The sequence below is a fragment of the Oryza brachyantha genome, chromosome 7 (assembly GCF_000231095.2).
Source record: "Oryza brachyantha chromosome 7, ObraRS2, whole genome shotgun sequence".
Classification (NCBI taxonomy): Eukaryota; Viridiplantae; Streptophyta; class Magnoliopsida; order Poales; family Poaceae; genus Oryza; species Oryza brachyantha.
Genome location: NC_023169.2, coordinates 8,637,116 through 8,709,204, shown reverse-complemented (window position 1 = coordinate 8,709,204; position 72,089 = coordinate 8,637,116). Strand labels below are relative to the sequence as shown.

The 72,089-nt window shown below is 39.7% G+C and overlaps 3 protein-coding genes and 1 pseudogene across 3 annotated transcripts; 2 read left to right on the top strand and 2 right to left on the bottom strand.

The window, feature by feature from the left end:
- Positions 1–5,284: 5,284 nt before the first annotated feature.
- On the bottom strand, positions 5,285–14,276 carry LOC102723070 (UPF0481 protein At3g47200-like). The gene is made up of 2 exons (XM_015839127.2): positions 12,986–14,276; positions 5,285–5,784 (listed from the first exon to the last, which is right to left on the bottom strand). The coding sequence occupies exons 1-2, from the start codon at positions 14,274–14,276 to the stop codon at positions 5,285–5,287; spliced, it is 1,791 nt and encodes a 596-aa protein (XP_015694613.2).
- A 9,406-nt stretch (positions 14,277–23,682) lies between these two features.
- Positions 23,683–24,118, top strand: LOC121054987 (annotated as a pseudogene).
- A 17,274-nt stretch (positions 24,119–41,392) lies between these two features.
- LOC102716703 (ankyrin repeat domain-containing protein 13C-B) lies at positions 41,393–46,770 on the top strand. Its single transcript, XM_040525806.1, has 3 exons — positions 41,393–41,426; positions 41,534–43,230; positions 45,943–46,770. Exons 2-3 carry the CDS (start codon positions 41,596–41,598, stop codon positions 46,273–46,275), a joined length of 1,968 nt encoding a protein of 655 aa, XP_040381740.1. The 5' UTR covers positions 41,393–41,426; positions 41,534–41,595; the 3' UTR covers positions 46,276–46,770.
- Positions 46,771–56,677: 9,907 nt separating this feature from the next.
- On the bottom strand, positions 56,678–63,580 carry LOC102722786 (histone-lysine N-methyltransferase family member SUVH2-like). The gene is made up of 2 exons (XM_006658446.3): positions 61,128–63,580; positions 56,678–57,531 (listed from the first exon to the last, which is right to left on the bottom strand). The coding sequence occupies exon 1, from the start codon at positions 63,315–63,317 to the stop codon at positions 61,248–61,250; it is 2,070 nt and encodes a 689-aa protein (XP_006658509.3). The 5' UTR covers positions 63,318–63,580; the 3' UTR covers positions 56,678–57,531; positions 61,128–61,247.
- Positions 63,581–72,089: the final 8,509 nt, after the last annotated feature.

The following is a 72,089-nucleotide window of genomic DNA, read 5'->3' as shown; positions in this document are numbered from 1 at the left end:
TCAGGGGCTATGCTGCGCTCGCCTCGGATGAGGACCTAGTCGAGTCGATGTCGCTAGAGGCCCTGAAGCCGAGACATATTTTAAGACAAAAACTTGAAGCACAACAGGAAGAATCACTTTCTACAGGAAGGACACTTAGCGTGACCCCTTCTTGAAGTGGAACTACTTCCTCACTCGAGGAAGAGGAGGAGGCGACGGGGAGTGTGTGGTGCTCAGGACTCCAGCGTCCTCTAGGGGTTCTGTGGCCTCAGGCTCTGTGTTCAAGTCAAAGGTTAGCCTTTTTGGCAACTGGCTCGTACAAAGACGACTCTGCGGCCCTCTTCCGCTCGGGTGGATACAATATTTGTTAGACTCTAAGTTTAATTATTTCTCATTTAAGCATAGAGTCGGGGGTACACCTACTATGTGCATCTTCGATACATCTTTTTCCTTCATTCGGAGCCCTCCATAGCCTCTACAATCATCACAGAATACTAGCGATCACTCGGAAAGCACTCGGACTACGTCAAACTAGCTGCGTAAGGCGCACCCGATGATCAACAATCTATACTAGGGGGCTATGTACGACTCCAGGGGCTGCTATGGGATACCTATACTAGGGGTATCCATAATCTATACATATACGTATAGTTCGGGGTACCGGATAGGAAGGTAATCTTATCTATACCGGATCGGTTAAGTAGTTTGGTAATATTTGGATTGCATGCCGTGAACACCGGACCTAGTCGTATCCAATATGATAGATCTTCATCTTTTTAGATCAAAACTCTACTTTATCTGTAAGCCCTACACCCCAGTATATAAGAGGCTACGGGCGCCCTCCAAGGGACACATCTACATACATCATCAAATACAAATTCCAAGTAGAAATAGTGTATTATCACGCTAGCCAAGAGCTTGAACCTAGGTAAACCTTCGCCTTCATCTTAAGCATAATTCTCTACTCCTTTCTATCCACCCAATATATTATTGCCAATCTAGATCGTTGAAAGGTAGTAAATACTAACATGATTTACTCTAGTGCAAGTGAGAGATTGTTAGTGATATGCCCTAGAGGTAATCATAGAGATGATCATATCATATACTATGTTTAAATATTTATCATGCATTATTCAAGAGATAGATAACTTATTATTGATTAATGAATATTTGATTCGTTCATGAGACTCTTTACGTTAAAAGTTAATATTTGTTCAAAGGTTCCCTGATCAAATATTACATATGGAACATATGTGATTAGATGATCAACACATGTATTGGTTGATGATCATGTCTCATGGATCATGGTATGGAAAACCAAATCGATCATGTGGACACATGTTGAAGAACATGATGTTAGATAGATCCAACATGAGATATTATGAGAGCTATACGTGATGTGTCGCCAGTGTTTTTATTGAGTGTTGATATATAATCCGTTGACTTAAGATTATCCTAGTTCCGAACATGTGTGATGGATTTCTTAGGGACTACTAAATGTTACTTCGTGACTTTATAGAAGTAGTCTTTGGGCATATTATGAAGCCTGTAGTGAGATGTGAATAATCAAAATAGAATTTGCCCCTCTATCGTAGAGATATCGTTAGCTCCTTAGTGTGGTAGATTACAGAAGTCCATGACCGTGCTAACATCGAGTGAATGATTGAGCTATTGAAAGAACAACCTAGAGCTTATCGATATTATGATACAGAGGGATTAATACAAAGATAGACTATAGGTTCAACCCGAGACAATGTGATCTTTATGTTTACTGGACTGATCAATGTGTTATGTTAGGAGCTGCAGTTGGCATGTGGAATGCAAGAAAGTTTTCGGGTTACAACTAAGTATGCATAAACCTATGGGTCCAACACTTAATGAGCTATAGTGTGGGAACTGGATGTTGATCCAATATAGGCTTAATTCGGATAGAGATCTTGATGAGTACATCTATCCTTCAGATGAGCATATTGAGCATGTTCCTCCAACTGATATACAAGTTCCAATTACTCGAGCTTGTGCAAGACAATTGAATTTAGAGGTGAGCTCGTTTCTTAACTTGTCTTCGTATGTTACTTTGGAGGGTGATTTACTACCTAATGATTTTATTGTGATTAGGAACATGGGAGATGACCAAGACGAGGTTGGAGGAGGACTAGGAGGCGCACAAGAAGTCCAAGACGCGCCAAGTGAAGTTGGAGGCCGAACTCAAGTCGGACTCAACTCAGATTCGGAGTCCAGGATCAGTCTGCACTAAAATGGTCGCCCAGGTCGCATACGGACTCGGATGAGGACGTTCTTTGCATCCACGGAAAGCTGAGAAGATAACCTTTCGAATGACACCAATCTCACCACCAAATTCGTCCGGAGTCATCAGGAATAATTTGTACAAGTTGAAAGTCCAGAATCTGTTTTGAGAGAATTACACTAACGTGTCGGGCCTTTGGCCCATGTATCGTCATTGGGCCCATTAGGAGTGCGTCCAGAGGGTCTTGCACGATCCTCCCTTCTTTATATTCAGTAGCCGCCACACCATTAGGGTTCAGGTTTTGCTTAGATACAATCTGTACTTTACAGTTTTCGCCATACATCGGTTTGTGAGACCCTAACTTGTGAGCTTAACCATTCATCCGTAGCTTTAGTTGTTTTCTTCGAGTTCTTGCTTGTGTTCTTCAATTCGCAGGTGAGGATTACCCTTCTTGGCAAGGTGGACCGTGCAACGCCAGTCGATAACCTAAGGAGAGTCGGTGCTGCGATTGCGGGGTTCAGAACATGTCGTTTGGAAGCCAAATCGACTTGTGTCGATTCTCCACCAAATCGAGATTATATCAGAACCTCCTGGAAGATCAAGACACCCCGTGCACATCAGATCTGCCGCCGCCTCCCATGCCAAACCCTGCCTGCACGCACTCGTACATCAGCATAACGATGCATGACGTTCCTTTCGTGGGCATGTAGATACCACTAGATGCACCGCTAGATATCAGTGCTAATCGAGACAATTATACCATGAGGTTTATGAGTGTGGAGAAGAAGGTTAGGCTACAGCGAGCAACTACTTCTTCTGTATCAACGACATTTTTTCAGTTGCTTAGTACATTCTTCCGCTGCATAGTGCGTCTATGGCGACGATCCATAATCCTTTGCTTAGGTAGTTCTTGGTTTACATGGTACAATTTTTTATGCTATTATAATCTATACATATCGCTACATGTGTTCCGCCCTAAAATGACGCAATGTCCCCACAACCTTCCCTCTTGGCCACGCTAGCAGAGGAAGAGGCCCTGGAGGACGATTGCACACAACGATTAGAACTTCGAAGGGCTTGGCACGGCCGTTGCCCCAGGCCAGCTCTTTTGCTGAACCGGCTGCCAGTTTCGAGCATAGCTGTTTGTAGATTAAAACTACTAATACACCAAAAGGAATAGATTTGCAGAAGTTTGCAAGTCCCCCATCTAATAAGAATAATAGAATTAAGGAAATAACAAACACGTTTAGTGCAAAGAGTATGCGAAACTATTTGGACAGGAGATGGGTTCAAAATCAAACAAGATCACAGGTACGGCTGAGCCCACGAACAGGCACAAAGAGTAAATGGGATTGAAGACGACAACTAGAACATGTTGAAATTTGAGAGAATGGTAGAGAAAATCAGCAATCAGGAGACTTATCCAACAATAAAGAAAAATTTCAACCGTAACATAAAGGTAAGGTGGACCTTACGTTTCACGGGAAACAACGCAAGAACGAAGAACTAAAACTAAAGGTGAAAACAACCTCAGCAGCCACAGAAATCGATGTTAACACGACCTTGGTGGCTTTGAAAACATAACTTAAATTTGGCACGGTTAATAAAAGTGGGGACAAACTCCACAAACTTGGCGCTCGTTAAAACGGAACGCAACCGTGCGCTGTTATCGATCTGCAGGGGAACCATCAGCAAACTGTGCGCTTCAAGTGGTTTGAGACAAGAGGAGCAGGTGGGGCTATGCTGTTGTGTATCACAAACAACTCCGAGTTTTAAATGTTCTACTGTAGAAAATCCTTGTTCATGGTGAATTCCATTACGGTTAAAAATCAATGTTGATAGGAAGGTCAGCACAGGGAAGAGGCACGAAATTTCCCTCACAGAAACGGTAGAGAATTCTAATGGAAACGACAGGTGCAAACTAATATGAACGATCATGCTGGTTCTTCTGCGTTTTCAGATGGAAAATACACGGGTATAAAAAGCTAACAAGATTTTAGACTTCTGAATGGTTACCTCGTGCAGAACTTGTAGCGTTCGGAGGCGTTGGCAAATTATCACCTGTCCAGTCGGCTGAAAGAGAACCACCCATATTTGTGAGGGGGGTTTGGAGCCTAAAGTGAAAATGTGAGGTGTCGCTGAGCTATGAGTTAGAGATGAACAACTTTATGTTGCAGTCTTGCCTTTGGTCGTGTTTACGCCTAGGGTTGGCACGGGTATCCATTACCTATACTTATACCTATATCTACGCTATTTAGGTAGAGTACGTGTAATAAATAATTATCGATTTTAATTTTTGGTATCCGGAGAGTATTATATATTTTATTTATACTCATATAGTATATTCATACTCATAAGAAACTCGGGCTAAAATTTTTAAACTCGGGACACATTACAAATATTTATCAAATTTGACTCCAACGTGGAAAGATGATTTATTATGTTGTAAAACAACTTTGAACAAAATATTGATTCAAATCTACGTGTGAGTATTAAATATCTATATTCTCTTCTCCATTGAGTTATCCATGCTTACTAGAAGTGGTAATACCCACGTAGTTTGCTTAGAGCATCTCTAACAACATGACTATTTTTGGCTCTCTATTTGCTCATTTGGTCACTCACTATTTTATTTATCAACTCAAATATTTGGTTTACTCCAATAGCATCTCCATCAATCATCTTTATTTTAAGTCTATGACAATAAGAACCCATATGTCAGCCTCTCTCTTTTCCTCTCCTCTCCCTCTCCCTTTCCCTTTCCCTCTTTCTTTTCCTTTTCCCTTTTCCTTTTCTTTCTCTCGGCTGAGGCAGGCCGCATACGGCGGCGCTGGAGGCGGGGCGGCGCAGGCGCGACCAGCGATGGCGGCGCGGTGTGGCATGGCGCTACGAGCGGGTTCGGCAGCTGGCGCGGACGGCGGTTGCGGCTGCGGCCGGCGGCGCTGGTCGACGCGGACGGTGTCGGCAGTCGCAGCGGTGACGAGGGACAGCAGCCGTGTTCGCGGTGGCGGCGGCAGGTGCGAACTGCGGGAACTTGACGGGGAGCATGACGGCCTCCTACGGCACTTGCTTGGCGCCGTCCAGCCCGAAGACGTCGCTCCACCTCACGTCCGGCTTCCCCGAAACGATGGCCGAGTGGAGCCCGGCCCGGAGGTTGGCCCGCTCCGAGTCGCCTCCGCCTCCGCCGTCGTTCCCCTTGCTATCCTTCTTGAGCTCCGCTGTAGGAGCCGCCACGGCAGCCACGCGAGCGACGTCGTCACCGACGAGCGCCTGTCGGATCTCCTCGGCGCGGGCGAGGTAGCCGACGAGCTTGGCAGTGATGGCGTCGCGCACCCTGTTGTTCCCGGTGAAGTAGTCGAGCGCGTGCACGTACAGCGGGTCGGCGCAGATGGCTCTGGCAGTCGCGACGATGGCAAGGGATGGCAGCCACGGTCGGCGTGGATAGCAGTCGCGGTGGTCGGCGCGGACGGCAGCCCCGTGCACGCCGACGAGGTGCGGGAGTAATTGTTGGCTTAGGCAGTAGTAGTAGTAGGTGGGACCGTTGTTTGGCAAGTTATCTGGGCTAGGCAAAGGCTGGCCAAATTTGTCTAGCAAGGGAGCGTTTTTGGCCTGACGTTTTCTATCCGGGTTGGTTATCTGGGTTGGTTATCTGTTAGAGCTTGTTTTTTTTCCTTAGAGTGGTTAAAATTTAGCTTGGAGAGGCTAATAACCATGCTGCTTGATGCTCTAATATTTATGAAAATACGTATGGATAAAAATAGGTAACTCAATACCTCCCTCAATAGAAGGCATATTAATATTTTTTTTTGCAGGGGCTGAGGTGGAGGGTGGCTACGGTCAAATTTGTATTCCTTGCAATTAATCCGGCCCTCACCTTAATTCCATTCATGTTTCGAGTATAGCACAGTACTGTCTCGTTTCACATAGCATATTTCATTTCATTAAGATGAAACTTTAAGCAACTGTTACTTTATTAATGCACAATTTTTTGAATATAAAATGCATATATATTTCAAAAGTCACTTTCTTTCATTATAGTTGTTTATCATATAAATGAAATATTAATAATAAAATCCCCCGTCAACGTTTTGTCTGACCGAAATAAAATCCCGATCGAAAGGGAGTGGCGGGAGTATTAAGATTGCCGTTCATCTTTTTTTTACAACCAAATTGTCGATGGTTATTTGTGTAACAAAATATCCATATAATCTCATAAGTATGTGCGTAAGTTGACATTCGAAAGCCCCCTTAAGGATATTAATTATATGTCCTCTGTTGGGGTTTGTATGCATGGATGTGTATGGTACAAGACACGATATGGATGAAATAAAAAAAATAAGATCAAATTAACCCTCCTAGCTAGTTACTATCAGAAGTATGTCTGGCTATGTTTAAGACCAATCTTCATGCCTGGGATGACATCTGGTCGGCGAGCGTTATGGTATGTTTGGATAAATGTGGCTTAAATGAACTTGGCCCCTAGATGCACATGGGTTCTGCTTATATAACCAGAACCTACCGCATTCTCTCAAAACTCGTGAATTTTAATCTGGCTGTCTGGCATGTGTTAACCATGTCCGAGACTCCTACTATTTGATGTCTTGGCATGTTAGACACTCATGTTCTGTAGGACTCTTCCTATAGACTTATTATCTCTTTTATATACTCCTTCAAATTCATAGCATAACTTACATTGCGTTTGTTTTAAGTCAAACATATTTAAGTTTGGCCAAATTAATTTACAGAGAAATGTATTAATATATAAGGCACAAAATTAATTTTATTAAATGCACATTGAATATATTTTTAGATTATATTTATTTTATGTTAAAAAGATGCTATTTTATATAAACTTAGTTAAATTTAAAAATTAATATTTGACCTGGGTTAACTTTAAAATGATTTTAATATAAAACAAAGGGAGTGTGATATATGTTGGAATTTCATATAATAGTTTGGTAACTATACCATTTATTAATACTTACACCAACGCAATTACACTAACACACTCAAGAAACAGAAAACTAGGCCATTATTTTCTCATATGCTCTGTTCTCATTGATAGGATCAAATTATTTTAAATAGTTTTGCTCACATTTATATCTCCCCGTCCTGGTGTGCTGGCGAGGGCAAATTGCGTTCTTTTGACAGCTATTCGGCTTTCAATAGACCTTTGATGGTGAAAATGTAATGGTGAGTAATAGGTAACCAGAAAATTTTAATAAAATTAATGCTCGTGTTGGATTAATATCTAGAGTGTGGGCTTGTTCACAAGTACATATCACAATGGGGCCCAAATAGCACATGGAAAACGAGAAAAGTCATTGATGTATTATTAATTGACTATTAGCTATTACAAATTTAAAATAATTAATCTAATTTTTTGAACAACTTTTATATCAATTTTTTTTTCAAAAAACACCGTTTGTGCACCCAAAAAAGGGAAAAATTAGCATAGATATCCTCACTGGCGAACGTGCCAATCATATTGACGTACGTGGTGGAGGTCATCGCATCAAGCGTTACCATTGCGGAACTAATATGCGTTCTTTTCTGTTTTGACTTACTGGTCCGATCCGATGCAAGTTGGAGAAGGCAAACGACTTTACATTATTAATACAAGCATGTAGCTCTATGGTATGTGCGACGGTCACCCGTTTACTGCAAGTCAGCTTTCTTTATCAAGCCATCAGAATATCGCTTACCCACAATTTTTCGACGGACAATTGTGCCGCAGACATTTACATGCCAACTCAGAACTTCGTCCGGAAATATTCTTAATCGAAGTGTGTTTAGATTCCAAAAATTTTTGTGACAAATGTCACGTCAGACCGTTTGACCAAATGTTAAAAGGGGTTTCGGATAAAAATAAAAAAAACAAATTACAGATTTCACCAAGAAACTACGAGACAAATCTTTTGAGCCTAATTAATCCGTCATTAGCACATATTGGTTACCGTAGCACTTATAGCTAATCGTGGTCTAATTAGACTCAAAAGATTCGTCTCACGATTTCTTCCATAACTGTGTAATTAGTTTTTTTATTGTATCTATGTTTAATGCTCTATTTATATGTTCAAAGATTCGATGTGATGTTTTTAAGAAAACTTACAGGGCCTTCGTTGAGATCACGCCGGGGCAGGGGTCCTGATAAGTCGTTTGCCCAGGGTGAGGCGATGATATCTCTCATATATAGATATTGCTTCAAATAACTAGCAGTCTGAAAACAAGGAGAAATCAAAATTACAATTTACAAGGTCTATTGCCTAATTATTGGTACTTTGCGGTAGCTCGGCTGATAATATCGAGATTACATTAAGAAAACTCGCTTACGCCAACACATTGGACCCAACTATCACTCCAACGTGTTATATGATAGGCAATTGAAGAAGAAGACAGTTTGTTGTCTTGTATAACCATGGTCAAATATGCATACATCACTACTTGTTGAATATATAATATCATTTTTTTAGTGGAGACTAACCAGCCGGAAAAAATAGTGGAGACTAGGACCTTTCTAATGGAGAGTGTCATTGTCGTATATATAAGCATATGTAGAATTAATTTACTCTATCTGTAAATCTTGACATTGCATATGTGAAGTAATAGAACCATCTATATGTAAATGAAATCATATGAATAGATTGAATGTACATAGCATGATTAAAATGTACCGATGGTTCACAGCATGCGTCCTCTCTAAGCAGTTAAAGGGGAGACAAGCAGAGGGGAGCGACAGAGAGAGCGAGGGGAATGGGATTATAGATTTACAGGAAGACGGAAGCAGCGAGGCTGTGCCGGCAATCGATGTTGTATACCATCGCGGCTGCTCACGGTGTCAACGGTGAAATTTTAGACGGACTCTGGTGCATTTTACTAGTAGTAGCAGAATTTAATCCATATCATTGATCTATTTTTATCTGACGACTGTAGTTAAATTATACTACCAACAATATTAGGTGCAGTAGAAATTTGAGGGGGTAATATCGCCCTTTTTATTGTGATCGATCTTTATTGCCAAAAAAACAAAATTACAAAATACTACTAATCAATTAATTAACAAAGAACCAAAATACCCTTTTAAATCAATAGATGATATTAGTTCTAATACTACTAGTAAAATGCACCGGAGAGGAACCCGTGAAATTTTGATATTTGCTAGTGTTTTGACCAGTGAAAGGGTGCGGTCAAATCGGAAGCCCATATGTTCCTAGAAAGATTCCATCAAAAGTTTAGAACCCGATACATGTATGGAAATGTGCTGATAGAGAAGATTGATGGTTTTCAAATTGGATAAAGATATGGTTCCGTTAGATCTATCAATTTATTTTTTTTTCTTATTGATAAGTTCCGAATGGTTGCCCGGATTGGACTCATATTGGCCCAACGGCATAAATATGTCTCCACGAGGTCGTCAAAAATTAGAATCATCTCAATACAAATTTGGCGCATTGCCACCATAGTAAGTAGTTTTCGTCGAAGTGAGTTATTGGTTGGGCTACATTGCTTATGTTCGATCTCCAACATGTGGGTAAGTTCTCAACAAATAGCAGTTGTATCAGTGAGATCAAAGACCTTCTTAGTTCAGTCTAATATTTTGATTAATGTTGTACAACTATTGGTTATCAGATCAATTTAAATCAAGTTATGTTTCTATCATTGATCACTTTGGTTGATTGATGATTAATCTTATAGGTTAGATTAAGACTTTTTTGGTTTAGTCTAATATATTGATCGAAACCTAAGTTTTTTTTCCTGACAATCTTTCTAATTTGATCTTATTTATATTTATTTCTTAAATTGTACTAATCAATCACTTTGAATACGTTAATTCATTTCAATAATTATTGTTTGTTATTCTTTTACTGTCTCGGCTAGATCCGATCTAAAAGGTTTTTTTCATCAAATTGTGTGTTCATCAAACTATTTTATATTACTATCTGTTTCATCGGAGCCTCAAGCGGTGAGTTATCTTGTTACCGCATACGATTTTATCATCGACTTCTGATAGTTAAGTATAGTTTTGCTAAAGCTTTCCTTCAATCTTGTTAAAAATTGATAAGGACATCACTACTTTGGATACACATAATACTCCTCACGATACTATACCAGATCCAATTACTAGAGCTCGCACCGACAAATTGAATTTACATCTCAGCTCATTACTAACTATTTCTTTTCATAGTTTTATGAATAGATTACTACTTAACGATGTTATCATGCCTACGATCAATATAGAGGATCATAAAGTACGTGGAGATATATGTGGAATTTGAGAAGATCATCAAAGACGTTAGTAAAGTAAGAGGCCAAGTCCAACTTGAGTTTGAGTCTGCCATGGCCTCTAGGACCGGTCTGCAATAAAACAAATGTCGAGGGAGACTCTGTTTTTGATAATCTGCATATGCATAGAATGATACTTTCATAATTTATCCAATGGGTTTGGTTTTACATTAAAATCACATTGGAGTAAACAGAAATCATCGAAACAAGTTAGTGTTCGGAATCTGCCAGGGTTTTACGACACCGTCTTTTGGGCCATTAGGTTGTATAACGTCTTAGAGCCATTAGGGGGCTGTGTCTAGTGAGCACCACATCCCAAACACTCAATATTGTCAACACCCCCTCTCCCTCATTAGTTTTTTGAGTTTTATTTAGAGTAATTCTGCAAATGAAGTGTCGCTGATAGATCAGTTTTGAAATCCCAAGTCTGAATTCTTGATTTATCATTCATCTGCAATTGAGTTGCTATCTTTCTTGTTATTGCTTGTGTTCTTCGATTCGCATCAAGTGATTAGCCTTATCGGTGTGAATAGTTGGGTTTCGGCTCGATTGTAACCAAAGTAGACGTGGTGCTACTACTATAGGGTTCGAATCATGTTGATTGGAAGATGAATTGCTTGTATCATGTTTCCGCCAAATCAATAATGATAGTCACCTGACGGAACATCGGGAACCCCATTGCCATAAGAGAGGTGGTGTGTCGGTTTGAGCCCAAAGCCTCATCTCCACCTGGGGACAACATCCAATTTAGGTCAAAACCACTATGGTCATATGACGACGCTAGCTATAATATAGATATTAGCCTATCCCATTGCAACAGACGCCATTTTCCAGCATTTCTGTTTTAAAATAGTGAGTCAAGTGGTCTAGGTTTGGGTCGACCTGTCCGAGCCCACGCCCATCCTCATGCCTGTCTAATCAATAAGCCTCGTCGTTGACTAGCCAAAATCGCTAAAATTTATTTCTAACATTACTATAGGAGATCACCAAAATTTGATTTCTAAAATTGCTATATTGGTTATTGTCCTAAAATAATTATCCTTCTAAACATTTCTCAACTCCAATAGTGCTCCTATATTTAGATTCCTCCATGTAGGCAGGAATCCTACAAATTTTCTCAAGTCCAATGTCGCCTAGACGACGATAACACCCTCAGTGCGCAGGCGGAGGCAGTCGAAGGATGAAGGTGAGTGACCGATTGAGAGAAGGAGGTTGGGCATGGGCGGTGGTGGCCGGGTGACAAAGGGAAAGAAAGCTGGGCGGAGGCGACCAAAGAACACACAGGTGAAGGCTATGTGTAGGCGGAGGCGGACGAACGTCGTCGGGGATGGAGGAAGAGTGTGAGAAAAAAAATGTGTGCCGAGAAAGAACAAAGGTGCACGAAAGATGATTTTTTTTATCAGTTGGAGCAATTGGAAGTATGAAAAAACACCTCTAAATCTTGCTTATTTTTGGGTCAATATTGTCAGCAACAAAAAATTGGGAGTATGTATTGAGAACCGTTGGAGATCACTTTTTAGGCTAACTTTCCAAAAATAAGTTTTGGGAGCCCAAATTAGACACTATTGGAGATGTTCTGAATAGGTTAAAGTCTGCATGTTTGCATGTTTAAGAAGCTAAGATTGAAAGGTTGAGAGGTGCTAGATTAGGGCTTAGAAAAAGGCCAGGGAGTTGTATTTGTATTTCTTCACTAGACGCATTTTCCCACCTGGGTAAATGGAATCCTTTGCAGTATTGCATCTGTGGCCACATGTCAGCCTAAGGGCCCGTTTGGCACAGCTCCATCTCCCAACTCCAACTTAACTGGAGCTGGAGTTGTGCCAAACGGTACAAACTCTAATTTTTTTGGAGTGGAGTTGGCGGAGTTGCTCCTGAAAAATGAACTATAGGGGTGGAGTTGGGTTTTTGCTGCTCCACAGCTCCACTCCATACCAAAAGACCTACTATCCTTTATTATTTTATTGTAATTGCTTGAATCTACCACTCATGCTACTATATATTATTACTAAATATTTATATTGTGTATTAACTATCATATAGTATTTTATAATCATATATAGTTGTGTTGTTGAAGTTCAAAAGAAAAATAATCAGCATTTAATTACATGAAAATAAACATAATTAAATTATAGTTTAATCATAACTACACATAATCCATAAGGCTATTATTGTCAATCTATTTCGTATTCTCTCTTTTAGAAGTTCTGGAGCAGACCAAGCCAAACAGTTTTAATCTTCTCCCCGGCTCCTACATGAGCAGCTCTCACTAGAGTTAAAGTTTAGAGCTAAGATCTGAAGTTTAGAGTCCTACCAAACGGGCCCTAAGTACTGCATATGCAGTACTAGAGAAGATCCTTACTCCTCACCTGGGAGGTACCAAGAGGTAGAATACTAGAAAATCGTTGGTGACAGTAAAAATCAATCTTTATCAAATCTAATGACGTCGTGCTAGGCCAAAGATGGCAATAGACTGACTGAAGAACGTGAAGAAGAAAGTTATGATTGCAAGCACGAGGGCGATGATGGACCATGGAGTATTGCAGTGGGCACGTTTAAACATCGCCCTGTGCTTGTGCCATCTAGAATCGTGGTAGCATTTCACATCGTCGAACAGTTGAGCGAACAGGTTGTCGCTGTAGTGCATGGTGCAGGGATCACCCAGACGGCTGAAGAAGTTGATGGCCGCTTCGTCATCGTTGGAAAGCAGGTTGTCAATGATGTCGCTTCTCTGTAGTACGGAGACGTCTTGCCCAGATCTGACCAACGACGACATGAGCGCCGTGTAGTTCGTCAACGGCGCCGGAGTACCAAAGCGGTGTCCCCTGCTCTGCTCGAGGGCGATTAGATTGATCAGCTGCGGCAGGTTCGCCAGATGGATTTCGATGCGCGGCAACTCCATGATGCCCCTGTTCTTGTCAAACGTTATGTCGAACATATCCCGGGGCGACATCTTCTTCTTGAACGTGACGCCGGCCTCCCGCAGCAGCGACACACAGGGTATCAGCAGCCGTGGCGGCGACAGAGATGTCAAACCATTGGTTCCGGCAGGTAACTCCATTTCCAGGTCGACGGGCTTGGGCACGAAATTCTCGTGCAAAAGGTGGAGTAAATGGTCGAAGTGTCCGGCCATCACCTCTGGACGTGGTAGTTGTCTGGGCACGACGGTGCCATTAAGCTTGAGTTGCATGAGCAGGATCTTGATTAGCTTATCCTGAGATACGGCGCCACGGAAGAAGGTATCAAAGAGATGCTCGAGCACGAAGAACGGGATCTGGTTCTCCAGGAGGAGGATGTCGGAGTGCAGCAGCGTGAGGCCCCAGCCGACGTCGCAGAGCGGGTCCGGCTCGCCCCTGTTCCACTTGAAGAGGAACTCGAGGATGAAGCAGCCGTCGAGGAGCAGCATCTCCGCGAAGCCGTCGCCGTCGAAGATGGCCGTCCTCTCGCTGTAGCAGCAGCGAGCGCGCTGCTCGACGCCTCGAACCGCCCGCACGAAGTCGGAGAGCGGGACGGCCCCCGCTCGCTCGAGGAAATGGCGGAGGAGGCGCCACTTGTGCTGCTCCATGGCGCGGAGCTCGTCCCGGCCGCGGTAATAAGGGCCGATGGACACCAGCCGCGGCTCATACAGCCTCCTGTTCTCCTCGCGGATGTGGGCAGGGACCCGGAAGATGGTGAAAGAGCTGCCGTCGTCGTTAGCAGGCAAGAGCCTTCGCTCCACCGCGGCTTCCAAGGAGTCCTTCTGGGGAATGGGTTCAGTTGTCTGCTCCATTTCATGTTGATCAACTTGTGACCGACCGGTTGGATTAAAAATGTGCCATTTATTGATTGATCTGACCGAAAAAACATCACTGGACACCATACGTCAGGGAAAGTATTCGATGTACACAGCTTCGCGTGCGCATAACACACACACTAACAAATGTTCCATCTGTGTTAAAAATAAATGTTGTTATTGACGTCAATTCCTGTAAGTTTGGTCATTCATCTTATTTAAAAATACATAATTTTATTTATTTAGATTTATTTCTAAATATATTTATTTATAACTTACATTTTAATATATTTTTGAAATTTTAATAAAACGAATGGTCACACGTATACCAGAAAAACAATAAAATACAGATAGAGTATAGAAAAAATTGTACATATATTTTAAATAGTATTACATTTGTGTATAAAGTCTCATTATTAAATTCAATATACAAAATGAGTAACAAATGGATAAAATTACTTATGCCCTAAACGCTATCAATTATTTCTCTTTTTTTTTTGCTACGGCTAAATATAATGAATTCAAAAATAAGACTTTGTACACAGGTGCCATGTTGTTGGTAGTATGAACACATTTTTTTGTAGAATTCATGGTAAAATTTGTTAGTTGGCGTGTACTAGTATGGTTTATGCATATGGAAATATTACGTACAGAAGATATGATCCGATTTATATGTCATACATTAAAGTATCGGGGTGGACAAACGTATGACTTCCCTAACCTTTGTGGCTTCGTGCCGTTTGCCACCTCTTCTCATTTGTTTCGAGCCAGAAAGGTCATTATATGACCACAACAGAAACAAACAAAGAAGCGCAATAGGTCATCAGCAGTATAAATGGTATTTATAAATGCCTCCGGGAGAGAAAAAAATGTAAAACGTAATCTCACGGCCCAAATGATTTAATAGTAAAAGCAGAGAGGGACCATTTTGTTGCACGCAATGACGCAAGTGATATGGACTTCTCTTTTGCTTTTCTTTATGTCCACACTTAAAACCAGACTTCTAGCAACTCCAGTTCTGATCTCTTACCGAAGCTTAATTCCGATCAGAAAAACAAAAGAACCCACCCGCTCATTCATTCATTCATTTATCAGAATAAGAACTTCAATATGACGAGAAGAAATAGATCCTTACAAATCCAAGATGCAGCAGGCAAGGCTATAATATTCTCTTAGGCCATGTTTGTTTCTCACGTTCCTAACTTCTACTCCCTCCATCTCACGTAATATAAAACACAACTACCACTAACACAAAACCAAGAAAAAATAATAATCACCTCCTCGTTTAGATTACCTGATGTGGTCAAGGGTTCTTGATTTTCCGAAAGGTTCTGATAATTACTCGATTTGGTGGAGTCGCGACACAACTCAATCCGGCTTCTAAATGAACATGCTCTTGAGCCTCGCAATTATAGTACCACGTCTCCTCTGGTTATCAACCATATCGAAATCCAGTTGACCTCGCCGAGAAAGCTAATCCCTACTTGTGAATCGAAGAACACAATCAAGAACAAGATAGATCGCAACCAATTTGTACATGAACAAGATAGGTTCATGTATGCATGTATGTAATATGGTTGGACGTTTTAATGGTCGGCAATTTTAAATAAATCAAATTTTAAGAATGATATGTGTTAGTTAATATATGTTTGTATGGCGCCTTGTATTATGGGATAGAAAAAAATAGTTATGTCTTATATTATGGGATGGAGAGGGTACTATTTTTCCATGTCCGATTTTTTTCAAACAGCTAAAATTAATCTACAAATAACACTACTACAGAACATATTTTTCATTGTGATGCCCATTTCACATCCCCGTCAGGCCATATAATGGTATGTTAGAGATATACTTCTTTGGGGTCTGGTCAGGTGTGACGCCTGCAAATTACATTAATTTCTTAACAATACTTGTATTAAAACTCAGTCTAGGACCATCCCAAATAGATAATTATTAAGCACGACTATCAAAACTATAGTGCCCTGAGCACGACTATCAAAACTATACACTCACAACACACCATTAGTCATGTTTTATTAAAAAACCTATAACTTGAACTACTTTTCTTGCATAACAGATCTCAAATTATTAGTGAGAATGAATCTAATGCCCAACCCAAACTATGTGAGTAGAGATCTAAGCATACCTAAGCATATCAAATTAAAAGGTTAGTACGACCTAGGATACAAGGTAAAAAGTGTAATACAACGTAAGGCTTAATAGCTAAGCACTGTAAAACATATAATTGCAAAAAGTGCACTTTTTATAATTTATAAATACGAACACAATTTAAAAATAGGATCAATATGCTCAATAAAATTCAATCTAACTGACTTGTGACTCTGTAATAAAATCTTGGGCTACCATTTCGTAGTAGACCAGACCCTCGGCTTCACCAAAATCAAAAGTAATCAATTAAAAACACTCAAAATAGTACTAAAACAATAAAAGAAATTATTTTTAATGGATTCTTGACAGAATTTTTGATCCACTGCAATTTGATGGTCCTAAATGGACTTCAGATTAATTAATTATAAATTTTAGCAGTTTTGTAGCTTTCATAGCTACCTGAAAAACAAGTTAACGACTTTTTAACGATAATTCAACCGAAAAAAGAAAAATAAAGGAAACAAGACTTTACTCTGACAATAAGCAGATTGGTTTAAAACTCTGACCGGAAACATGTGTTCATGGCTGTAGCAGCACGAATCTGGATGACAAAAGCAGAACGGCTCGCGAAGGCTAAAAAATGACTATCGGCCAAAGATATTAACGACCACGTATGAATATCATATTCGCACGATGACCCATTAATGCTTCGCACCAACAAATCGAAACATGAATGAAACATGGACTCCCACGGAAAAAATCATAAACATCCCAGAATCACAGATTTCCATGGCGAATATCGTTCTAGCGCATGGGTTGTGAAACGAATGCCAGAACAACGTAACATCCCGAGTTTTCTCTAAGCCAAGAAAGCAAATTTCAAACAAAAATCATGTTGTTTAGTCCAATGTTAATTAAGTGAAATAAATTATTTAATTAGTTCAACCCAAAGGTCGCAAATGCCTTTGTAATGTTCGTTGTGTCAAAATCAATTAACTGGACATACAGATAAAAATTGAAATCTCAGTAAAATCAGCATAAGGTTACAACGAATAAAATTTGTTCAAAGTTTAATTTAAAATAGACCCTCTTTTTTCTTTTCTTTTTAGTTTTAGGGTCTTCCTTTTCGTGGGCCAGAACGGGCTTTGTAGGCCTCAGGCCTGGCCTTGGCTGGCTGGCCGGCCCCCTCTCTGTTCGGCCGCCCTTGCTCCTCCTCCTCCTGCATGGCCAATCCCACCTCTCTTAAGTCCATACAATTCCTTCTCTCGTACAACTCTTATCTCTTTCTTTATCTTTATCCTTTTTATAGAGATAGGTTTCCTAAGTTTGTTAGGATTTCCATATCTTTTCCCCCTATAAATAGAGCAGCCCCTCCCTTTTCTTTTTTCCCTCCTTCTCCTCCTTTGCCACGTTTCCCGCTTCCCTAGCCACCGCCACCTAGCGTCACTGGTCATCGGCAACCCATTGCCAGCTGATGTCGCCGCTTGGCTCCAGCCCTAGCTAGCCAAGCTGTTGCCTCACTGCTGCTGAGCCACTTCCGTGAAACTGTGGGTCACTGTTTTCACCGCGCAAGCCTAGTATTCGTGTGTGTCGCATCTAGGTTTTTAGCATGTGTCGTTAAAGTGTCATCGATCTACCATGCAGATTCATTGTTTTGTACATGTAAGTTAACTGTTTGTTAAGCTGTTTTTATTGTGTCGTTAATCTTGTCCTGTTCTCTACCATGCATTTCACGACTCATTTTTTAGTGAAGTTTCGATGTGCAAATATGTGATTCATGCACATGATGTCCTATTGTGTGAAGTCGGGTTTTGTTTAGGGTCTAGGTCTCCTGTTACGGGTTTGTCATGTGAATTCTGAATTCAAACGGGAGTCGTTAACGAGTCTGATGTTTGGGTAAGGTTCTGTTTTCCTATTCATTTCCCTGTTGAGTTCAGGTTGTCATCAAAAAGTCGTCTAACTCATTTTTAGGTTTAGTGAGAAAACAACAGAGCTTCTAAAATTCATAGCTAATTAATCTGAAGTTCGTTTAAGCCAATTAAAATTGCAGTGGATCAACAATTTTGTCAAAAAATTGTTAAAATTAGTTTTTTCTTGTTCCGGTACTTTGTCTGGTCTACTACAAGGTGGTAGCCCAAACCATTCTGGAGACACAAGGCAAGTCACATTGTTAATCCTTGAGCATATTGATCCTAGTTTTTAAAATTATTTTTTCATTGTTAAATTAAACATGCACGTTCTTTGAATTATATGCTTAGGAAATTACAAATGCTTCGCTATTAAGCACTTATGTTATATTTATCCTTTTTACCTTGTAACTTGGGTTTTTACCGCAGTTAATTTTGTGTTGGCACACTAAATCCATTCTTATTAATAAGTTGGGAGTTTGTCTTGCAATTAAAGTAGTTGTGTTTTAGGGTTTTTAAGTAAACAACTAAAATATGAGTAATGGTGTGATGTGAGTGCATAGTTTTGATGGAAGTGGTTATGTCAATTAAGGACCAGTTCACAGAAAACTCATAGGAGACTTATCCATACTTACTGCAAGCCAGTGTGGGCAACTGATGGGCTTGACATATAGTATTCTCCTCTCCTAGGCACCTAGGTGAGGATAGGCGAGAAGTAATTAGGTTGGTCTAGGGATGGATTGATTGGTTGCCTAATCTATAGTGGCATGAGGGTGTGGGAGGTGCCACCTCAATGTGGTGTCACATCCTCTTCACGGGATGTCGTGTTGATGTGTCGGTGTACTGGTAAGTATGTGGAGCTGTGTTTTGTGGGTAAAGTTGTACACCTCTGATGAAAGTATTTTTTTAAATAGTCATGCCTATAGTTATGGATGATCAAACGACATTCGCTGTGATTAGTTTCATTATTTTTATAATTAAATGAATTTGCTAAAATTTGCGAAGATAGATGGGTTAAGCTGGTATGGTTTAGCACGATATTAGTGGTACTGTTATTGTGTGGTTTAGCCCTCACTAGTGGCTGGTTTAATACGGTGATTTTATTATTTATTATTTTTGCATTTTTGCTAAAGTAAATGCTTTGTAAATACTATTTTGTGCAAAAGTTAACCCCTGGATCGTATGTCCTTATACACCGCTATGAATCTATTCTATTGCATTTGTTCGGTGTGATTTGTTGAGCATGGTGATTGCTGTTTTCCCCTTTCCCTAGAACTCGTAGTTGCGTCCGACGAGAAGACATTTGAAGATTAGGCGAGTTGCTATGCTCAAATATTGCCTGTGGGTTGTGCCATCACTGTTACTTCTCCGTAGCTGTATTAAAGTTTTTTTCTTTTTCCAATGCGTTGTTAAGACTCTGTTATTTTATTTATTTAATTAAGATGATGGATTTGTATTAATTTGTCATAGTGTGTCCTCGGGTTAGTCATGAACCGAGATTCAGCTCATGCTATTGTTCAGAAGTTAGCATAATTTCTAGGCCTTACAAACAACGACAGGACTAACGATAGGATTAGACAACTAGCAGAAACACAGAACGAACAACAAATTTAATGGCTCGTTAACGACTCGCTCTAGTGTTAGTGACAGTGGTGAGAGAACGCGAGATTTGGCTGGTGGCTATGCAGCAGGGCAACGGCTTTGCACGGCGGCACTGGGCAGCGATGATGCTCGGCTGGGGCGGAGCGGCAGCAGGATGCATGTTGTGGCGGCGACGGCGCATGACCAGCGGCAAGCGGCGGTACTAGGGCAAAAGCGGCTAGGCGCAAAGAAGGAGAGGAGTGGTGCAAATAGGGGCTGGGGGATACTTTTATTGGGGAATTAGAGATATTATAGGAGGGCGGTAGGAACACAAAATATTAGAAAATATTTCTCTCTACTAAAGAAAAGATTAGAAATAAAAGGAATAGACAGGGTCCGCATAAAACAAGAAATCCAGAGCAGGTACAATAGAGGTGCTAAGCTGACTTCAAAAAAATTATTGCTGAGTTGGCAGAAATAAAGTAGAGGAGAGAAGATGGATGGATACTTAATTTAGAGCTAGGCTGCATATACAAACCAAGAAAAAATACTCACTTAAAAGATAAAGAAAGAGAGGTAATAGGATATATAAAGAATATAATATTATTGTCATGATAGAATAAGCTAAAAAATAGAGTCTCTTGTTGTATGTGTGAGCTATAAAATTATTTGTGTATGACATGGAATAAAATTAGAGTAAACAGCACTATTGATCTTGCACTAAGCGACAGGAGAAAGGAAAGGGAGGGGCGCATGCATGTGTTGGGGAGGGCGACCACAGCTGCTGCAAGGGGACAGGGAGGGCGGTGGCTTGCAGCTTGGGCTCGGCCCAATGCACGCGAAAGCTAGCCTTAGCCCAAGAAAAAAAGGCCCAAGCCCTAGGGAAAAGGAAAAACGGTCGCCAGAACTTCCATTAAACTTTGAAGAAATTTTATTCATTGATACTTTAACCTATTTTCTCTCTAATTTTTATGGTACGTCCTGTTAATCAATTACGACACAACAAATACGACAAATGTATTCATGGCCTTTGAGTCCAATTAATAAAACAATTTTATTTTTACTTAGTTAACTCTTGACTTAAAAATAATTTCTTTATTTCCTTTTTTGTTTCGATTTGTGCTTAGGGAAAAACTCGGGATATTACGCCAAGCTACTTGGCATTAAAACCACTCGGTCAATCTTCGGGTTGTGCTTTTTAGCATTATTTTTTCATGGGCAAGATAGTCTTTTATTATCTATTTAAGATGTTTGATGTGATTGGCATCCTTAAATCGCTTGTGTTGTGAGCACCTGGGAGAGTATCGCTTGGGTTGTAACCACTCGGGTTTATGAGCAGTCAGAAGAGTGTCCCTTGAGTTGGGATTACTAGGTATTCTGAGGATGCCCTAGGATGTAGATCTCAATAAGATCCTATGATTATTTTTTCTCATTTAAGCATAGAATCGAGAGCTACACCTATTAAGAGCATCTGCTCAATGCCTATGTTTTTTCTAGCATATTCTATTTGACTCTATGTTTAATTATTTCTCATTTAAGTATAAAATCGGAGGCTATACCTTAGAACTAATAGGTCCATCTATTCGATCCAACTATTTTTTTCCTTTTTTGGAGCCCTTCACGGCCTCTACGAATTTAAACAGAATGTACTCGCGAGATATCCAAGATATTGTGTGGAGATATTCTCAATGATCAAAAATCTACATGGGTGAAGCTATGTGATACTTTGTGGGTTGTTGTGGGATACACGGATATGGTATACTCGTGTACTGTATGTATTTATGTAGGGAAGGGGCTCCTGGATTGTAAGAGCATTACCGGTAGCTCATCCAAATTTGATCATCAATTTTGCCATTTGGATAGTCATCTAAAATAGATTCTCTCTTCATATCATTTACCACTCCAACAGAACATCCATATTCCATCGGTCATATATATTTTGTTAATATTTTTCAACCATATTCTCTTATATTGTTCTTACTCTCTACTCTTGTGATTGAATATTGAGATATGGAGTGAGGAGGAACAAAATCCAAATATGTTGTTTCTATTTCCAATACGAAGGATGCTCTATTTTTAAAGGATAGGATAGAGTACCTATTGGAGCAACTTTTTTTCTTTAAATCCTCTATTTTTAATATGGAGGTTGAGACAGGCTATCCGCTGGGAATGCTCTAAAGAAAGATGTAAAGATAGATATCGGGTTATAACTGGCTAGGGATATGGCAGGAATTAGGTATTCTATGTCGGGTTTTCATAACCAGACGGTCTTATCATATTAGATTTCCATCTTTTGTAACCCTGCCCCTTAGTATATAAGAGGAGGCAGGGGTCCTTGAGGGATTAGAGCATAGCAGGTTCTACAATATCTTGATTGCGATCTGTTTACACCATATAATACAACATCAGCAGGAGTAGTGTACAGTGATGAGAGTGGCATAAAAGAATGAGACTTAAATCAGTGGCATAAAAGGATTGGCCAATTTCAGGTGCCATATAGTGAACTAGCCAATTTTGAGTGGCATATAAGGAATTCTAAATCTGCCAGCTTTCCCTAGATTGAATTTAGAGTGGTTCTATGTCACACATTTGAATTTAGAGTGGTTCTGTGTCACATGTTACTCGGCGTAGCGATGCAGCTGAAACATTTCTAATTTTGTAAGATATACAAATTCATGAAATTCTAAAGAAAATCCCATTGGAATTATGGAGTTTGGGACGTAGATATGTGTGGTCACTGTAAATAAATATTAATGTTCCGTAAAAATGATTTGTTTTCTAATTTTTATACTTTACTTTTTGTCACGCCCTGACCCTAGTAAGCCCCCTTAGGTCGGGTCCATGCTCTAAGACATCAAGACTTTCCTCACACAACCAACACACATATCTTTTCTGAGGAACTTTGTCCTCACTCGGTCGGTCACCCATCCCAAGATTGCTCCAGGCCAATCACACTTAACCATGGAGTTCTCTCGAGATAAGCTTCCGAAAAAGAAGTTGCAACTTGTTGGTATGAGTATCTATCAAATCCTATTAAGCCTGGGTTGAGATGTTACACTTTTTAAGCAAATCCATCCTCCCAACAAGACCGGTTTGTTTCCACTTAAAATTACTGTAATATATATTATTAAAAATAATCTAAATAATAAATATATATTATAATCTAGAACATAGATTATTGTATGACATCCTCTAGGAGTGTTTTTAAAAGTATTTGGTGGTTAAAGACTCATTGCCCTTCGATACTTTAAAATAACTTCTCGTCTTACCCTTCATTGCCGACTTCAACTTATAATAATATAACTTATAATAATCCAGCTAAACAATCTATCTTACAACAATCATTAAGTGAAAAAACATGATATAAGTGTAATGTAATAATAATTGCTAGTACTATTAATCAGTAATTTGGTGCGGCGATGTCATCAAGTTGAGCTAAACCGTTGGATTTCCATCCAACATCCCTCTATTGTTCCTCACTTTTGTTCGCGGGCCTCGCGCCAACATTGTTCAACCAAGGTCTGGTCATTACAAGTTTATAAGCAAGGAATACCAATACCAGTAATCTTAGCCCCTCAAGTATTCAAAACCATTTAGATTAGGTCCAAGGGCAGTATGCAGGGATGGTTTCGCTGATGTGGCATCCTAGTCAGCAAGTAGAAAATTAAAAAAAAATGTGGGACCCATATATAAGTCACATGTCAGTTGCAAGCTCTGATGGCCCATTGACGAAGAAAACGAGCGAGAAAGAGAGAGCAGCTAGCAGGAGCTCGCCGGCGGCGACACCACACGGAGGCAGTGCAGAGATGGTCCGCTACGACCGCACGATCACCGTCTTCTCCCTCGATGGCCACCTCTTCCAGGTGGAGTACGACCTCGGGCCGTCCGCAAGGGGAACGCCGCTGTCAGCGTCCATGGCACCAACACCGTCGTCCCCCCCTTACCCCCAATTCAGATCCATGAGTAAGATCGCCGGCATCGACACCCACATCGCGCTGGTCTGCACGGGGCTCAAGGCGGACGCACGCGTGCTCATCAACCGGGCGTGCGTCAAGTGGCAGAGCCACCACCTCCGACACCTTCTCCGCCTGGAAGGCCAATGCCACTGGCCGCAACCCCAACTCCATGCGCGAGTTCCTGGGAAAGAATTACAAGGAGACCTCCTGTGCCCGAAGCTACTCCCCCGCCCATGACGCCAGCCTGCGCCGTTCGCGTTCACCACCACCACCGCTCGCCCACTGACCGTCGCAGCCCCCCGCAATGATCGGTCGTGTTTTTTGTGCGGCAATTGTCCAGAGCGGGAACGCGATGATCGATCGAAACTGTTCCTTCTGCCGATGGATCAACTTTCGAAATTGTTTCTTGTACCAATCAATCAACTTTTTGTGGCCTGTTTCCTCGTGTGTTCTATTAACTTCACTGCACAGTCCAATGATAAGCTGCGCACAGAGGAGAGAGGGATAAGAGAAGAGAAAGGGAGAGAAGAGCTTTTAGCCCACACGTGACTTACACGTGGGTCATGTATTTTTTTTTAATTTTCTCCTTGCTAACTAGGATGCCACGTCAGCGAAACTATTCATGCATACTGCTCTTGCACCTATTTTGCACAGTTTTGAACACTTGAGAGGCTAAGATTTATGGTATTAAGGGTTAAGAATGTATCGTAGACTCAATGGGACGACAGGTGAACTTAATCCTATAAGCAAACCTGCAGGTTGGCTGATCTTTACCCAGCCCAGCCCAGCCCAATACTTTCTTTCCAGCCCAACTCCCAGCCTAAAGCATCGAGAAGATGAAAATAAAGGGAGAAACGCTAATGTGAAATGGGTTTATTTACAGAGGGAACCAAATCACCATTTGGAGCAGACGATGCCCGCACGGCAGCACTGCTCTGGCCTTCTGATTATTCGTCTTCTTCTATTTATTTACATGATATAATCATATACTTGCCTTTGTTTTATTACGTAAAACGAGAATTGTGTATATTCATATAGATGCTAATAGATTTATATATATATATAGATGAAACCGAAAGGTCTTACAGCATAAAACGAAGGAAACGAGAAAGTAGTAGTTAACTTTGTCAAGGTTAAGGTAATTGATGCTGTTGAACAATATCTCTGAGGTCATATAGCCTATATTGTATTGTATAGTTTTGGTTCTGAGATCTGACATGGCATTTCAAAGTCCCCCTCTTTCAATTTTTCTGTTGTTTAGTGGATATTGATTATATTCTGTGAGTGCACCATATAACTTGTGTACGAGGATATGGTATTCCTGTACCGGTGTTTCCGTTTTCTTCGTAATCTTTTGGATTAAGCTATTTCAAGTGGATGTGCGCTGCCATTTCAGCTTAAGGCCTTAAGCTGATACAAATGTATTCAGGTGTGTGTGCGCCATGCCAACAGCTGAGGGTTGAGCGACCTATGTATTCATTATTCTGTTCAATATCGGATGCTTCCATGTAGCTTTTTTTACCATCCCACCTTTTCGCTTCTTCTTTTGCATATAAACCAAAATTTAAATTTTTAGCCTTAAATTTAAGCTCATTTTGGGTCTTATCATCAAAGTTTATTTTTAGTCTTGCCTTTTAAATCGTTAAGAGTATGTATATAAAGTTTGATTCATAAATTATTTTTCGTCTGCAAGTATGACGTTTGGATTTTTTATAAAAAACAAACAATCACTTATACTCAAGTGGTGGTGAGCCCATCACCTCTCATCGTTCACAAACTCTAATACTTTTTATATATAAAGAAAGAAGGATATTTTGGACGGTAATATATACATTATTAATACATAATATGCAAACATGATGACAATAATGGTTAATGATAATTTTTAAATTTAAATTACATTGCAATGCACGGTCAATATGATAGTATTTAAGAAATTGGTACTTGTTTTCTTCACAAGAAGATTTTACCATTGTCTTACAAACTTAGCTGTATCAGTTTGCTTATTTAATCTATGATTGAAGAAAAAAATGTATATAAACTCTTATTGTCCCACTATAGAGTACTTTTTGCAAACCCATGTCCCAACAAAACTAGCCGATTGCTTCTTACCGATTCTCGTAACAACACGCGGGGAGATCGGTAATTTTATTTTCTGGTATCTGCCCCCATGTCCAAGGAAATCAGATCTTCTATCTGTTTGATCCTTGAGTTCATAATTTCTTATGTACTAATTAGTCCCGACATTTTTCCTCAATGTTCCATAGTTTTGATTTTGCTAAAACGAAGTGGCACTATATCTATTACCTGATTTCAGTCATTTTTTTCACCTTTTCACCGACCAATTGGGAGCTACTCCCTTCGCTGAAGGATCAACCCATGGTAGAATACAAATTGGTTCCCCCCTTCCAAAAAAAAAAGAAAAAATGGATAACTCTCCAGTGCATTTTACTGGTAGTATCCAATAGAAAGAGGATATTTTTTTACTTTATTAAATACTTGATTAGCATTATTTTATAATTTTGCTTTTTTAAATAAAGATCATAATAAAAAGGACGATATTATCCCTCCAAATTTCTAATACACATAATATTGTTAATAGTATAATTTAATTGTAATTATCCGATAAAAATAGATTAATAGTATGGATTAAATTCTACTACTAGTAAAATGCACTGAGGTGAGCCCAAAAAAATATCTCTGGCAACAAAATTAAACAAAACACTAATACAATCTTCACTGATCTGACTGAATTTTGTTTCATGATCGGTACGCCGGTGGAAGGCCCCGGCATCCACAACTGTTTTACAGTTGTTTTACGCAGCTTCAGATGAAACCAGAATATTATCCACTGGTCTGAACTGCACTTGGAATCTCAGGAATCAATTCCAGGATCCCAGGCAGGCAGGCAGCGTGCAGTGTGCGACTGAAACTCTGAACATGCACTCCACAGTCCGCTACCTACAAACACTGCCTGCACACATGCAAGAACGCAAGAAACATTAATCTGGTTCTTGGGTAGTGCCACATCATGCCATACACACACACGCCTAATTAATCATCAAAGCAGCATTATTTGGTTAGTGTTTCATTAGACTAGCTAGTACTAGCTCATTGGTCTCAAGTTGACCTTAATGGAATTTAGGATATTAGTTTAGTTCCTCCACAGTGACCCATGCATGTTGTGCACTAAAGACCAAACAAACAAACCAGCTCCCCTCAGTTCCAGCATCCTGCTCTCACCAAATCTTTGAACAATTAACTGAAAAAGAAGATCTGTAGTGTATGTATGTCTGGTACTCTGGTCCCATCAGAGATCATCAGACATCACACAACACAACAAGATCAGGACCAAGCTCTACCCTCCTAGAGAAACCCATATGGCTCGAGCTAACTTAAATGGAGATTGTAGGAGCAACCAACCACTAGTCTTCCAGTTTGAGCTAGCCTGCTCTGCTCATCACATGCACTGTATTATACAGTACACAGCCCCACATAGGGAGGTGGCTGCAGGATCCAGGAAAAAGTAATTGTGTTTTCTGAACTTCTGATAAGCATTGAGTAAACTATGATTGGGCACATGATTCATGAATTTATACCTTTGCCAGCCCACAAGCCCTAGGAATTAGCTAGCTAGCTGCACTACTCAACTGAATTAAGATACTAGTGGAGTACTACTATATATGCTAGCTGATGTATATGTGTACAAATGAGACAGAGGTGATGTAACTGCAGTACTGGTGAGCTGAAGACAAGCAGAAATGTCCATGTCGAATTGGTTCTTTTTAAGTAAGATTTTAAATAGTTCCATTTCATCAAATTTACAAGAACAGTGAGAGTGTTATCAAAAATCACTGTCTTGATTGTCCTCCGTGATGTCGTAGCTCTCTCAAGTTTCTACAGTGGAAACAAGCTTGTGGTTAAGTTAATTATGCATCACTAACTCTGTAGGCTCTAGCTAGCACCGGTAAAGACAAAGAAGGGTTCAAACCCTTGAAGAAAGTGATGCAAACAAAAACAATGGAGCTTCCTGGTATCTTTGACTTAACAGAGATAGAATGAGAGAGGGAGAGAGAGAGAGAGGAACGCACGCACCTGGAATCCAGTGCAAACATCTTAGGCAATCCAGATTAAATTATGTGCAATTTTGTACTAATCTATGGTGTTAATTATCTGGTGGATTGGTTAGACCTGCGTACCTGTCTTTCATCGATGGAGAGCAGGACCAAAACCTGCAACCTAGTAGCAGCTAGCATTAGCAATGCCGTAATCGATCTGTTAGGATCCAGCTCGACCATTAATTTTGCCAGAGACCAAAGGACATACTATCTAACTGCTATTTAGATAATGATGTCTAACTGCTATAATAGCTATATATCATTGTCCCCGCAAAAAAAAAGGCTATATATCATTATCATAATAAACACATAGGATCTGACTTGTGAGACCGACTCAAAATAATACTAGCAGAGTACTAATTAACATTGTCAAACTGATACATGTTATCAGAGATGAAGGACATGAAACATGAGACACAAATGTGGGATGCTCAATGATGTTAATTACATGAAGTTGTGAGCTCATCACGGTAGGAATAGTTGTTGAAGAGGTTATCTACTAGAGATGGCAATGGGGACCCGTAACCCGAGACTCGATGGGTATTTACTCCATTAGGGTATGGGTATGAGCTAACTATATTACCCGTGGGTAAGCAAATTGGACAAATACTTTCACCCGACGGGTACATGGGTACGAAAATGTTCTTATGATCCCCATACCCGTTTACCCATAAGTAATAAATACCCGCAAGTTTAAATGCATGTCATGGCCTAATATCAAATTAGCCTAGCCTAATTAACCAAAACCATAGGTATTTAAACCATCCATATATTTTTCACCACATTATATGAATGTATGATGTCCTAAGTATCTAGCGTCTATGCAATATACTATATAGAAACCGTAATATTTAGATTGTTTTGAACTTTTGTGGGTATATGGGTGACCCAACGGGTAAGGTTTACCCAAGCGGGTATGGGTATGAGGAAATTTTCTAACCCGTGACGGATATGTGTATTTTAATGGTACAAAATTTTACTAGTGGTATAGGTATAGAATAGCAATACCCGATGGGTATTTACCCATTGTCATCCCTATTATCTACTGCTTTGACAGTAAAGACTCGCGGCTTAGTAGGATTTAACTAACAAGCATGGTACGGTAACATAACTGTGGCTGGCTCCACTTTAACAACTACAATAAGGCCAGCTTCAGATTGAAAGATTTTTAGAGGGATCGGAGTTTGACGAAATTAACTAATCCATGTACGTACTCCATCCATGCCTAAAAATATACTCTCTGCATCCCATAATATATAAGACATAACTATTTTTTTCTTTGTCTAATAATATAAGACGTACATGCATGTATGCATTAACTAGTACACTCTTCGCTGTCAAAACGTCCAACCACATTGGATGCATATATACGTGCACGAAATTTACAAACGTGTCATTATAATTTTGCAAAGTTGAAGATATGGCATTGGTATCTCATTGACATGTAGGACCTTTATGAGTCAATGACATGTGGGTCAAGATGGCATATCTCTAATTTTGCAAAAAAATATAATGACATCTTTGCAATTTTCCTTATATTATGGGATGGATGGAATAACAGCTATCTTATACACAATTACTCATTAGATACAACAGCTGTGTTCATTTATTTCTATTTCCCAAGATTTTTCCTTGGCTTTTACAAGTGTGCTTTTCGAACTGCTAAATGGTGTATTTTTAAAAGGTTTATATAGAGAGGTTTATCATCTTATATTTCTAAATTAGAATTTTCAACTTTTTAGAAATAAATTTCATTATTTATATCATTAAATCTATCGTATCGTATAGTACACCAACTGATTTTACTCATTCTACATTCTACCTTCGTCATTTTTCAAATCTGATGGCTAAAATAGTCTTTGTTAGATCAGACGGTTAGGACGGACTTCATCTCTCCTTACGCATACTTTCCAAATTAGAAATTATCTTACTAATTATAGAGTTTCCATAAGTCAAAAATTATCTTTCTAATTAGAATAAGCCAAACACCTTCTGTATATTAGAGATTTTATGTAAAGATAAACATATAGACTTTTCAATCATATAGTTCTATAAATATGCATCGTATATTTTTATAATCATAATTCAATCACAATATTCGTGCGGCATGTGTAGTATCACAAGCCAGCACGAGATGTTGTTAGAACACTAACAATGATACCAAGATAATAAAGTTCATGTTTAACACCATGCCATAGTTGCGCTAATCATACGATCGATAAATGCTCTAGACCACTATTATTGGATGCCCAAATAGTTATATCACTAAAAATAATATAGAGATAAATCTCTAGTAAATAGAAATGAGTATTTGAAGTTCTAGAAATATTTTGTTACCACTATGTTTTATGTGAAATAAGTAAATTTGTTATTTTGTCAAGTGATGCATGTAGAATATTTTTATTTACTGAAAGATATGTGCACCTCCTGATAATAATGAACGCGAAACACAACTAATGTAAACTTCGTTAGTAATTTCTGTTTGTTAAAAACTATCATATATTTTTTTAATCCACAAATAACTCGTGTGATAATTATTTGCTAGGTATTATATTATTACTTACTATTTGATTTAATTATCTTTATATGTAATATAAGAAGATAAAAATGTTAACAAAATTTCATTTATCATAAAATACGAAGAGTTGTATGGGATGCAACTCATGTTTATATTTCATTCAATTTAGCTTTATAGAGTTTATATTTTAATGTAATATTTGGTAGCATGAATAAATTATTTAATAACAATTATCCTTGCTATCTATGAACTTGATATTTAATTTAGTGATTCTAACACTAGTGTGTTAATTTGTTATTGTAATGTTTCTAAAATTAGTATATAAACTTGGCCTTGCAAGTTATGCAATTACTGTTCAAATCTATAAACTTGTAATTACGATGTGGGACAACCTATAATTAATTATGCAAATCTGCAGTAGTCAATATTAATGGATGATTTCTTGCTATTTTATCAGACTGTGTTTAAATAATCATATTAAAAAATGGTTAATAGACAAACAAATTTAAATGTTTGGTTTATAAGGTTGCATTAACAAGAATTTATAATATCTTATTTACACTACTAAATTAAGTTGAAGCATTAACACGATTTAGTACTAGTGGGTATCAAAAATCGGGAGATCTTTCCTCCTCTTCTTCGTGCAAAAAAAAAAAAAGAAAAGATCGCACCCATTACAAATGTCTGGCATAGGTAGCTAGTGCTATGTTATATATTTAATCATGTACGAAGATGTTTGACTTTTTTGGTTCTAACATTTCACCATTCGTCTTATTTAAAAATTTATTACGAATATAAACAATGATAAGTTATGCTTAAAGTTCTTTAGATATTAAAGTAAGTCACGAGCAAAATAAATGATATTTCCGTAATTTTTTGAATAAAACAAATGATCAAATATTGCAATCAAAAAGTTAAACATCTTACGGTATTAAAACAGAGGGGGAGTATATTTTTGCGACAGGGTGGTATGTTGGACGAAGCGCTAACCAGAACACCTACTGGCAAGAAAAGGTAAATAACAAGAGGAAATCATCCATGGAAATCCATTGGGTTTATTCAATCGATCCATGGCGCCGTCCTGTCTCTCTCGCAGGAAAAAAACAAACCAACGCAAAGCCAGCAACATGCGTGATACCCAATTGCAGAGTTCGCTTCCCAAACGGATTAGCCAGCTTCATTTTTAGGTTCCAAAAAGACAAAGAGAAGAAAAAAAAAAGTAAGACGAGGCGGGAGGGCGGACGGCGCGTCGCGAAACGCGCGGCCTGCCCTGCCTCATCCTCCGGATTATCGGGGCAGTAGCTGTATGCATGCACAAAGTGTGTTGGATTAATTGTTAATTAGCGTGGGCCCCACCACAGGCGCGTTGGAGAGTTCCTTCCAACGGTGGCGTGGCGTCGCGCTGAACCCGAAACGCCCGCCGACCACGGTGTGGCCATGCGCGGGCGCCAAATTCTTCACGCCGAATCGCCTCATCCTCTCTCCTACCGTGTCTTCTGCTCACTATTTGATCTGATCTGGATCTATTCGGTGTGAGTTTTTTTACCATTCTTAAAAAAATACATTAAGATATCATATTTTTTAAGTGTAAAATGGGTAGCACCTTCAGATATCAAAAATTTATATTAAAATTGATACCTTAAACTACTTTTTAAGGATGATAAAAAACTTTTTCTGTGTACTTACTGCCGTTAGCCTCTCCAACATGTACGCCGTTTTGGAACCCAAAAAAAAAAAGAGGTACGCCGTCCGCTCCCCGTATTCTTTTCTTTTCTTGGATCTCTGTTGCTTTATATGCCCTTGCGATCTACCTCGCCTCCTGTGCTGTGTAGGACGTACTTAGTTAGAGCTAGTATAATAAAGGATGCAAACGAGTTCTGCAAATTGCATTATCATATTTATGCTTACGTAAAAAAGAAAAAAAATAAGAGATAAGAAAAGCCATCTACATATTTACAGCCAGCTATGGCACGAATTTTAAGACACTAAATATGCATGAGAGGTGAATCATATATTAATAATATAGTATATATGTGTATCTATTGTACATGTTCGCTATATGTTAGCTATTAATGACATGAAAAAATTTTAGAGCTAATAGTTAGCTCTTCTATTGATCTTGCTCGTATGTTTATATGCTATTAGAGTATCTCCAACAATGTCTATTATTTGTCCCCAGCATTTATTTTTGAAAAATTAGTCTATCAAATCAATCTTCAATATTGCCTAATATATACTACCAATTTTATCTTACTCCTAATACTGACCCAAAAATAAGCAAGATTTGAAGGTTTTTTTTTGTGTTCCCAATCACTCCAACTAGTAAAAGCAGGAGACTACTGCAGTTGAGGAAGATTTAAGTACAATTATTTTGGGACAACTTCCAATATAACAATTTTGGGACTTGATTTGTAGTGCTCTCTCTTAGAGATGTTCTTATATTACTAATATATTATATGTATATTGTCATTGTGTTGTATCAAGATTTTAATTAAAAATATTATTAACATGTTATTACCATTATCTTCTACATGTATCATTCTTTTAATTATTTTATATATTTGTTAATATCATTTTTCTTTGCTAGTAGATAGTCGGTATGGAAAGAATGACATGTGGGTCATTTGCTATCTTTCAAAGAAAGACATGACAGAGTTTGTGTTGGCATGGTGGCAGATTAACCACCTCCACCACCAATGTTTTCTAAAGAAGTACAAAAAACCTCATGTCATAATATGAGTGTGGATTTAAGGTCTATTTGAGAGAAAGTTGGTGAAAAAAAACAACATGAGGGCCAACAAGTTAGAAAGTATGGCTTGCTACAAGTGTATTAACCAACAAAATACCTAGCAAACAAAGTGTGGCTAAACTAACTTGCAATGTGGTAAATTGTGGCCATGAACTAAAAAGCCCCTTATGAGTGTATGATAGGTGCGACATGGTGCTCAGAAACAATGGTAAGTTGAAGTTATGTCATAAACCAAACACATGCCTTAAATTTTATGATGTGTTTAACATGTGACTTAGCAAACCTACTCATAAACCAAATAGGCTTATGTTGTTGGATAGAGTCGACTGTGGTATTTGTACATATAGTGTTTGGTCAGTGTTAAGATATATGCGAGACTATACCAACGAGAATAAAACACATGTATTTTTATAAAGTTTCAAATCTCATCGAGTAATAGTCCTACTCCTATTGAACTCAGTCGATATTGCTCTCATAAGATGTCATTGAGTTATACACAAATAGAAGACTTAAAATTGACTACTCAACTAGACTACCCTATTGCTATACGTCAATGAGGTTGTATGAGATTGATCTCAACGAGTGCGCTCCTATAGTCTTGGCGTAATGTGGCTTGTGAATCTCTTACCACTCAGGGGTCTATTGGCTTGGATTCGCTTGTGTTTTCCCTCTAGGGGTTCTATATTTATACCTACAGTTGTCCTCTTGTTGAAGTAGAACTAGAGAAACAAGTATGAATACTACCAAACAGTCTTGGTAGAACTAGGTAGGACTATGTATTTGTTTCCTTATCGGGTATTCCTTTCTTATCTACTCAAGACCTTATCGATATGGGACATCCTTCTATATAGGATTAGGTATAAGACAATCCTGACAAGGTAAGTATCGGTCTATGAATACTACGTATCCATAACAATGACATGCTATGCATCATATCTATGGATGCTATGCTAAGTTTTATCATTATTTATCTTACTTTTGTGTCATACTTTTCTAAGGTTGTGTTTGAACCTTAGGGTTCATAATGGCTCGTCTCTAGTATGCAAAACAAAGCTACTAATTACCACATGATAAATTAATAGAAAAAAATAATACCAATAGTTCATATGGTAGTATAAATATATATGATTTATTGAATTAGAAAAAATAAATAATCTAGATTAGTTCTATTATAAGTAGAGAACAGGGTAAAACACCTAATAAGAAAATACCATCTTAGCAGTCGCATTGTCTTCGTCATTGTGGTGTGACACCACTGTTCTTCCCTAGTCTTTTCTCTGTTTTTGCACACATACTTTTTGAATAGCTAAACATACTTTCTATTTTTGCACACATACTTTCTGAATAGCTAAATATTGTGTTTTCTAAAAGGTTCTATGTAGAAATTCATCATCTCATATTTATAAATAAGGTTTTAAATTTTATGGTAGTCAATTCATCATTTACACTATTAAATAATTATTAAAAGCCAAAAAATCTTCTATCTTTCATCATCTTAGTAGTCAATAACACAGTCAAAACATTAAACATGGCCATGCTAGATCAGTTGACCCACTCCAACAACCCTTCAACAATTGGCCAGATCCCAAAAGACACATTCTACACTTGCTAGTATGACCTTAGTCCCTTTCTTGAGTATCTAAGCCATGTATGTCAAAGGTCTATTATTATTGGTATAACTAAGGGACTATTTTTCGAATTAATTTTGACAACTTTATTATCGTTTTTCTTCTAATGTGTCCTTTCGAATGGAAAAATTCCAAAAAATTGAAAGAATTACTCTAAATCCTACGAAATCACGTAAGAGTTATGTGTTACCAATGAGCCCTAAAATCACTAGGCAATTTGGCGCTTAGGTGTTTCACTCTCGGTCTCGGCATAAAAACAACAATTACTGCTCTATATATTTGGAAAAGGGCGATTGTTTTGGTGTTTTCTGGAAAAAAATAATATATTTGTAAAAAAAATTGTGAATAAAAATTTTGTATACGTGTTCTTAGTGATATAAAAGTCAAGCCTAGAAAATAAACTTAGGTGAAAAACCTCAAAATCAACTCTAAGTTTAATATTAAAATTTTAAATTTTGGTTTATGGGTATAAGCATAAGCGAAAAGATAAGATAGAAACAATGATGTTGGAAACATGAATATATTTATGGGAGAATAATATTTCAATGAGCTAGGTAAATTACACTGAGGCCAAGAGTACGCCGCAGTTTGACATTTTTCATAGTAATATACTATCGTTCAAAGATATACAAATCGAATACATCGAGTATAATCAATTTATCTACAATCATGTGAATAGAAACAGAAATATAACGGAAGGAGATGGGGAAATTAAAATGTGGGACAGCAAACACAAGATGGCCTTCTTTTAAATCTGAAATTGGACAGTTTACTAAATAAATAAATAAATATTAAATATTAAATAAATATTAGGACAATGCTACAGAGCACGACACGATCTGATTGATAGATGAGGTACAGCTACAACATCTAGCTTTGCCTACAGGGCTACAATCACATTGTGTGTGACATAATGAAATAAAAATACTTTTTCATGAACAGTTGCTGATAACAGTCACGTGACCGAAAAAAGAAAATGCTACTCTATTACCAATGATCTCAGTAGCAGTTCTTTGTGTGCATGGTGACAAAATGATGATCCTTTGGTACTAGTTCATTCCATCCATGCCCTCTTAAACTTATGTAATAGCAGAATTGTTTCTCGAGGACTTTTTTTTTAATCCCTGTCCATCAAATATTTAAACACTAAATAAAAGTATTAAACATAGATTATTAATAAAACTCATCCCATACTCTGGACTATTTCGCGAGACGTATCTATTAAACCTAATTAGTCCATGATTAGCGAATGTGATGTTATAGTAAACATTTGCTAATCGTGGATTAATTAGACTTAAAAAATTTGTCTAATGAAATAGCCTTTATTTATGTAATTAGTTTTGTTATCAATTTATATTTAATACTCCTAATTAACGTTCAAACATCCGATGTGACAAGAGACTATAAAAAAGTCTATGGATCTAAACAGCCACAAAGGCCCGATTTGATTTGGAATAGAAAAGATAGGAATTTTTAGGATTTTAATCATATTGAAAAAAATCCTAAGAATGCCTTTGAAATAAAGATTGATTCTTATCATTTTCTTTGAGATTCATATGTAACTTATAGCTTTGAGGTTTTGGAGAGGAAAATAAAATAAGTACGAGGCTTTATCTTATGTTTTCTTCTTCCTGTCACTCTAAAGTCCCGAGTTTTCCCTGTTTGAAACTTCCTTATTTTAATTGCTGTACAATTTATATAGAAATCCAATAGACATGGCATTCTATGTTTTTTTCTATTCCTACATTTTTTCTACAATCTTGTGTTTGAAATGGGCCCTAAAAATGCTATTTCAAGTTTGTGCTGCCTAGACCCATTGAAACTCATCTAATATATTTTTTTAAGACTCATCTAAAATCATGAGATGTCATCAATACTCCGAGCATGAACTAATTGAAGAGATATGTGCTCCGTCTTGTTCAAATGACAACATGTGGACAAGGGTAGAAATAGGTGAAAATTTCAGTAACCCCCTACTCAAACGAGTGTGAGATTTTAAAATCTAATAAAATTTTGTTTGGAAAAGAAATTGATAAGCAACAAACAAAGAAGTGATATGTTTTAGCATTATTCACTTCATTCATCGTGTGTTTTATATCTTGCAAATGAGGTTCAGTCTAATCTCAAGTTTTCTTATATGTCTGTTAAAATAGCACCTCCCATGTTATCATATTTTAGTAAAATTTTAGACCTTCTACCTTTGGGTTTTCCACAATTTCACTAATTTTGTGGTTCACTTGATACTTTCCCTTATCTAAGGTTAGCATAACTATTTTTTAGGAGAAATACTGCCATGTTTACTTTTCATTAATAAAGATAACGCAACAAAGAAGACAGAAAAAAAACTCAGGGATAATTCAGATAGTTTGTAACAAGGAAGAGAAAGAAAATCTTTAAAGGGCATTCATCCTGCGCAGGGAAGAATCTTATTATAAAACTTCTAAACCATTGATCTTCACTTTTGGGGGCACATTCTGAAAGATTTTTTTTTTCATTTCTTTGTTTCCAGATATGCCAACGGGCACAAAAATCAACTCTAGAAATTCTCTCTGTCTGAATTTGAGTCTAGCACAACTAGTGTTTTAAGTTAGATGCCAGATTGAATTCATGCTTGACATCAATTACCCCAATCTACTTGGTGTTTTCATATTTTGTTGTTTATTTTTAAATCTTGGAAAACCGTAAATAAGATACAATATTGCGATTGATCCATTTACCCTTGAACTATGAAATCGAGCATGCCCGAAAGAATGGGATCATGTTAAAATAACCTCTAAAGACTAGAGTGATTGTAAGTAATGATTAACATGAGAATGGATTCGGTTATATATCTTTTTAATAAGTTAGATAGCTTCTAAAAATTACTTTAATACTAACAAGTAATTCCTAGGCTCACCAATTAGGGAAGAATGGGGCGGTTGAGTTGGCTTGAGTAAAATATGCTAGTGTGTCAGTCACTTCAACGGCATCTCCAAGAGAATGCTAATATTTTACTTTGTAAAAAAATTGTATTGAGTTTATCTAAAAAAATATTAAGCATAAAAATTACACACTCCACCAACAGAAATATAAAAAAATGAATAACTTGTGTATTATGAACATATATTCTTGCTCCAAGTTTAGAATACAAGTGAGCTAATTTTAGGCATGTGTAAATATTAGGAATGCATTTGGTAACCTATTGGAGATATAATTTCTAGCTCAATTCCCAAAATTTAGTTTTAAGGATCAATTTTAGACATGTTAGAGATACTCTTAGGCAACTCCACTTAGGCCGCGTTCAGCATATGTAAGAATGAATGTTAGTTATCCGATGCGAAAAATATAGTATTAATTAGTACATGATGTAAAAAATTATAAAATAGATTAATATGATTTTTTGAAGTAACTTTTTTTTAGAAAACTTTTGTAAAAAATTAAATATTTTAGCAGTTCGAAAAACATATGTGCGACAAACAAAAGAATTTAGGGTTAGTTGTTGGGAGCCAAACGCCGCCCTAGTACGTCATTGTTAATGTGCCGAAATAACTTACAGAATCGCTACATGGGAGTATGGGACTACTAGCTAGAATTGGTTTTTGTATTTTACGGAGTAGAATACATAGTTTTATATGGGGTTAAGTAGAGTAACCACTTTGGAAGGTTAAATAGATTCTTTTTCCCCTTTAATTAGGCCGTGTTCATTCACCCCATTAGTTAACTTATACTTCATTGTTTTTCGTGCGCACTCTTTCCAAACTGCTAGTTAACTTATACCTTATTGTTTTTCGTGCGCACTTTTTCCAAACTGCTAAACGGTGTATTTTTTGTAAAAAAATTCTATAGAAAAGTTGTTTTAAAAAATTATATTAATCTATTTTATATTTTTTAATAATTAATAATTAATTAATCATATACTGATTTATTACTACGTTTTTTTTACCAGGCCGTAAGTTAACTTCCGTATACATACCGAACGCGGCCTAGGTTCCAATGGTAAAAATGACACATCTTTTCCTTCATTTACTGGCAGAGTCTCCATAGATAAAAGCAGGATATCACGGCCGATAAGTCAATAACTGAATATATGCTGTCTGCCATTTGTTTCATGCAACCTGAGACAAGTTTTGCATTTTTCTAAGCTTTTTTCCAAAGGCCCGTTGCATTGGCACCGTAAAGCTTATTCTCTGGGCAACAAAACAGCAGAATGTATCAGACTCGTATCATGTCACTGCATCTTCACTCATCAGACTGTTAATTAAGCAAAATTGATGATGATGATGATAATAATAATAATAATAATAATAATAATAATAATAATAATAATAATGAGGGGCTGACTTGTGGGGACCAAGCTCTGAATCAAGGCCATGTGACTATGACTTTGAGATCCCCCTCTCTCAGTGGATTGATCTCTCAACACACATGCATGGTGTGCCCAGCCCAGATCCAAGCCATTAATCATCCATCCATTTCCTCCTGTTCCTTTGCACCTAGAAAAAAGAAGTTACCAAAAGGAGATTATTATTATTATTATTATTATTATTATTTCTATTAAAATACAGGTAATATATCTATCTTAAAATAAATAAATAAAGATTTAATTTCTTGAGTGGGTTGAGCAGTTGGGAAGCTGCAGGAGAGGGCTTAGCTGAGACAATAGTGGGCAGAACTCTGGCCACCGGTCCAGTGTTCCCCATCAGGGAGTTCATCAAAAATATTTTGAATGTTGCATAATTTGTGGTCCAAAAGGCTTTATAGCCTTTTTGTGGGGTCTTGAATTATGCCGGTATGATCTACATACCATAATATTCACTTTCTGTTTCTGCTTTTCTCTCTCTTCTTTTTAACTTCAAGATAGCAGTATGGCCCGCTGGTTTCAACTGATTTTGGATTTTTTTTGCATATAGGTTTTTCAAGCTGCTGAATGATGAGTTTTATGTAAATAAGACGAATAGTCAAACATGTATAAAAAAATCAATGGCGTCAAACATTTAGGAAAAGAGGGAGTAAGATAAAAGGAATGGTTTATGCTTCCGTTTTCAATCTCAGAGTTTTATAAACAAGTGTATTTTAGGCCAAGTTTAAAAGTACAATGGTCATAACTCCAAAACACAAAAGCTACAAGGTTACCTAGATGTAATTTTTGGTTTATTAGCATAATAAGATTGTCCTGTAATATGCCCTACTGAAATCCAGTAGAAAAGTTGCCTATTTTGTTTGTACCTGAATTTTGTTTTAACTTATAAGCTACTACTAAATAATAAGCCCCAAAAGAAGGGATAACTGCAGATTAGTGGCACACATGCAGATGGATCCATTTGGATGGTTTTGAACGAAAACTTCCGCATGCGTTTCGTTTTGTCGTGTCCTCGAGGTGCATTCACTCTTCAAAACTTTGGACATGACAAACACACCATTTGAAACTTTTGCTTGTGCCATGTGTCACAGCAAAAGATGCAGGCCAAAACTGACGTTGGCTTCTGAGAAATTCACAGGATTGGCAAATTATGTGTGATATCTATCCTACCAACCAAATGATACTCATAGGAATTATAACTTATCGATCAAAACGATTTGTTTACCCCCCACCCCCCCCCCCCCCCCGAATGAACGAATCCTAATTGCAAATGAAACCCCATCTTATTTTGAATCTGAAAATCTTACTTTGAAGCTGAAAATTAAGTAGTGTTCTTCTCTCATGACAATTTTAGATTTTCTCAATTATCCAACTTCATAGTAGCCATTTAAAATGATGTAATCAACGACTATGGAATTGAAATACAATTTTAAAAGAATTTGGTGCAAAATTTTCGTTGTTTAAAAGTTTATAAAGCGTGTCAATAAAATGTAAAATCGAAAAAAAACATGGCAAGCACTCCCAGCATATAGTCCATGTTGAAAATGGAGTATAGGTAGAAAAAATCGTTCTAAGAATAGCGCATCCTCCATATTAAAAAAATAATAATATTTAAAGTTTTTTCTCCTTACTTCATATTTCAATATCTAATCACAACAGAAGAGAATAAAACCATATGGTTACAAAAATATTAATAATATATATGGAAGATATAATATGGATGTGTGTTATATTAAAATAAAAACTAATATGAATAGATAATTTATTTTAGACAATCATTTAAATAACAATATAGACCATTAAATTTGAATGAACAATCAGGAATGGTCTCATGCCTCGTGTAAAAATCCAGCCGGGGAATGCTCTCATGTAAATCGAGCACAAACCGATTTGAAACTGCAAAAGGGAGCGAGGGATTTGGGGGCAGAAACAACGGAGAGAGAGAGCGAGAGGAGTAGCCAAACCAAAAGGTTTCATTCTCTCTCTCTCTCCTCGCTTGCAAGGCTGCTTCTTCTGCTGTCCCAATCTCTCTCTAGATTCCAATACTTTCCCCCTATTCCTGGGCAACCCCATCATGAGAGAGGAGGAGGAGCAGGAGGAGGGTGGTGGTCTACTAGCCTGGCTCTAGAGAGAGAGAAGAAAGAGGAGGAGGAGGAGGAGGTCCATACTAGTAGTAGTAGTACTCTTCTTCTTCTGGGAGTAGTACAACTGAGGAGGAAGAGGAAGCAGCAAGGCAAGAAAGGTGAGTGGCAAGGGATTGGTTGGGAAGGAAGAAGGCATTTGGGATTCTTGCCTTGCGCCTCAAATTCTTTTGATTGTGTTTGTTGTTTGCTGCTGCTGCTGCTGCAGATCAGGGCGGGGCGTTTCTCTTGGAGCGGTGGTGGGGTTGGTGGTGGTGGTGGAGGGGGAGGATGGCCGGGGTGGTGGAGGCCGGCAGGTACGCGCACAGCGCGGCGCACCACGCGGTGGCGACGAGGGACCACGCGGCGCTGCGGCGGGTGCTGGACGCGCTGCCGAGGGCGCGGGCGCCGGAGGAGATCCGGACGGAGGCGGACTCCGTGGCGGAGGAGGCGCGCGCGGAGGCGGCGTCGGGCGTCATCGACCGCCGCGACGTGCCCGGCCGCGAGACCCCGCTCCACCTGGCCGTCCGCCTCGGGGACGCGGCAGCGGCGGAGATGCTCATGGCGGCGGGGGCGGACTGGAGCCTGCAGAACGAGCAGGGGTGGAGCGCGCTGCAGGAGGCCATCTGCGCCCGGGAGGAGGCGCTCGCCCGCGTCATCGTCCGCCACTACCAGCCCCTCGCCTGGGCCAAGTGGTGCCGCCGCCTCCCCCGCGTCGTCGCCGCCATGCGCCGCATGCGCGACTTCTACATGGAGATCACCTTCCACTTCGAGAGCTCCGTCATCCCCTTCATCTCCCGCATCGCGCCCTCCGACACCTACAGGGTCTGGAAGCGCGGCGCCAACCTCCGCGCCGACATGACCCTCGCCGGCTTCGACGGCTTCAAGATCCAGCGCTCCGACCAGACAATACTCTTCCTCGGGGAGGGCTCTGAGGACGGCAAGGTGCCGCCGGGCTCTCTCTGCATGATTAACCACAAGGACAAGGAGGTGATGAACGCTCTGGAAGGGGCCGGCGCGCCGGCCTCCGAGGCGGAGGTGCAGCAGGAGGTCACCGCCATGTCGCAGACCAACATCTTCCGCCCCGGGATAGACGTCACCCAGGCGGTGCTGCTCCCGCAGCTCACATGGCGCCGGCAGGAGAGGACCGAGTCCGTTGGGCCATGGAAGGCCAAGGTGTATGACATGCACCATGTGATGGTGAGTGTGAAATCGAGGAGGGTCCCCGGTGCCATGACGGATGAGGAATTCTTTTCGGCTTGCAATGAGAACGATACCGAGAGTGAGGGGTTCGATGATGTTCTCACTGAAGAGGAGAAGAAGCAGTTGGAAGCCGCCCTTAAGATGGACTCTCCAGATGGCGGTGGCGAAGGCCAGTCCGACACGTTTGTCGGTCCTCGACATAGTTGTGTTGAGCCAAGGGAGAGGGAGATACCAATTGAGGATTTGAGCATCTCTGGAAATGGGGAGAGTAAACATGATAAGAAAGGTTGGTTTGGTAACTGGGGAAAGAGGGGCCAGAGTAGCAAGCAGGAGGGGACGAAGAAGATGGCACCTCCAAGGAGTTCGCTCTGTGTAGATGAGAAGGTGAGCGATATCCTTATTGAATCTCCATCAAATGTACAAACTAGGCCAGGAAGGCATTCAGTAGATGTAGTAAGAGGGGATGAGAACAGAAGGGGCAAGGAAAGGGATTATCGGAGACCCGTTGCATCATCAGAGAATGGGCATAGGCGCAAAGAAAGTAGCAAAGAAAGCGAGTACAAGAAAGGCCTAAGGCCTGTTCTTTGGCTTTCCCCTAACTTTCCACTACGGACTGAGGAGCTCTTGCCACTGCTTGATATTCTTGCAAACAAGGTGAAGGCAATCCGTCGCCTGAGGGATCTCCTTACAACAAAACTGCCACCAGGAACTTTTCCAGTCAAGGTATGAATTTTAGTAATAATCTTATATCTTTTGTTATGCATTTATGTAATGCACTTCTTTCTGCCTGAACGATCATGAAGTTTATTTTTGGTTGCCAACGCTACAGTAATGATCTGGGTGTTTGGTTGCAACCTGTAAGTTTTACCATGTTTGTTTCTGGTTATCTGTCAAATTTTGGACTCCTCCATGCTGTCACTTACAATGTTGAACATGCATATAAGTCAACTATTAGATCACCATCTAACAATAGTCAGCAAGTCCATATAAATATATACTCATGTATCTTTATCATCGTTAGATTTTTGCTGCTTCTTGTTGTGTAAATTTAAAGTCCTTGTTTACACTTTGCACTACTTGCTGGTACAATGAGGCATGGATAACAAGTTAATAACAAAATCATTATTATTTAGTATTTGAATAGATGGGAGATGGGACTGTTCAACCATAAATGACCTATAGCTACTAACTTAGTAAATATGTAATCCAAGAAAAGTTGCTATATATGTACTCCAAGAGAAGCCTTATGCATGAATGTCGCATGTGGCCCGGCACATTAAATCCTTGGGAGGTCTTCTTCCTTTTTCACTTGTCTCTTGTTTCATGGATTGTGAAAGGATAGCATGGACTATGGACTATGCATTTTGGATTAGCATGGCACTGATAACCATCATTGACTATTACTTTCTTGGGTCATAAATATTTGTGTTGGACACATGGTTCAAGAAGCCGCTAGGTGCTAGTCGGCTCCCAGCTGCCTAGTGCCGAGGTCCCACCAGGTTGGCGTGCCTAGGCCAGACCAATTAGTCAAATCCAAGAAATTAGTAAGCTTATTACATAAAAACTAGTCTATATAAAACTAAAATAGCAACAAAACACGACAAAAGGTAGTTCAGCCGCCTACGCCACCATCTAATACCTAGCTGAGACTTTTAAAACACTGGTTGGACATACCATTGGTCAAGTTTTTCAAATTTTGTTCCAATGTCTTTTAAAATGATTAGATTGGATGCAAGAAAACAAGAAAATCATGTACAGATTCATCTTAGGGCACTCTCACAATATTTTAACTTGTTTTCTGAAGGGATTGTATGTTAGGTAGCAAGGTACATTTGCTTTACTAACTGTTTTGCTTGGTGCATTTACACCGTGCCCCCCCCCCCCCACCACCACCACCACCACCACCCGGGGGGCGAGATGTGTAGTCTTTGTTCCTTTGCTCTGCATTTATAGGACTGGAAGTCATCTCAAACTCTGAATTCCTCTCGAATTTAGTGGACAGATGCAAAATCTTATAAAACTGAACATGTCATTCTGAATGTACATATCAATACCTCAAGCAAACACTTAAGGCTGGTAGCTGTAACTATTCTCAGTTTAGTTGCTACGGTGAGATCTTGTGATAACATCTGATACGTTGCAAAATCAAGATATTTCTCCCTTTTGATCCTATTCCTATACTAATTTAAAAGGAGGGAGTTGGGGTGATGGTGTGCTTTACATCCACTCCCCACTTGTCAAGATATTTCTCCCTTTTGATTCCATATCTACACCTGGACATGCTTGTGGTTTTTGTATACTCTTTGCAAAAGTTGCATTATTTGCACATGTGTATATGTAGATTGCTGATTGGATACAATTATTATTTTCAGGACAATTATATTTTACATTTTGGAACTGTCATATTTGGCATCTATCCCACTGTCTGGCATGATGCTAGTTAGTTCGTAATGTTGACATGCTAACTTGTAATTACTACTAGTATATACTTTACTCCGAATTTGTAGCTGCATCACTTATTCGATCAAATTTACTTCCCCGAGAGTGAATGAAACTGACACCATTTTCTCATGCTGCCTTTTTAGATTCATAACTCTTTTTTATTATATTCTAGCTTCATATTTCCTACCAAAAGAGTGTAATGTATTAACTTAATAGATGCATTTTCATACTCAGTTATTTTGGACAATAGTCTATTTAATGAAGCCGTCTAGCAGAGGTTCTTGTCAAAATATATCAAACTAATTATCCAAATTTAGTATATTATGATATACTTTTGTGCTGTGTATCATTTAAGTGGTTTGATTATGGGATTTGGCTTTAATATTTGTATGCACTAGCTTTGAGTTGCAGTAATGTCATCTGTTTCTCTGGATTCACATAGCTATGCGCTTATAAAAGGCATATTATACTTTTGCATTTGTTCTGTCGATATTGGTGTATTTCCATGTTCATTGCTATCTTGGTGCATTCATGAAAAGGTAACTATGGCATTCCATCCAATCATCCATTTGATTTTGTTGGAAGGAACCAGGGCCATGAATTATGTAGGGAGATAAACAGGTGGTGCGGGGGTGGGCCGAGGTGTAAGAAAAGGATAACTGGAACTGGAGAGAATAAGATATTCAAATCTTACTATTAAAAGAAATATACTAGGCCATATGTTCAATTTGCACAATACAATAGGGTATATTATCTGATGTTTTATAATACTTTCATCTCAGTTGATAATTGTAAGTAGTTGAATATTTATGAAAAGAGTAGTGTATGTGCAGAGTTGTTAATATAAAGAACTGCTAACGTATTTGCCACATATGCCTTCTAGTATTGTTTGAAAAGTAATTTTTAATATTATTGCTGTTGTCTGTTGAAATAAATTTGCTGGATTGAGTAACAAGGTGAATTGGTGATGTGGTAACACTTTATTACTGTCAGGTTGCCATCCCAGTTGTACCCACAATCAGGGTGCTCGTGACATTCACAAAGTTTGAAGAGCTACAGCCATTGGAGGAGTTCACCACACCGCCTTCCAGCCCTGACAATTGCAAGAGCCCAGCAGCACAGTCTTCCTCAAGTTCTTGGATTCAGTGGATCAAGGCTCCTTACCGTCAGAACTTCTCAACAGCTCCAGGCCCCAGTAGCCGTGTAGAGGACATCCAGGACCCATTTGTCATCCCTGCTGATTATGTGTGGACGACGCCAGAAGAGAAGAAAAAGAAGACACAAGAAAACAAGAGCAAGTCGAAGAAAGGCCGAAATGGGGCATAGATAGATAGCGCAGGTGGTTTGAGACAATGTCATGGATGACCCTGAAATCATTTACAAGGGTTATACTTGGTGATAATACCTTCTGATCTAACAGGAAGGATGAGTGGGGGATTTGAAGATTTCGACAGAGCTGAAGGTGACTGATGTCGAATGTCAAGAAACAACCGCTTGTCTAGTTTCGATGTGATGAAAAAGATTTGTTCGCAACATTCTTTGGTTTAACCCAAATCATTTCAATCCTGTTTATTATTGCATCAACCCTGCAGGTAGTGTTTGACCGAGTTGTCTTGCTGGCGTTGTGGTGTTTTTTAAGTTTTTGCCTGCCTTGCTTCTTCACCGTGCCGACATCCAAATGCGTACCGTATTTCTGTATGTTGGGGTGGTACAAATTTTGTGAGATGGAAACTGCACACTTAATCTAAAGTAGATCACTGTATGGTAGATTAATTTTCTGTCTTTGCTTGGTGCAGGGATCAATCTATATTCATCTCTGAATTTGTTTTGAATGTCTGGTGTAATGTTAGCTTCTCTTGAATTTTTCGAGACCCAGCCACTGCAATTGGCTGGCTGCACCTGCTATTCCGAATTTCGTATGGCTTAAGCTTAGGCATATCATGCAAAATCTAAAATTTCATTTGCTTACTACAAGTTAATAGTACGGCTTATTTTTTCTATTCATTTTAAATAATGTTTATAATCCACCCTGACACTCGGAAAAAACATGTGGATATTCTTTTTGGTCCTCGTGGATATTCCTTTGTTCGTCAGGATAACGTTGATGCATCGTATTATCCACGTTCTTATCATTGTACAACACTAGGTTTTCTGCTGCTCTCCCTAATATTGCATCATTTGTATGTTTGCGAATTACACATGTTGAAGTACTTGCAGTCTCCGATGATCTGATGCATGTGATAGTTTATGCGGTTGATCGGTTGGGTGTTTTACGTAAAAAGTCAACGACGTACTTATACACGAAAAAGAATTTGTGTATAAACCTTTTATATACGTATTCTTAGAGATCTAAAGGCTAAAGCTGAAAAATAAATTTTGATAAAAAATACTCTAAATTTTCTTTAAATTTAATATTAAAATTTTAAATTTTGATTTATAAGTATAAGCGAAAAAACGAGGTACCACTGTCACCCTTAATTATAGTTATTAAAAAAACATAGCAAGAGGACAACTCAGGTACGGGATGTACTATCTCCGTCCTAAATGTTCGACGCCGTTAATTTTTTTATAAATATTTAACTATTCGTCTTATTCGAATTTCTTTATCAAATAGGTAAAACTATATATATGCATAAAAGTATATTTAACAATAAATAAAATGATATAAAATAATTAATAATTATGTAAATTTTTTGAATAAGACGAATAGTCAAATATAAATAAAATGTCAATGACGTTAAATATTTAGGGAAGAAGAGATTATATATTATGAGGTTGATGTTACCATGCACCTCTGCTTCCTCGTGAGTCCATGCACCTTGAGCAGAGCAACAAGTCGGCGATGGAGCATGGCGACGACGCTAGTAGGACGTGCGCGGGGCAGCGGTGACGCTCCGCCGCAGCAGCAGGGCGACACCCATGGTAGCAACACGGAGGGAGAGTGTAGCGGAGGAGAAGAGGAGAGAAAGCGCCCGGCGGCGGACGGGTTGTCAGCTGGCCGAGTGGTGGCGCTGCCGGGGTCGAATCTACTATTTTAGCTAAGGTCTGGTTCAGTTCCTAAAATTTTTTTCCAAAAACATCACAGTAAAATTTTAGACATCTAAATAAAACATTAAATATAGATGAACCAAAAAACTAATTGAACAGTTATGGAAGAAATCTTGAGACGAATCTTTTGAGCCTAATTAGTCTATGATTAGCCATAAGTGCTACAGTAACCAACGTGTGCTAATGACGGATTAATTAGGCTCAAAAGATTCGTCTTGCGGTTTCTAGGCTAGCCGTGAAATTCATTTTTTCATTTATGTCCGAAAACCCCTTCCGACATCCGATCAAACATTTGATGTGATACTTCTTCCAAAAAATTTCTCAATCTAAACACCACCTAAAGTTATGTCCACCAAAAAAATTAGGGCAACGCTACCGTACGGTAGCCCGTTGCGTTAACGGGATAGACACCCCGAATCTGAGAAAACAGAAACGGAAAACGACTCTATGCCCCCACGTTCCTCCTGGCAGGGGTAGCGCTCTCTAGGCTATTAAAACCCCTACAGCGAAAGGTCCAGATGATCACATCGGTCAGATTTTCTTCTACAGAATCTTCAATTGTATCTCTGTAATTTATCCCGGTTGCATCACGTCATGGTAATCTAACCCTCCAAGTTGAAGGCTCCTTTTACGAGAACTTTAAAGGTTCAGATTTCTATAGAAAATATCATATATGGACGTTCCGGAACAAATAAATGCATATTTTAAATTTATTTCAAATTTCTTAATAATATCTTAAAACATAGAAATTTTTAAGGATTTTCAATATGAGGTCCAATCTATTAGAAAAAGGGGATTCCTCACCGTCACGAACGCTGCTGCCACGCTTCCTCCTTCCTGATTTCGGCTTAGACTCGCGCACCTCCGCACGCTCCACCTCTCTTAACAACGTCGGCAAGAAGCACGTGTGCTGCAAAAGGTGACGAATTGAGCAGGAGCTGTGGCTCGTTCCGGCTTGGTCTCGCGCGCTCTACCTCGCTCAATGTCACCGGTGAACAGGGGATGCATGTGATACTATGTAAGTCTCACTAAGTCCAACTAAATGTATGTGATTGGTTTGTGCTCACTATGTGTTTGATGAAATGTTGCGCATGTTACCATGCCTGGTACCATGTTACCTCTCGGGTAACATGGTACATGTCAGGTACCATGTATTATACCTGACAGGTACCAGTCATGATAACATAAGTAACATGGTACCTCCCATGAACCACGTGTGATACATCAAAGTACCAGCCATGATACCAAGCCTGGTACCATGTTACATCTCAGGTAACATGGTACGCATGAGTAACATGATACCTCCCATAAATCATGTGTGATACCTCAAAAGTACTAGCCATGATACCATGCCTGATACCATGTTATATCTCAGGTAACATGGTATGCATGAGTACGATACCTCCCATAAACCATGTATGATACCTCAAAGGTACTAGCCATGGTATCATGACTGGTATCATGTTACCTGCTCGGTAACATGGTACATGTCAGGTACTATGTATGATACTTGATAGATATCAGTCAAGGTAACATGGGTAACATGGTGGCTTTCATTCACTATGTTTCATACCTCAAAAAATTGACAGAAATCAGGTGCACCGCGGCTACGCTTGTAGTAACAAACCGTTTTCAGTTGGCATAGTTAGTACCAGCAGAAACAGGTTAGCCCTCACATGGTTCAGACTGACAGAGAGCCAACTCCTGACCGACAAATAAACAGATGACTAAAAATAAACAAGCCAACTCCTTGGTTGCAAATAAGTACTATTGGGCAACAGCAATGCGTTGCAACAGCACCGTAGCCTGACCGAGTGCTTCGTCTCTCCTCTCAGTATCAGCCGCTTCGCTTGTTACATGTGTCGTAGTTTTTTCCGCTCTGTAGTTTTTTCCTTGTGCTAACGTATCCCGTCGCTTTCACTTGGGACGGTATACCGTCCGGCAGTATTTCTGAAAAGATTATTGTATATAATTCAAAAAATCAATTTTATTAATTCGGTAATAATAGTACAATCAACAGCGCCCAATATATTCATATGATTCCATCTCGCCACCACCTAGTGATGCTCGTACTCATGTATTTAAGTGAGTGTTTTTTGGAAATACATACATACATACATACATACATACATACATATATATATATATATATATACACACACATGTTAACTTTCCAAATCTGCCAGGTAACCCTGTAGCTCCGTCCCTAGCGCTGCACATCCTCTACCCATGACTTGAACTATGTGTATTGACTGATACCCGCCCATGATACCATAAGTACTACGCTATATATATGAGTACTAGGCTACGTCTATGTACTATGCGCATAATAGTTGAGGAGAACCTGACATATGATGTAGGTGCACGTAATATTGTTGAGTAGCATGACGAGCTAATGATGAGCATGATACCTACACCACCACGTCAATTGTCAATTGAAACTTTAGATCCAACAACTTTGTCAGTCTCCCCCTTAATCATCATTGACAACACCTAGGAGGAGGAGCCTGCACCGGTCGATGTGCTCTCCAACAATCTTTCCTCTCTATGGGTGACGCTACTTTGGGTGTTAGATCTAATGGGCACTTGTTCGACGTCAAAAATTGATTCGATAATGTGTCACACGCGAAGGCCTGTGAGTTTCTTCTTAGAATGCTCTGGTGCAGGACCTAAATTCTTAGAATGCGCGGGCGTGCAAGTCAGTTTGATCCTGCAACTGACAAGATGAAGAATAAAACAAACCGATCGGTTATCGAGCCGATAGGTAACTAATAATCTAGTCGATCGGATGTTGATGCTGCGAAGGTTAGCCGATGGATTGAGCAATCGGTTGTTAAAAGCTTAGATCGGCTAGAAACTCAATAAAAATAGGCTCGAATAATTAAATAAACAATGAGTCATGTGTTACGATCGGTTAAGACCAACTTGCATGTAATACTCATAAGCCGATGCAAAAAAAATAACTGCCTAGTATAGAAGTAACGCAGTAATGCAATCGGCTACTATACTAATATAAATACAGTTAGGATGTAGAGTGGCAATGATCATCAGCTATAACCAACTGATAACTGACCAAGATCTATAAAATATCTAGCCTCACTTACTAGGAATAATCATAGAAGATCGAATCAAACCGAGACAGTTCAAGATTACGCCTAGCGATGTCAGGATAGATACTAAACGGATTTAGATCGTTATCAATCTGATGAGCCAATGACTGATAACTTATCGGCTAGTACTCCGATAAAACAATGAGCAAGATACATCAACATGATATAAACTATTTGATAAATGTAATCTAATAGATTGGACTGAACCGAGATAGTACGAGATTGAATACGTTAAACGACAAATATCAAATCGACGTAAATTACTCAAAGTGGTCAACCAGATCAACCCAAGATACAAGAGTAACCGAAGCTGAACTGATACGATTACTAGCAACTGCACCACCAGATTAGAAGATCAGACTAAACCGAGATAATTCTAATCTAGCCGATACGATTACCTTGGTCGGCAAAACGTAAGACTTACCCCTCCGCCGGAGATCGAGACGAGGCAGCCGCACGTCAGGTGCCATGTTCCGTCGGTAATGTAAACCTCGGTGAGGAGGGTGGCGATGCGCCGAGAGTAATTGATCTATGTTAGAAATAAGTAGATGTAGATGATTTACAATGACCTTGGGTGTATATATTTATACCCATGGGCATATATGTGTCCATGTCGGACACAACGCACTATTCCTAATAGATAAAAGGAAATAACAAATTCTATTTGGACTCTGTCTCTAATTCCTATTGGATACGACACTTGTCAACGATTGATGTTGGTAATAAACTTATAGGGTGGTTATTAGACTCGGAACTCGATGGTTAGGATGAATAAGAAGGCGATTTACCTAGGTTTAGGCTCTCAGCTAGGCAAGATAATACCATAATCTTGTTTGGCGATTGTATTGGATGTATATGACCATATCCTCTGTGGGGTGCCCCGTACCCTCTTATATAGTAGAGGGTAGGCCTTACAGATATCGTAGAGTCCTAATCTGATAAGACTAATATATATCCTAGTTCAGTTACAACTCATATCTGGTATGTGTGGCATGCAATCCGATATTTTCCTAACTCTGGTTGATACCATACACATATAAACTCCTTCCTATTCGGCACCCCTACAATCGTATGTATTTATATAGTCTACGAATACCCCTAGTATAGGTATCCCACAACATTACTCCCTAATAGATAAAAGAAAACAAGCAAGTCTCGATTAGACTCTAACTCTTTTAGAGATAAAGGAAGAACCCTAAACCAACTCTAATTAATAGACAAAATTATGCCGCCATGTCTTGGTCTTTATGATTCCCTATTAAATTTGAACTCTTCCACATAAAATTTTCATCAGTGATTGCACATTTCCTTATCCGAATCCAATAAGAAATTTTAAAATTTTGGTGTTAACAACACCACGATGCCATGAGCATTAGATAGATATGGAGACCACTAAAACGCGACGTCCACCGCCAACATGTGGTTGGGCTAGATCCAACGTCGGGCCGCTCCACCGCTGCGACGCATGTCACATATCAGTTTACTACTCTTTCATGCACACGGGGGAGAAATGGCACTGATGAGTTATCACCTTGTGGAGGAAAAAAAGAGCTCCACTTGTCATCAGTGTCATCATCATGTGGTGTCGGGAATCCATGATAGGATGCTAGGGGGAGGAAGAGGGGGGATAGGTAGGAGGGAGCATTGGGGGAGAAAGGCATGAGGACTGGAGGAGGAGGTGGCCAGGGTTGAGGATAATTAGAGGGGTGGTGATTCGTAGATATCCCATATAGTAATATTTTCACAATAAGTAAAACATTTCAAATAGAATGGTATAAAATCACGTTGCACCGCCTTTATTTATTGGGTTAATTAGATTTATGTCATTATAAATTAGCCAATTTTGAAATATGCCATTATAATTCGATTAATTGTAAAGATGCCACTATAATTTTAGAACCATTTCAGATATCCCTTTTTTGACCAAATTGTCCTTACACATGCCAAGGGAGCTGTAAATAGCAGATGGGCAATATGGTCCAAATTTATTTAAAAAATACACTGAAAGGGTATGGATTGACATATTTCTAATACTTCTAAAATTATAATGGCATATTTACAATTAGTCGAATTGTAATGGTATATTTCAAAGCTAGCAAATTTATAATGGTATGGATCTAATTAATCCTTTATTATTAATGATGTTTAGGATATAGACATACGTCTCCGATACAAAGTTCGATCATCACCTTAGAGCACGTACAAAAGTATTTATTAGCTGACTATATTAATCGTCACGCAAACAAATTTGGTGATATGGAGAAAGAAGAGGAAAGGAAGAGAAAAATCGTTGCTATGTATGACAATGACTTAGAGTTGACTGTTAGCATTTATTAAAGTAAATTTTATTATATGATGGTGGATAAAAAGGAAAGTAGTGTAATAAAATTATTTTGTTATATTAGTAAAAAATCATATTTGACTCTACCTTTGTACGTACCATTATAAAATAAATTCTTGTTACTGATATGGATTAGACAAAAATCCAGAGTGGGTTGTCCCTCTGAACATCGCCCTTATCTAATCCATATTAATCAAAAGTAACTAAAAATAATTATATAAAAAGTTTTTGCAGGATAAAACTACTAATGTTATTTTCACATATCAAAATCTTAATATTGCACATTTAACAGCGGGCTAAGATTATGGCACGATTTGAAACATCTTCTATGTGAGAACAAGAGTCGATCGCCTGATTGATCTGCAGCATCCATAAGCCAAATTTGCTTAAAACTTAATTTTGAATAAATTAGGGTTTTTTAAATCATTTTTTTCACACGGCCCAAAATAGAAGTTTTACTCTAAAATTATTTTTAACATGTATTCGATCCGATAGTCGCAGCACACAAACGCCTTCAGGGTAAGCCCTAGTCTGGTCATGTTAAAGTAAAGAAAATGTTAAACAACTTGAGTTTGTTTTGTTGAAGCCGCTAGAGATGTACTCCACCATCTTGTATCGGGTTGTACTTGTGGAGACAGTTAGTCGTTTGGTTCATTTCATGGCGTGTTAAGTTCGTGGAAAAAAATGTGTGGATGTCACATCGGACAATGTACTCCACCATTTTGTATTGGGTTGTACTGGGTTGTACTTATGGAGATAGTTAGGCGTTTAGTTCGTTTCATGACGTGTTAAGTTCGTGGAAAAAAATGTATGGGTGTCACATCGGACATTTAATCGGATGTCAGAACGGATTTGATGAATTTTTTAGCATAATTAATCCGTCATTAGCATACGTGGGTTACTGTAGCACTTATGGCTAATTATGGACTAATTAGTCTCAAAAAATTCGTCACGATTTCTCGCTAAACTGTGCAATTAGTTATTTTTCATCTATATTTAATATTCTATTTAGGTGTTTTTCATCTATATTTAATATTCTATTTAGGTGTCTAAATATCTAATGTGATATTTTAGAAAAAACATTTTTAACCAAACAGAGCCCTCGGTTATGGTAGCTCGGCTTCCAAGAAAGAAAACTACTACTACCTCCGTCCCATAATAATCTCATTTTTCGTTTTTTCGTGTCTAATGTTTGACCATTCGTCTTATTTGAAAAATTTGTATAAAAACTTAAAAAAATTAGTCACGCATAAGTGCTATTTATGTTTTATCATCTAGTAAGAATAAAAATATTAATCGTAAAAAATTTCAAATAAGATGAAGAGTCAAAACATTATATAAAAAAACTGAAAAATAATCTTATTTCAGGACGGACGTAGTATTGATAGTATTGATGTTCGGCTGTCATGCACGTAGTACAATACTGCCAAGCAGTCATGCACCACGTTTTTCTCCGCTTCTACTATTACTAGTAGAGTCAACTGTATGCTCATATCTTATTTTTTATTTACAAATATATCATTGTAATTACCTCTAGTGGGCAGTACTCCCTTGTTCCATAATACTTGTCTTGTACTAGAATAAAATTAAAAATTTTAATCACAAATTTGTAATAATAAGTGATTGAAGTTAAATTCTCAAGACCACGTCCTTTGGATAAGTATTATAAAAACAGAATGTAGCAAATATGGTAGGAGAAGACCAACTTGTTTGGGTCTGTAGTCTTTATTATTATTATTGTTAATTTCAAGCAGTCAAGAGAAACTGTACCGATTAAATTAAAAAGATGGTTAATTTATGTAATTATTTAAATCCAAACATGTATTTCACCTCATTGCTATTATGTCTGGTTCTATTATAGAAAATTGTTTATTTGCTTCTCGAAGTTGACCTTGTCCCTTATTTGCCTCTTTATTTACGAGACCATAGGCCGCTATGCGGCTATGCCCATACTAGCAAAGCGTAAACGTCACTAGCAAATTTGTTCTCAGGACATCCACGGTGCAGCAGAAGAGTAGGTAGCAAGCAATAAATATATACTTCTTAGCAGGTAGTAATACCTGGTCATTGCTCAATAGGAAGCAAATAAATACATTATTTGTATAACAGCCCCATACTAATATTACCTGTGTAAAGTATTGTGCTACGGTAAGATTGATATTTTTATGTTTTGGCGGGTTCCAACTTAATACCAACCGGTGTACGAAGCATTATGGTGATTCTCTACTCATGCTACCACCAACACAACAGGGCGGCCCCACACTAATATTAAACTCGGCAACGAACATTGAGCATGCCCCCACTAGATTGGTTGCTAATGAGTTAATGGAGAGAAGTGTGACATCATACTTTTTGAAAAACTTTCCACATTTTACTAGGATGATTGCTTGGCTTATTCGTCAAGAAAGTCAAACTATATATTTACAAATAAAAAATAATTTCTAAATAAAACTTTATACATAGAGAGTCTAGCTACGGTGAGTTGCAACTCACGGGCTGCTCCGTGAGTCGGGGCCCAAAAACATATCAATTCACCTATAAATTTCGATTTATATGGCTCACTAGATTCTTCACGTCAAAATCTTGTAGCACGCAAAATTTTTTCATTTTTGAATATTTTTAAGTATTTGTTTGAGATGTTTAAAATTGATCTCAAACAAATACTTAAAAATCTCCAAAAATGAAAAAAATTTACGTGGTACAAGATTTTGATGTGAAGAATCTAGTAAGCCATATAAATCAAAATTTAAAGGTGATTTGATATGTTTTGGATCCCGACTCACGGAACAGTCCATGAGTTGTAACTTACCGTAGCCACTCTCTCTATCTACCCCCTCTCTATATATATATACACACACAAACATATATATTCTCTTAGCAATCTAAAAGTCAAAAACTATAAAATAAACTAAACTATGATTAAAAAAAACTGAAAATCTATTACAAACTTTATGGTTAAATATAAAATTCAAAGTTTAGTTTACAAGCAGAAACAAATCCTGAGGCTAAGGCCGCTTTCTTTAGCTTGATTAACTACACCTAATTTTCTTGTTTTTTTACAAACACTTCCAAATTGCTAAATTATGTCTCTTAAAAAAAATTATATAGAAAAATTGATTTTAAAAATCATATCAATCTATTTCATTTTCCAAATCTTTTTTATAGCGAATAATTAATTTATTATATTAATATGATACTAAGTTTTCCACGTCAATTACTTCCCCAACTAATCAACACGCCGAATGTCATTAACTATACAGCCCAAGAGCTTACAAATGGTACTTCTCAAAACCGTACTTTCGAACACAAGGGAAGAAACATGGGAAAGCTAGCCATTTCCACCCCCAGGCGGCAGAGAAAACATGTCTTCCAGCAAATCGTCTGAAATTGTAGATGAATTACCTGGAACATACAAACAGAGATTGATTGCATAACCATCGATCTAGATATTACTCCTTTCATAGAGGTTCATGAAGCACAAAAATCTTAATAGAATAGGCCATTAAACAATAACCAACATTGCTGATGGCATCTCTACAACTACCACCTCAACAGGTTGCACTTGCTGCAGGTATCAGGCTGGCACCAGTTGCTTGACAGTTGAAAGAATGAGTAGCCAACAATAACCAGTACCACGGCATATATATGTGCACGACGCAATGCCTCTCCAGTACTAGTTTGTAGGATATGAAAATCTATGAGCTACCATGCAAGACAGGGGGCGGCCACTGATGATACTAGCATTTTCCAACAATTGGGACACACTTTGAAGTCGGGTAATGTACAGATATATTTACATAGGGAGTTTTCGTAGTGATTGCAGGAAAGAAAAAAAAACAGAGGTCAAGTGTGAAACTCAGCGCCTGCTGTGCAAAACAAGCTTCCTACGAAGGCAGGCATCAAAGCTCCAAGGGTGAGTGGAAAATAGCCACGGGCACTAACAGTTACCATGCAAAAATATACAACGGACGGTTTGTGCCCGGTGGATGACAATGATCTGTGGCTTTGCCTTCCACATAGGAAGGCTTGTCAGTTGTCACAGGTCTTCAAACATTGCTCCATATGGAATCTTCTGTTATTCGACTGAAATAAGAAATATACTGTTAGGCTCATTCAGATTTGCAAAAGGAAAGGAGTTATTAGGGGTGACGAAGAGGAAAAAAAAGGTGTAACTACTATTTACCGGAAATGGGAGTATTCACTAGATTGACAACTAAGAACGATGATGCTATTGGACAAATATGAGCCAACATAAAAAAAATAGCAAACTAGAAGCAGCTGATTGAATTTGCACATGTAAAACGCAATAACCACCACAGATATGCTGTAGACAAAAATGCTTTAGTAAAAACAAACAGGATACTGATCTGCAAAACAATATAGAGAATAGAAGTAACTTAAAACGCGCACAGAAGAAGTCATAACATCACTACTACTATAATGAGGGAGAGTGTCGTCTAGCCTCTCTCTCCCAGTGAAAACCACTATTGTCCAGTACGCGACAAGTCCACAAGTAAACTAGAGAGCAAAAATAATAGTAATAATAGTAATAATAATAGCAAACTAGAAGCAGCTGATTGAATTTGCACATGTAAAACACAATAACCACCACAGATATGCTGTAGACCAAAATGCTTTAGTAAAAAAAAAACAGGATACTGATCTGCAAAACAATATAGGGCATAGAAGTAATTTAAAACGCACACAGAAGAAGTCATAACATCACTACTACTATAATGAGAGAGAGTGTCGTCTAGCCTCTCTTCCAGTGAAAACCACTACTGTCCAGTACGTGACAAGTCCACAAGTCAACTAGAGAGCACTGCTAGAGGGCCACGACTCGACTTGGACCATTTGAGAGCAAACTGGGCCTCATTTGGGAGGCCAGGTCCAAATGAAGACAATTCTTACATTAAAACCTTCTACAAAACAAAACAGTAAGCCCAACTGCCATTCCAATCACTACGGCCAGCCACCAAAGATAGAGCCAGATTAGAGGAAGTGACAAGAATTGCATGCATCCTTTCCTCATATGCTCCCCCTTTTCCCTGATCTCCCATTTCACACACTAATCAACTCATCAACTAGACATGACTAGTCCACAGGTTACTAGAGGGATGTCTCGACTTTACAACTTGACAACCATGGTCAACACCCATCGCTCTTTAAAGAAGCAGAGTTAGTCAAAATAGATGAAAAAATAGTTGGAAATATTTTCTGCAACTATGATTACAGATTTTCAAATTGGATCCAAAGAATATTCATCATCACTATCCAAATGCAACAAGTTAGGCCAGTGGAATACATATTATTTATCAAATCTAGCAACAAATCTGATCTACTTTGAGGAATATTAGATTGCAAAGAAATGGAGAAGGGATTAAATATGCATGCCAAATAGTGAAAAAGGGAAGTTCTTCAAATTCATTGTTTTTATCAATATTATAGAAATTGTGAAATAACAATTTTAGTGTAAAAGTGTGTTAGAACCTCTGACTAACAAACCAATAGCACCATCTTTTTATTGTATTGCAGAAGGTATCAATAAATAGAGTGATATATAGCACTGACAGCACCTTTAATACTCCCACCATTCTCTTTGCACTAACATTTTCGAGGTGCAACTTTGATCATTAATTTTCATAACTATACATTAAGGCAGTCAATTTCAAAATATAAGGCATATTTTGAATGGACAATTAAGGAGTACTAGATCAAGGGAAAGATGAGTTAAAATTACCATGTTACCCATATTAAACACATAGGAAATCAAAAAGTGTAGTTGTGAGATGTGCTTAAGGAGACTAAATAAAAATGTTGAACGCCATCCAGCACGGAGAGGCGGATCGTGTGTGTGCAAGTAGTATCCTACTTGTCATCTTACTAACCAAACATTGTGCAACGCCATCCTACGCCATCCGACACAACCAAAGAAATTTTGTACCATATCATAAAACCATCCAAACATCTAGGCCCTCCGTTCCAAAATGTAAGCATTTTTAGAATTTGAATTTTGTACCAAAATATAAGCACTTCTGCCAATATTCACAGTACTACGCGTCCCATTAGTCACTTCTCATTCAAGATTTTTTCTATTTTACCCTCACCCACCATTTCACTTTCATCCATTTCTCATTTATTAAGGGCATTATAATCTTTTCTTCTCAACCTTAGTTCCTATTAAAATACCCAGAAATGCTTACATTTTGGGACAGAGGTAGTAACTTTGTATCGCTCCATTCTAGACCATTTCATCTGTCATGCATTGTCCCATCCTATCCCATCCCATCCCATCCAACCAAACACACCCTAAAAATATATAAGAGTATTTTTAATGACTCCATCGAAGTGATGCCAATATAGGACTCAATTGGCATGTTAGGTACACGCAATGTGGAAATAGATTCACATTTACAATAAGTGCCATGAGCCCAAGAACCGCAAGACGGGGTGTACCAGCAGATATGCGGCCATCCTTCTCATGGTGTGCCATGCAACGAGCATCGGAACAGTTACGGCCGAAAAACTATGGTTTTATTGCCTATACATGGAGGTCAAACACATTTCATTCTTTTGATAAGTAGCTGTGGGAGATGGCACCAGAGCATGTTTATTTCTAAATCTTGGCATTGCCTAATTCTAACAATATTCATTTCCTTTATTAGGTCACTGAACCCAATTTACTGCAAACATGTATGTCCCAATGTAGCATCATGACCAACATTACCATCAAACCAACAAAACAAATCCACATATCGGCCAGGGAGAACGACTTAGGAAGCACAGCTCAACTTGTTGGCAGTCGAAGACACAATGGAGCAAGAGGGCAACAATGAGCCTCTTGGGAGGCTTGGTATAAGTCCCATTATGACTGAATGATGGGAGATGAGGAGAAAGCTCCATTGGGTCCTTCAGCAAAGCTAGTACAAGACATGGTAGAAGCAACCAGTAACTGTAATACAAATCAGATATTCTGCCAGACACTATCTCCAAGTCAGTCGAGGCCTAGAGGAGCAACTCGACTGAACTTTACAACCATGTGCTATGAGCTCATTGGCAAATTATACAGGCATCCATTATCATATATTGGCTAGATTGACCTCCAAATTCCAGACACAATACAAATAAAAAAATGTAATAATATATAACTGTTGTTCTAATATAGGACAGGCTGAAGAATACTATCCCCAAGATTTTGGATCCACTTTTTTTATTTGAACAGCACATATCAACAGCTGGCCACCAATGACGGTAGAATAAAATCAAAGTTTTCTGGTTCAAAACGATGATGTAACATTTATGGTATATGTATGGAGATCTTTGCCTTTTATAGAGGGCAAGGAACGCATCCACTCAGGAGCACTACTTCACAAGGCTGCACAACCAATGCATTACTTCATTCAATCTTTTCAACTACCACCACCAATTTATGAATCAAGATCCCAGCATTGAAAATGCAATGAAGTTGAATAAGCAAGAGATAAACAAAATGCTAATAAGTACAAAATAACACAGGTCAATCAAAAGGAAGTACAGCAAATGCAAACTGATTAACTGAAGCAATCCACACAAGTTACATAGACTTGTTAAGTTGTTGTAAAGGAAATAAGTACTGAGTTCGAAACATAATACTAGAAAACTCAAAATAGTAAAATGGTAGGAAGGACAGGGAGTATTACCATCGGAGAAACTTGCTGTCAGCAATCACCTCAAAAACCTCCATGAGAAGGATTATGAAAGCATCAGAACAAAGGGAGATAAGCTGAGCTGCCTGAGCATTGCCTTCTAATACAGTCTGACTACATGGTTAACTTTCCCACCCATTCATCAATCATTCCATAGTCAATGCTTAGCTCCCTTAATGGTGGAATGTTCTCCATGGCAAAGATCATGAGGTGAGGATATGATATGTTGTAATGGTCAAACAGCACAAACTGGACAAACACATTTGGACTGCAACTATGGCTGAAATAACAAGCCACATTCCTCGCCCTTGACACATCAATTGAAAATTTCAAGTCGGCAAGAGCTGGATTATTCGCTGCCACATAATCTGGATACACATCAGAGACATCACCCCAATCTAACCACCTTGGAGGGAACCTATTTGGCCGCACCAAGCAATCACCATTCGCAGACATAATCTCTGACTGTTGATGAGTGAGCACTATCCCGCTAAACTCACAGATGAAGGTTCCAGCCTTAATGAGATCCAAAGACCGAACACCCCATCCAGTCTCCCTTGAACGGAATACCTCAAGCCGATTCTTAAGCCCCTTCTGACTAACCCTGTTGGGGCAACTAGGTGGGCACCGGCAATATGGCCCACACTCGTAGACCAGTGGTTTGCCCCGCAAAAGGGCACCAACCCTGTCATATGCAAACTCACTGCCGTTCCTCTGTGCACAATAACATCCAATTGAGCAATTCTCAGTGCACTCACACCCACCACCACCCTCAGCAAATTTCCCTTGGACTGCAGAGGACGGAAATATCGGCCGGGCCAGATACTCAAATAAAAGTGGGTCACGATCGTCATCAACATCATTGTACAGTGCAACCGGTATACTCTCTCGACCCAAGGAGATATCAAAGCTCATATACCCTGTTGGCCGGAAAGTCAGGGCATTGACCTTAAGCTGTTCAGCTAGTCTAAAATTTACAGAGCCCATTGCCTCCTGCCCCTCAATGCGCAGCATTTTGTACTTGTAAACACCAAAGCCAGACTTCCCACGGTCAAGCCAGAAGTCAACAACCTTATAGAGGCCATCATAGAAGTATACCTTGCCGATGGGGCTGCGCTTGGACTTGACAGCGCGGATCACACGGATCTCAATACCATAGGCCATGCTACGCTCAAGGGCAAGGTTGCCACCCTCGAGCTTCTGATCAATACAATGCTTGTGGAGGTTGGGGTCACGGCCACCATGGCCGGTGTACACAAGTACATCACCGCGATCATCATCGTCTTCATACCCACCAGACACGATGATAGATGTGGCTATGGGCTCCCCTGAAGATGATTGCCCAGCCGTGAGAAAGTCGATCCCAGCCTGTACCTGGCCATGTAAACCTAGAACACACAGCTCCATGCGGAAGAAGAAGGCGTCCCCAACCGAGATCCCCGGGATCGGTCCCACGATTCGGCGGTCGCGGTTGAGCCACAGGTCCCGGTCGCCCATCAGCGCCGCGGCCCGCAGGTCGGCACGGACACGGCGGCGATCCACGGCAGCGAGCCCGCCTACGCCCATCAGGCCGAGCGCCTCCGCTCGCTCGTCGTCCCTCATCAGCCTCGCGCGGAGCGACTCGAACGTGATGCGCGCCCGTCGCACCAGGTCCCGGAAGTAGATCTGGTCCCGCACGCTCAGCGACGACACCCGCACCAGCTCCGACGACCGCGGCCGGCGCTTCTTCCCCGCGGAGCCCGACCCGGGCTGCACCACCGCCCCCGCGGAGGCCTCCGGCGTCGGCGCCGGCACGAGCACACCGGCCGCCCCCGCCGACGACAGGTAGAGGCTCGCGAGCCGGTAGTACTCCGCCAGGAGCGTCTCCTCCTCGGGGTTCGGCGGCAGCGACTGCAGCGGCGTCATGACCGCCGCCGCCGAGAGGTCGGGCGTCGCCGGCAGCGGAGATGCCGCCGCCTGTGCCTGTGCCTGCACCTGCGCCTGCGCCTGCGCCTGGGCCTGCGCCGGCGGCGGCGGCGTCACCACCGGCAACGGCAGCGGCCCTCGCTCAGGGGAGGCCGGCTCCGACTTGGGCTCCCTCTTCAGGAACGGCAGGAAGTTAAGGTCGATGGAGTCGGACGACGCCGACGACGGCGCCGAAGACGAAGGCGATGTCTCCCTCTCCCTCTCCATCTCCATCTCCATTGCCCCCTCCCTCCCTCTCTCTCACACAAAAAAAAAAACCACCCACCCTTCGCCCGCACCAACTGCCCAAACTCCCCACCCTCCCCGCAAAATCCTACCGGCCTACCGACAAGCCGAGGGGCGCGGCGACGGCGGGGCGACGGCGGCGAGGTGGAGGAGGTGGGGGCAATGGCGAATCGGTTGAATCGGCGATGGGGATGGAGGTGGAGGAGAGGGAGGGAGAAGGGGGGGAAGTGCGAAATCTCCGAAATGGAGCGCCCTTTTTCCCGGGCTTCACCGAAAAGTAAAAAAAACAAGGCGAAAAAAAAAATCAAACCAAGGGGGATTAAACTTTAAAGCCCGCCCGTGCACCCACCACCTCGTGCTCTCATCAGTCACTGACAAACAGGCCCAGAGGACAACCCGGTGGGGTTCTCGAGGAAAAGGAGTAGTAAAGGCTCACCTGCACCTCGTGAGAGGCGCAGGGTCATTTATGGTATATCGTTTTATTTATTGAAACGATATATTTAATGGATTTTATGTTTTTTATTTTGGAAGATAATGACATGGGTATTGAAACGAGTGTGACGTGCGAATCGTAAATCATTAGTTTATATGGAACGATATTATCTATTTAGCTATACTGGTGTATTGAATTAATTTATTGTAAATATTGGTCAAATGTCATTTAGCGGGGGTAGCTAGAGACTATATATTTCATTATTGGATAAATATTCATACTGTGAATCGTCTAAAATAATAATAGTAGGATTACTTTTTTACTAGGTAAATATTCATACTGTGAATTGTATAAAGTAATAATAGTAGGATTAGTGAATTGGTGAAATATTCATGAAAAGAATTACTTTGGTTCCATGTATCTTAAGCAAAACTGCAAAACATTGTGATCTAATGTTAGGAAGGAACAAAAGAACAAAAGAGAAAAGCATTTATGTCTTTGCTAGCCCTCCACTTCCTTATGGTAACCAGCTTACCGTGACACACGAGGGGATCCGGGCGGAGATAAAACAAAATACGGTGGATGTCACTTATTTGCTGTTTAGTGCTTTAAACTGAGCTTAGACAATTGATGGTGTCTGAACTGAATTATATCGAGAGATGTGTACATATAGCAAAAATAGATAAATTCTAGATAATTTTTTTTTTTGAATCAGGTTCCTGTAAACCCTTTCCCTAAAGCAGCTCTGACACTTCCGATTCCTATAGTTTTTGGTGTGACGGTAACTTAAGATATACTACGGATGTTCGGATAATATCTAGCGGCTAAGATTATTGAAGACATTGTTTGCACACAAAAACATCATAGTATCACCATAGCATCAGTACTAGCAAACTCAATCTAAACGTCACTTGAAAAAAAATAAATAGCTGCAGGTTATATTAGTCACCATCTCACTCTATTGTCACGTTTGTTTGGGGTGAGAGGGAGCGTTAGTTATCCGACGTGAAAAACATAGTAATAGATTAATACATGATTAATTAGTTATTAATTATTAAAAATTTAAAATAGATTAATATGAATTTTAAAATAACTTTTCTATAGAAACTTTTTACGAAAAATACATCGATTGACAGTTTGGAAAACGTGCGTGCGGAAAACGAGGACGCTAAGATAAGGGTGCGTTTGATTGATGGTCAAAGTAGGATGGGATGTGGCCATCCATATTTCTAGGGATATGGTGATTCAGATTTATATTTGGTTGGATGGATGGGACGATCCAATGTTTTGTTTGATTGGATGGATGCAATGAGCATATTTAATTAATAATAAATAATAATATGAATTAATCAACATAAATATTTTCCTAATTATTACAAATTAACAATGAAATATATCTATCATCACTAATTAACACTAATTTAAACTTGTTAATTACTAAGTAATAACAAAACACGCTAATTATCACTACACCATTACTAATGAACACAGTTAGTGAAGGTGGATGAGCTCGTCCAACCAATTTGGCCGATACACCCATCCAGCATCTTAATGGAATATTTCTTTCCTGGGCCACCCTATCCAGCTGCGCTTGCGAACCAAACATATTAAAAAATTGGGCGGACATCTCCCATCCAAGGAAGTCCAACCAAGCAAACACACCCTAACTTAGCCCTCCCCCCCCCCGGCCGAACACGACCTATATGAGGGAGGAATATCTAAGACACCAAATCACACATTGAACCAGATAATCCTCATCTAGTTTTTTTAAGGTTACAACATGAAAACAATACTCTATTTGTGATCGAGCTACAGGCATCATAAGTTCATACATGATTTACACCAGTATTGTCTCGACTTATTCTTATAAAAGTCGCTTTTATTGTGATCGATATATTTGTAAATAAAAAATAATTTATAAATAAAACTTCTATATATATATATATATATTCATAGCGATCTAAAAGCCAAGACTAAAAAATAAACTATGGTGAAAAAAATCCTAAAATCAACTCCAATTTTAAAGTTGAGAATTCAAATTTTGACTTATAAGTATAAGTGAAAAGATATGGGTGTCTACTAACAATTATCTCCCTTATCGTATGTCATCCCCTCAACCCTATTTCATAACTTATTGGTCTTATTTATCACCGTCACCACAAGTGAGATATAAAGGATAATAGGAGATCAAATGTGTCAAATCGACTTAGTGGGAGAGGGTAAGGGCAACGTGACTTGTCGGATCTACTTGATTTAGGTTTGTTTAGTTGAGCTGTGGCATTTGGAAAAGCTATTGTGAGCTGTGGGCTATGGGAAAGCAGCCGTGGGAAAAGAAAAATGTTGTTTGGTTAGAGCAGTTGTGAAACTGCAAATGGTAGACGAAATACCTGTAATGCCCCTAAATGAAGGAAAGAGGAGACCTCGCTAGGGCGTGACCCGAGGGGCGCTGGCGTGTGGCAGCCCAAAGGGGTGCCGATGGGGCGAGTGACCAGAGGGGTGCCGGTGGGTGGAGGGCGATGGGGGCAGCGTGTACGAGTTGGGAAGGGGACGACAAATCAGAAAAGAAATGAAACGTTTTTCTCATAACCAGTGGGCAGGTGGGTAAATATTTTATCCAAAAATACATAAAAAGTAGGGGGTAGAAGTGCTTTCGATTTGTACTATAGTAAAAGTAGCTTTTCGACAAAACAGACAATAGCTTTTGGGCCCTTTGGTTGGTTTTTGGGTTTTGCAAAAGCAAAAGCAGGTTGAAATGTCCAACCAAAGGCACCTGCTCTATTAGCACCTCTAAAAAGAAAGAAAGCTTATGTGCCACACTTTTTTGGTGCCCCCCTACATCGTTGATGGTGTTTCTTTACTACGCGAGAGGGGCGCACACACATATACATCACTAAAAAACGCACACGCATACATGTGTAACACTACACTAACATACATGTAAACACCTTCTAACAACGCTCTGGAAAAAAGGAAACCGGTGGTGTAGCCCCTGATCTCATCAAGTTCCTCTCGAAAGTCCACTTGTGTATACGTAATATTGATGGTGTAGCCCCTGATCTCATCAAGTTCCTCTCGAAAGTCCACTTGTGTATACGTAATATTGATGGGGGCTAGAATTTAAACCCTACTGAGTAGAGTCATACATCCATGATCCATCATCATACCACTAGTGCATCTCTGAAAAATAGTTGATATTTTTGTTAAGATGCGGTCAGAATTTTAAAACATTGATCATGCTAAAGTTTTATAATATTTATTTTTGAAACATAAAAAATACTCCCAATTATATTAAATGTTTGATATTTAGAATATGACTTGGTCAAAAATTTGAAACTTTGACCATTGATATTAGTCTAAAAAATAAATGGTACTCAAAGTGGATAGAATTATTAGACTCTATAAACTTATAAAGTTAGTCAAATATAAAATTGGTGGTCTAAATTTTAAAGGTTTAATCGAATTTTATCTATAATGTCAAATATTATGATTGGAGGGAGTAGGTATAATTTTTTTTGTATTTTCATAATTCCTTAAACTTAGTTTAGAAATAGGAGACGATGAACTTTAGACAATTCAGACAAATTAGGTTTAAGAAGTTGAGACAATGAGTTTCAGGCAAATTAGGTTTATGATTGACTTATGCTGGGTAAACGGTTGACTTTGGTGTTCATGTCTAAATAACTCTTCGAATTCGTTTATAAACACGGAACAACGGTAGAAGATCTTGGTTAATGGAAAAGGTGAGTAACCAGAGAAATCCTAATCAATCACACTTGTCATGTTTTCAATATCTAACAGGGGCGGATTTACCACCAGGGCTAGGGGGCTTCAACCCCTCCTACCCGATCGGCACCATTGAAGCCCCTCAACAAAATTTTTGGTATTACTGAAGAGAATAAGGGCTGAACGTATACATCAATATTCCTGGGTCTTTACTTCTCTTTCATCTAGCCCCTCCTAATATTTTTTCTGGATCCGCCACCGATATCTAATATATCTGTTAACGCCAGATTTTGGCAAATGGGTGTTACTGATTGAATTACGGTTAAGGATCGAATCGGATAAGAAAGCTCGAATCGGCTGGGGACAGGAAGCTGGACGCAAAGGGATTGTGGCCGATGGAGTCTGAATCGGACAAGGATGGGAGTCCGATTGAGCCTGAAAGTTGGAAATAGGTTCGATGTTTAACCGTGAGTCCGTGTAAATTAATTAGGATTTATCTTGAAGTTTGTTTAGGATTCTGTTATTTAAGTAGAGTTCGAATAATGTAAAGTTAGGTAGTAGCAGATTCTTATCCGGTTAGTTATTTCCAGGGCTATAAATATAGATGCCCGAGGTACTTGTAAATTATCTCCAGTCAATCTAACTTGGCGCATCGCCTCCAACCTTCGACTTGCTTGAGCTTTCGGCGCGGGGTTTGTCAGCTTCGCAATGTAAGTTCTAGTTCATCAAAACCCGTCGATCAACTAAGACAGAATTGTCTCGGTTAAGTCCGACCTTCTGCTTGGTTGATCGGCGGGCTAAGTTCTATTATTACTTTTGATCTGCTTTGATTTGAAGTAGTAATAGCGCTCATTCAAGTTTCTACGAGTTCTTCTTTTTAATATGGTAGCATTGCTCTAGTTAGCCTGATTCTGTCTCGGTTCGGTTCGATCAATCTGGTTTATTAGATCCATGTTATTGAGTTGAATTAAGGGTTCGTAGAGGCTTATGCTGGAGTTTTAGCCAGTATTACCTTGAGTAATCTGTTGATTAGTTGGTTAAACCTATCGATCTTCATGTTTCTATGGGTATATTATGCTAAACTGCATACTGTCTCGGTTAGGTCTGATCTATGTACGTTCGGTGTAATTTGTTTATAGAAGTTTGTCCGATCGGCTAAGTTTAGTGGATTAGTTGGTGGATTGCGCTGCTTTGCTATTTCATTATTCGCATGCTATAATATTTATCTGAAGTTGTGCATGGCTGTGCTTAGATCTGTAATGTCTCGATTAGGTTCGATCTTCTAGGTCTGGATTAGGCACGTATGCTGTCGGTTGTTATTGTTTTGTGCGAATGATTAGTATAGCATTCTAGTTTATTGTATAAATTCCATGTTTAGTCTTACATCGGCTAACAATTTAGTGGATGATAAATATTGGGGCGGTTCGATCGACCGGTTAATCTTAAGACTGTCTCGGTTGGGTCCGATCTTTTAAGATTAATTTGCCGGTTGGCTTGTCTAGTATTTATCTTGCTTCTAACTTAGCCGATTAGGCATATTTATAATTGTCATCACGAAATTCATGTAAAGCCGATTGTCTAGTCTATCGGCTAGGGTCCTGGAATGGTATCGGCTATCCGGCCGATGGCAATTTCGGGGTTAATTGTTTTCCATATTATATCTTGTCAGTTACAAGATCAGACTGACTACACGCCCGGTATTTCTAAGAGTTAGGTCCTGCACTGGAATGGTCTAAGATTGATTCCCAGGCCTACGTGTGTAACCGTTGATTGTTACTTTCAGCGTCAATACATTTTTGGCACGCCCGGTGGGACCCGTGTCAAGAACCAGCTCAGGTCAATCAAACGCACATCAAGACAAGACAACAGCAATGGTTGCGAAGGAAGTCAGCGCGGAGAGCATTCTCCCTATCACCTGGGAGAGCCTCACCGATGAGCAGCGAGCCCTGGTACAGCGCCACATGGACAAATTTTAGAAACTATGCCTTGAGTCCTTCAGCATGACCCGGGTCAGACCAGTGCAAAAATCTCAGCTTCCGACGCCAAGTTTAGAGCGTCGGAAAGGAGGTGATGCAGGGAAAGGTGATGGTAGCGACCCTCCCCTAGAGAACCAGCCGAATCTCCAGGATATGGTAGATTCGGCAGTACACCATGCCCTCATCAATCAATCGGGGGTATTGGTAAATACCTTGTCGGGATTAATTCGGCAGGTAGCCGATGGGGCTCCCGATGGAGAATCACATCAGAGGGGACCCAGATACTTCCCGGATGGAGAAAGACCCAAGTATCGGCAGTACAGGGATGAGAGAGATCCAAGAGAGGAAGACTCGATACCGCCACATCCTCGCGTACACTTGGAGGAGATCCCAGAAAGGCCAAGGCAACCCTACTAGGAAAGAACTCCGCTGAGGAATGCTCGCCATGCTGACCCCTATTACCGGGACAACCATCAGTATCAGCCACCTCCGCCATGGCCCCATCGACAAGAGCCGATGTATGAAAACACGTTCCGTCAACCTGACCTAGCGCCAAGAGGACAGTTCAGAGATGAAGAATGGACGGACCACATAGCCGAGGTCATGCAGGAACGCTTCAGCCTAAGGCCGAGGGAACAAACGACCATGTATCGGCGCCCGTACCTGGAGTGGTTTGAGAGGGTGCCGTTACCCTTAGGGCAGGATGGCACGTCGACCATTGAGCACGTCAGCCGATTCCTAGCTCAATGCGGCGAAGCATCGGCTGAAGATGCACTGAAAGTGCGCTTCTTCCCACTCTCGCTATCTGGATTGGCTTTCCACAAATACTTCTTTGCAGGAGTACAAGAGATGACACTGACCGATCTCACCAAGGTTAGGCAGAAGATGGACGAGTTGGTACATGACTATGTCCAGAGGTTCCACAGGCATTCCAGGGCTTGCTCGGCCAGATCAGAGAGAAATTCTTGGCACAAGAATTCGAGAGTTTATCCCACCTCGTGCAGAAAGTATCGGCTGATGAAATCCGATACCTAGAGGCCAGGAAGGATAAATTCCAACGTCGCGTTGCATACTTGGCCGAGGAATCGTCGGACTCTGATGTTGAAGAATCCGACATAGGATTCGCGGAGTGGACTAGGAACAAGAAGTCGGTATGTTGCCCTTGGGTCAAGGGAGCAAAGGAGACAGAGAAGTTCGACTTCCACGTTAACAAGACCATCTTGCTACAAGAAAAGCACATCCAGCTACCGGTGGGACATGTCATACCATCGCCTGAAGAGCTTAGAACGAAGAAATATTGCAAATGGTACAATTCTGTCTCCCACCATACGAACGACTGCCAAATCTTTCGGCGGCAAATCCAAGCAGCGGTCGAACAGGGTCGCATCAAGTTCGAGGATACAAAGAAGCCAATGAAGATTGATGGGCATCCGTTCCCCGTCAATATGGTTCAGCCTGGGTTTGGCTACGGGTCGAGCAGCAGCTCACGGAGACGTACGGGTACCAACGACATCACCTCTGCTTCAATGATGAACAGGTACCATCGACGCTTCGAAAGGGGCCAAAGGCGTGACGGGCCGTCCCGATACGACGATCATTGGGATTGCCCGTTCTTCCAATATTGCTGGGAGGAGAAGATACGGTTGCCATCAAAAGAAGACTGCCCAAAATGCAACCCGGAAGAGCGAAGTTACACCAGCCGACAACCGCGCCACAGGAGGTCAAGAACGCCACCACGACAGGCTGGGCCCTCGGGAGCAAGACTATGAAGATTACGATGAGGAGGAGATCGGCCAATACTGCGATGATCGAGAGCACCACCGATGAAACCTAACCAGTGGTGTCCTAGCGGCTTGTTCACTAAGAATCAGAAGAGACAGCTGCAACGACTTCACCAACATGAGCTTCAACAACAGCAAGGCGAAGAACAGCCACCGGCACCCAAAAGAACATGCAAAGAGTGGCGCATCAAGTCAGAAGTCAATAAACCATCGGCCGATGTAAACATGGTAGTTATTCTACCAGCAGAATTCAGGGTCGATTGGTCTGATGACGAGGTACAAGAGGCGACAGCTCAGCTGGTGCTACCCTCACAGCCGACCGTCTTTGAGAAGCCGACAGAGAAGGACCATCGGCACCTTCGACCGCTCTATATCTAGGGGCACGTCGATGCAAAGCCGATGGCAAAGATGCTAGTCGATGGCGGCGCGGCGGTGAATTTAATGTCGTACTCCACCTACCGAAAGCTGGGCAAGACCTCCGAAGATCTTATCAAGACTAACATGCTGCTCAAAGACTTTGGGGGCAACTCTTCAGAAGCCAAGGGATGCCTCAACGTAGAACTCGCGGTCGGAAGCAAAACGCTGCCGACCACGTTCTTCGTCATTGATGCAAAAGGATCCTACAGTCTGCTGCTCGGCCGGGATTGGATTCACGCTAATTGTTGCATTCCCTCCACCATGCATCAAAGCCTGATACAATGGCATGGGGATCAAGTGAAAGTGGTGGCCGCCGATAGGTCAGTTAACATAGCCACAACAGATCTTCCCACGTGGGAAGCAGAAGGCTATGGGTGCATCTCCGGAAAACCCTGGTCGGGGGAATTCCTAAGTGTATCGAACACTGGGATCCAAC

Bases quoted from the DNA above. Each gene is read 5' to 3' on its own strand.
- LOC102723070 (XM_015839127.2), bottom strand. From the start codon at position 14,276: ATGGAGCAGACAACTGAACCCATTCCCCAGAAGGACTCCTTGGAAGCC. The intron at 5,785-12,985 runs GTCAGTCTATTG...TGCCTAGCCCAG, and splicing joins TTTCTTCTTCACGTTCTTCA to ATAACTTGCCAAACAACGGT.
- LOC102716703 (XM_040525806.1), top strand. From the start codon at position 41,596: ATGGCCGGGGTGGTGGAGGCCGGCAGGTACGCGCACAGCGCGGCGCAC. The intron at 43,231-45,942 runs GTATGAATTTTA...TATTACTGTCAG, and splicing joins CAGGAACTTTTCCAGTCAAG to GTTGCCATCCCAGTTGTACC.
- LOC102722786 (XM_006658446.3), bottom strand. From the start codon at position 63,317: ATGGAGATGGAGATGGAGAGGGAGAGGGAGACATCGCCTTCGTCTTCG.